Below are 70,004 nucleotides of genomic sequence, written 5' to 3' on the forward strand. Positions count from 1 at the left end.
GAGCCTCCCCAGAGAGCGAGCTCCCCGCTTGGCCACCAGAAAGCCAGGTGGCCGCGCCCCCGCTCCTCACCAGCTGGAAGGTACGGGGTGGGAGAATTTCCGTTACTACGTGTCCGTGTCTGTGTGGCAGCTCTTTGGAAATGGGCACCAGACAAGGCCGGGGGCCTTGGGTCCACTGCCGTCCAATGGGAGCAGCAGGCTGGTAATAACCATCCTGATAATAACAGCTGCATTTGTTGAGTACCTACTATGTGCCACGTGCTAAACATTTACACGTCCCATCTCACTTAACCTTGCAACCATCTCATGGCGTGTGGACTGTTATCCCCATTTAATACGTGGGAAGACCAAGGGTCAGAGGAGTCCAGAGGTTGCCCAAGGCGGCCCCGCTAGAAGAGGCCAAGTTGGGATCAGATTTTGATCTGAATGAAGGAAGAGCCCCTGTTTTGCCCAGTGCTCTACATTATTTTATTTAGTCAGATTTAATCCTCACCCGAGGGTATGTTTAGAGGAAGTGGAGGGAGAAACATGGTTTGGTTGCCTCCCATATGCACCCGGACCAGGGATTGAACCCACAACCTAGGTATGTGCCCTGACTGGAAATCGAACCCGCAATCAGTTGGTGCACGGGATGACATGCCAAGCAGTGGAGCCACCTGTCCAGGGCTCTGCATTATTTCTGGTATTCGTCCATTCATTCATTCATTCATTCATTCAATAAATATTTTTGTGTGAATGTAAATTCCTCTGCTTCCTGAGTCAGAGGTGAAGGGCAGTACTGTCACCTGAGTCCAGCTCTGGCCATCTCTCATCAGCCCAAAGCGGGGACTCCAGACTTCTGAGCTAGGGCCGGAACTGGCTGCCTCACCTTTGCATCTCGGCTCTGTCCCCAGCTCTGAGAGCTGTAATCCGTTTGCCTGGGGGCTGGGCTCAGGCAGGAGGCCCACTGTGAGGCTTGGACTAGAAAAGATCATTTAACTCATAAGAGGCCGGGGCTGCAGGTGGGGAAGTTGTTTCAGGGAGGCAGGTGAGCTGCCCAGCATCACACAGCACGTTGGCCGCAGAGCCTGAGTCTCAGAGTCCCGGATGGGCATGCCATGCCCCGAGGGGAAATGCAGCTGGCTCCCACTGCCCAGGGCCTCTCCTCTGCATCCCCTCAGCATCGAGCCTGACCCTGGTGGCCTGTCCCAGGTCCCCAACTATTCATCATCAGGAACACTAGCAAATACAGAACATGTGCCATGTGCCAGGCACTGTGCTCCATGCTTTATGTATGTTAATGGGTGTGATCCCCACAACAGCCACAGTGTGTTCCACTTCACAATGGAAGGACCAGCGGCTAGAGAGGTTGGCTTCCCTGCCTAAGGTCACACAGCTAGTAAAGAGGCAGGTGTGCCCTGCGGGGCCCCCACGAGCAGGTTCACTCTGGGGGTGAAGAAGGAGGTTTGGAAGCAACGCCGAGGGAGGAGGAGCAGACGGACAGCAGGCTGTTTATATGACACCGCCTGCCCTGCCGTTGCTTGCTGGCATTTGTGCTGGCAGAAGCGGTGTCCCTGCCAAATCCTGGAAGGAAGAAGCCCAGTGCGGGGTCCTGGGGCCAGTCCCTGGGGGACGTAGGGTCTGGGTATTTCTCCCTGAACTCAGGGGAGAGACTGAATTAGGCATACAGAACCCCGGGCATGTGCTTGACTCTGACATCGGCTTCCTCCCTTGAGGGACCCAGAGTGGGGACCTGGGCAATTTGGAGAGGGCCATTGGGTGGCAAATTAGGGTCTTGCTGTCTGCCGTGAGCTTGACCATTGGGAACGAGGAGGCGGTGGGGACAAGAGGAAGGACTGACTTGGATTTAGATGCCAGTGGGAGCCGTGCAGGTCTCTTACAGGGGGCGCTCTTTGGAACCCAGAAGTGATGTCCCAGGAGACAGTTCCCAGAGGTTTAAAAAGCCTTCTCCTTAATCCCCATCCCAAGTGCCTGCCTAGCAGCCCCACTGTGCGCCAGGCACTAGACATGCGGAAGTGGGGAAGCCTGCCTCTGTCTCTGTAGAGCTCATCAGTCTCGCATCCCCACCCCTGGTACCTCCTGCCCCAGCGGAGGTGAGGGATGAGAAGTGATGGCTCACCCAGGTCCCCCACCAGAAGTAGATGAGGGACCCATGTGTCCCCTGGGGCTCAGAGGACATGACCCAGGCATGTGGTCATTCCAGGGTCAGGAGGGACGTTTCCCACAGTGGTGCCTGCAGTACACCCGAGTGTCTCCCCACCCCCCGCCCCGGCTTGATGTCCTGGTGGGAGGGGGTGCAGCAGGGAAGACTCACGACTATCCAGCCATCTGCCCGAAGCCTCCGGCACACATACTGGCACCTGGACCACGCGTCCTTTGCCAGATCGTGTTAATAAAGGGGACATGCCTGCCAGCTGGAAGCCACTCCTGTCCTGAAGGAGAACGTGGTGATCTGCCTGTCTCCGGGGAAGCAGCTCAAAGGGGCTTGGAGTTAGGGCCGCCGTGGCTAACGTGTTCCCGCGATGTTTGGGGAGGAGTGTTGCGTGCTTCCCTCCCGTGTTGGCCTCTGCACTTCCTGGAGGGTTTCTCATGTTCTTAGCCGGGAGAGTTCTGCAGGGTGATTGCCCGGAGATAACGATGATGATAATAATGGCCAACATATTTTGAATGTTTACTATCTGCCAGGCACTGGGCTAAGAGCTTTATAGGTATTCTCATCCCATCTTCATCCCAGCCCTATGCAGAGTCACCATTATTATTTCATTTTAAGGATGAGAAATGAGAAGCATAGAGAGACTGAGCAGCTTGCTAGTGAGCAATGGAGATAGGAGTCAAACCCCAGGCAAGCTGGCCCCCGGGGATGCCATAACCACAGCCACCACAAGACAATGGAAGCTCACACTCTGACCTTTATATTAACTTGATTTGGGTCTTTAAAGATGAGCGTGATTGAAACCAAAATACCTTTTGGATCCTTCAGTAATCTGGGTAATTTGTACATAAGGATTTGAGCTACATCCCTGTTGACTGGGTGACGTGGGTTGACCATTTGCCTCTTGACTGCCAAGCAACCAAGCAGATCCCTTTTCAGATGTCCAGATGTGGGCAACATCTGGCAGACTGGCAGGACTTTTCTGGCCCTCATCCAGATGTTTCCCCTTTTCATTCCATGTAGACACAGCTGGGACTTGCATCCCTCCGGATATGCTTCCATGTGGGAAATTCCTGGTTGAAAGCACTTGCTGGTTTAATTTTATTTTAATACTAGAGGCCAGGTGCACAAAATTTGTGCACTGGAGGGGGGGGGGTTTCCTCAGCCCAGCCTGCACCCGCTCACAGTCCAGGAGCCCTCGGGGGATGTCTGACTGACGCGGAGGTGGGAGAGCCTCCCGCCACCACTGCTGCGCTCACCAGTCACGAGGTGCTCCCCCTCTGGGAGCGCACTGACTACCAGGGGGCAGCTCCTGCATTGAGCATCTGTCCCCTGGTGGTCAGTGCATGTCATAGTGACTGGTCATTCCACCGTTTGGTCGATTAGCATATTAGCCTTTTATCATATAGGATTAATTTTTAGAAAGAGGGAGGAAGGAAGAGAGAGAGAAAGAAACATTGATATGAGAAAGAAATACTGTTCGGTTGCCTCCCACCCGTGCCCCGATCGGGGATCAAACCTGCAACCCAAGTGTGTGCCCTGACTGGGAACGAACCCTCCACCTTTCGGTGTACATGGTGACGCTCCAACCCACTGAGCCACACAAGCCAGGACTATTTGCTGGTTTTAAAGCATCACCTAGTGACTTCACAAAGGCAGGATGGCGGCGTTGTTCCTCTCTGCGACCCCGGCCTGAGAGACGGGCTAAGCTAGAGCAAAACCGGCTCCAGGGAAGTGGCAGCAGGTAAAGGAGAAAGCCCTCCTTCCCTTCCCAGCCCGGGACGCTGGGGCGAGGCTGGCTGGTGAAGGGCATGCCGGCGAGTAGCCGCTGCTTGTTCCCTGAGAGAGTTCCTGACTTTCCGACCCCGTCCTCCGGAGGCTTTGAGCAGATGGTCCCCGAGTAACAGCAGGAATTGGTGATGAAAAGAGACATGACGGCGGAGAGGCATTCTCGGGCATTAATGAGCATGAGAATAGGTCTGGGGTGAGAAGGTTCCCAGAGCCTTGGGGAGGAAAGGATTTCAAGACATTGCAAGTTAAGATCATGAAAATTTAACGGAAAGTCCTTATTTTATAAAGCAAGCACCAACCAGTGAAGGAATTAAGACTATGAAAGACTAAGGGAATGAATGAACTGGTAAATGTATGAATTGGTGAATGGGGCTGATGGACTGGACAGCCAGGGCCTTGGTTGGGTGGGGCCTGACCTGGTTCTCAGTACTGACAAAGGGAAGGGTCTGTTCTTGGCCCCTGGGATCCCCTTCAGCTCAGGGTCAGGGAGAAACAGGATGAACCCCTGAACCTTGCCGTCTTACTGTGCACCGCACCCCCCATCCTGTTCTGCAGGACCTCTGGTCTCGGGGCTCCTCTGGCTCCTGGCTATGGCAAGGCTGGAGCCCCAGGTGGCTGCAAAGCTGATGGAGGCTGCAGTTTCCACACCCCGAGAAATCTGCAACCCTCTTCACCTTCCCAGCTGCTCCCCCAGACCAGTCACCCCTCCTCTCTTGTCACACTTCTGTGTCTGGCCCTTTGGGACCTCCAAATGACAGAACTGGGAGGTACCTGAAAGCTCATTGGATCCAGCTCTCCCACTTGACAGACAGGCAAACTGAGGCCGCAGGGAGAAGGAAAGACTTGCCCAAGGTCACAAGCAGATGGGAGACGAAGGCCATTACTCTGGAAGGACTAAGGAAGTTCCCACCAGATAGGATAGCGCCGCGTCACTGAGCAGGGACAGAAGGGGCCTGGGATTCTTGGGCCCAGGGAGCTTCCTTGGGTCACTCCTGGCCTCTGGGGCCAGGGTCAGTAGTTCTTAGTCTCTGGGGTCCTGAACTTCCCAAGCACTTTGTGGGAAAGGCGGCAGAGTTGGCAGGTGGTCCTTGGGGATCTGCCCTCCATCCTGGGCATCCTGTGCGGCTGCTCAGCTCCAGCCCTGACCCCTGTCTCTAGGCAGCGGCACCATCGTGGAGGGTGGGCTGAGGCTGAGGCCGGTGTTAGACACCCCATCCTGGCAGGGGCCTCTGTGCTGGCCCTGGGTGCGAAGGGGCTGATGGACTTGGACATCCTCTCTCCTGAGCTGTCAATCAACAGGGGAGCCAGGAAGCTCTTTCCCTGAGCCACTGACCTGTGCGGGCACAGAAGGTGCGTTTCTGTGAAGATGGTGAAGTTGATATCAGTTCCTAATGCTCTTCTCACCCCCTTTCCCTGGAAGCTGCCCCACAGCCTGGGCTGTACCCAGACTGTGGCCAGAATGACTCCAGGGGCAGGCACTGAGTGTGTGTGTGTGTGTGTGTGTGTGTACGTGCGCACGCCGAATGTATGCATGATTGTGCATGTGTGCAGGCCAGCAAGGATTGAGAGGGCTGGCTCTAGAATTCTGGGAGCTTTCAAACATGTAAGATTCTAATAAAACCTAATACACTGAGAAGAGGAATCAGCTTATCAGAAATCAGGTTCAAAGAAATCCCTTTTCTTAGCTTCAGTTTTCTTGTTTGCAAATTGGAAATAATCCTTAAGACTGGGAACCCTATAGGAGCATGATCTGCAGTGCCGCGCCGATGCAATAGCCTTCAGTCCCCAGGCTGAGGGGATCAGGGACAGGGAAGCGGCTCTGTCTCGGGGACCCGGGGGCCTGAGCAGCCTCCAGCATCTCCTTGCGGTGCTCCTTTCATCAGTGCTGGCCTCCTCGACCCTCCACAAGCCCAGGCAGCAGGGCCGGGGGGAGCCCCGAGTTCTCAGAGGGGGAGATTTGCCCTAAGGCTTCTCCCTTTCTAGGCAGTGAGGCTGGGGGTACAGTCCCTTCTCAGATGGCCACCCAAACCAATCCTGGTGGCCCCTTGGGGGGCTTGATCGCTTTGCATTAAGTGCCTTTTTATCTGAGCTTCCAGTTTACCCTCAAGCTTCTCTTTGGTGGTGAGACCCAGGAGAGTCTTGCAACCTCCTGGACCCCCAGATGTGCCTGGGTGTGCTGCGGGGAGCAGGAGAGAGGCCTCCGAAGCTCCCCCTGAGCTAAGAACTGGCAGGCGGCCACCTGCCGTGTCCCGGCGAAGCCCATGGCATCCGGCACATACTGGTCAGCGGACCTGACACGTGGAGTGATGATACAGCGGGACCCACCCTGTGTGCTCCCCAGTTAGACAATAGCTTCTGATTAGGGATGAAGGGGAGCCCACTTTAGAGAGCATCTCTCTCTAGATGGGGGACCATCCATCCAGAGATGTGAAGTGACTTGCTCTGGGTCACCCAGCAGGCTGGTGGCAGGGCAGGTCCCTACTCTAGCCTCAGGAGGCCCCCTGGGCTGCCCTACACACCCATCCCTGCTTCCTCTCCTCCCTGCCTCTGAGCCTGAGTTCCCAGGAAGGGCTGGCAGGAGCTTAGATGCAGAGATGCCCAGGGAATTGTTTTACATATTTGTTAATCGGGTCTCAGAGAGAGAGAAGGGCCCCGAGCTCATCAGCCAGGAAGGAATCCAATTTGGCTTTTATGGCCGTGGTTATTGGTCTTATTTTGCAGGGATCTTTTTATTTGTTATTAACGCAACGATCTGGGGGCTGGGGAGCTGACTGGCTGCTGGGCCCAGAGGGTCCTGTGGGCTCACTCAGAACTCCAGGCAGCGGCCGGGACTCGGAGCTGGGGGTGGGGGTGAGGGGGTGGGAGGAGGCGGCCTGGGCAGGTTGGCCAAGGCAGGCAGTGAACGTTTTCAGGAACCTTCTGACCGTGCAGACAAGGGGTGTTTGAGGAGTTGGCTGTAACTCACGGTTCTGTATGTTGCCGGTTTTATTAAGCTTTTATTGCCTTTTCCTCAGAGATGCAAGGCTGCCGATAGGTCTGGGATGTGAGGCCTGAGCTGTGTAGGCAGAAGGGGGTGGGAAGGGAGGGCACGAGTGGGCCAGCTGGGGTGGAATTCCTCTGTCAGAGCAGTGGCTGCTGGATGGGCTCAGACCGGCCTGCAGAGGCTCAGGTCCCAGCCCCCCAAGCTGCCTCGTGGAGCTGAAGCTGGAACAGAAGTGACATTAAGTAAAGTGCCCAGTGCTGAGTGGGCACACAGAGCGCTCAATGGGTGGGCAGCTCCCCGCCCAAGCTCCTCGCATGGGGCCTGGCAGGCAGGGAGCCGTGGGCCCTCTATTTCTTTCACTGCCTGGCCCCACCAGGAGGAGCTGATTGGCAGATTTGGGTGCCTGTTTGTGTGCCCCACCCACCCGGGAACATAGTCCTGTTCCTGGTCCAAATGTCATCATTTCTCACCCTCACTTCCCCCCGCCCCCACGCCACCCCCATGGTTGGAAGAAGAGACACCTCAAGGCATGAGTCCTGGGCACAGATCCAGGAGGCTGGGTCCACTCCCAGTGCCAGGGGGCAACCAATGTGAGCCCTGGTGGGGGAAGGGCAAAGGCTAGATCATGCTGGCGGGAGACCGGGAACGGAGGAGAATGGTCCTGGACCACCTGCAAATAGAATCACCTGGGGAGATGGTGTAAAGGGATGCCCCGTCCCCCGAGTCTGGTTGGCTAGATCTGGTGTCTGGCCCAGGCGTTTGCATTTGCACCAGTGACTGGTCTCCATTCCAGTCCGTGGGCCGATGCGGTAGAGAATGAGAGTCAGCTCTGGCCAACTCGCAGCCCTGCCCTGAGCCGGGGCCAGATTCGGGCCTCTCCCCAACTGCGAAGCTCACAGTGATCATACCGTGTGACACAGCAGGTGGGGTACCACCATCCCCACTTCGCAGACGAGGAAACTGAGACTTGCCCGAGGCACCCAGCTAGTGGGAGAGCCAGGTGTGAACCCAGGTCCCTCTGACTACAAAATCCATGTTAGCTCCCTCCTCCCCCAGAAAAATCAGGCCCTGGTGCTCTGGGCACCTGCTATATCCTCTGAGAGTTGGGGGACCAGTTCTGGTCCCCTGAGCCCACTAGCCAGAGAACACATGGAACAGGGACAGTCACAGTGGCTGTTGTGACCATTAATGTTCGTTCCTCTGGTGCCGACTGGTTCCCCGGGTGATATATTGGCGGGAGCAAAGCTTGTTTGCCTGATATATATGGAGCTGTTGGGCTTACGAGTCAGTGCCCACAGCTTCCTCACCAGCTGTCAGCCCGGGCGGCCATCTGTCCTTTAAACGCTTCATCCCCACGGTCTGCCCTCCTCTGAGAAATGAGGGTCCAGGGCAGGACCACCACAGAGCCCTTGCCCGGCTCTCTCCCCTCTTACCCCCACCTGGGCTCCCAGGAAATAAGCCCAGATTTTATTTGGGGGGAGGAGCATTCCTCTGAATTTCCCACCCTCTGCTGGCCAATGTAGCCCCCAAGAATGGTATGGATTCCTTCGGGGGAGGGGGACAGGTCTGATGGGAGAAGGTGCAGGTACCTGCCTCAGCTGCAACCACAAAGCAGGTGTTCTCAGGGCTGGGGAGAGGGGAGGGTGGTAGATTTAGGAAAACGTTAGGAGGGTCCTAGGATCCAGCTGCTAGGGGGGCTCCCTGCTTCACCCCCACTTTCCCTCTGGGATGCTTTATGTCCCTTTGTATTAGTCAGGATTCTCCATAGAAACCTTTAAAGGACAGTTGGCCAATAGAATGTAGAAAGATGGATGGGTGGGTGGGTGGATGGATGGATGGATGGATGGATGGATAACAAGGAATTTGTTCACATGATTGTGGAGGCTGAGACGTCGTTTCTGCAGCTGGCAAGTTGGAGCCCCAGGACAAGCCATGGTGCAGTTACGTCTGTGCCCGGGGGTCCTGACCACCAGGAGAGCTGAGCCTTCGAGTTCCTGTTGGAAGCCAGCAAGGACCAGGAGCAGCCGACGCTTCAGTCCGAGTCTGAAGGCTGGAAACACCGATGGCCCAGCCCCAGCAGTCAGCAGAGAGTTCCCTCTCACTCAGCTGCTCTATCCTAGTCAGGTCTTCAACTGATTGGATGGGGCCACCCACACGAGGGAGGACAAGCTGCTTTACTCGGTCTGCACACCCAGAATCGTGTTCAGTCGGATGTCTGGGCCCCCCTGGCCCAGTCCAGCCGACACAGAAAATTAACCATCACACCCAGGCTCCCACCGAAGGGAAGCTAGGCTTCTGAAACTGGTAGACTTCCTTTGCACCATGCCCTGCGCTGTCACCTACTGAAAGCAGAATTGCCGAGGCCTGAGTGATTTCCCGTCCTGGGAGGATGGTGTGGGCTTGCTAAAGGGCAGTGGGTTTCTGACATCTCAGCTCTCAGGGAACTCAAGCATGCTGGGAATGGTGCAAAGAGCGTGGGCTTTGGGAAGGGTAAGTCTGAGGTTCAAACGCCCCCACCTCTATTAGCTAGTTCCACCTCTATTAGCTGTGTGACCACAAGGGAATCACTTCACCTCTGTGATTGTTTCTTCCTCTGTGAAATACTCATAATGCTCCCTTGCAGGGCTGATGTGAGTATGAGAGAGGGTGGACAGACGACTTGCACACAGTGGGCGCACAGCTCACTATTATGTTACGATTCTCTTAAAGGGTGCCAGAGTTTCTGCATGGAGCTAGCCGAGCTTTTGGCTTCACCCCATCTGTGTGATTTTGCCCCAATTTGACCTCCATGTCCTCAATGCTTCTGCAGCCTCCCGGCCCGAGGGGGAGTGCCCGGGCTTCCAAGAAGAACTTGGCCAGGGCATCTGAGTGGCGGCAGACCTGGGAAAAGAGGGCACTGGGACTAAGATGTCTAAGAGGGACAGAACCCTCCTCTTCCCATTCCTGCCTTCTCTTACTCAGACGAGCTGGATCACCAGAAGCGCAGGGCAGACCCGTACCCAGGAAGCAGACAAGGACGCACTTCAGCGTTCAGGGGCACAGGGAGCTGCTCAACTCACAATATCTCATTTTGAACTTCCGCTCAGTCTCTCAGCCCAAGGATCAAAGGCCCCAAGATGTTTTCCCAGGAGCAGAGCTGAACCAGGGAGGCAAAACACCCCGAGACAGGAAGAAAAAGCTGATGAGCTCCTAATTGCCATTAAATTATAGATACATATAGGTATTTTAAGTCGAATCTGCATGTCTAATGTGATTTTTTGGATTACATTTTCATCATCTGGCTGGGATGGGGCATAGAGAGGGAGGGTTCCGTCACCCTTCGGCGGGAGGGAAGTTGTCAACAGGGCTGCAGGCAGGCTGTGGGGTGAGGCCACAACCCCGTGGGGGTCGGGGGAGGGAAGGTGGGGAAGCTGCTCTGGAAACAGCCAGGCCAGGAGGGAAGCTGGGGGTGTCTTTGAGGTGACACTGCCTCCCACCAAAGCCCCACTGTGTCTAGATGGGCAAGTCCATCTGGCTTGTGACTTGAAGAATGCCTTCTTCCTTAGACCTCCACATAGCTTCCCTTGGGGTGGTGAACACACAATACAATGCACAGATGATGTTATAAATTGTACACCTGCAACCTATGTAATTTTATTAACCAGAGTCATGCCAATACAGTAAAAATTTTAAAAAGAAAATTTAAAAAATAGCTCCCCAATTTTGGCTCTTTGGGTCCAGATATCATCTTCTCCCGGGGTTGCCAAAAGCTCCTCCCAGAATCTGGTGATGGAGCAGATTGCTCACTCCTTCGAGCCAAGAGTTCTGGCTCTGCCACTGAAATATGACCTTGGGCAAGTCCCTTCTCCTTGCAGGGCCGCGATTTCCCCACGTGTAAAGGAAGGAGCTGGACTGGATGTGCTCGGGTGTCTCCTCTGGGTCCCGTGGGCCCTGATCTGCGCCCTGCTCAATTTAAAGAGCCCTCTCTCCATCAGGGGAGCAGGAGGCTGCACGCTCCTTCACCCACTGGGCCTTTGCCAACTCTCTCCCCAGGTCCTGCTTTCCCGCCGGGACCTCCCCTGCTGCCACCTGAGCCAGCTTGGCTTGTTTCTCTCCTATCAGAGGAACTCCTCAAAGAGTTGAAGGCCGTTCCCAAAACCTCTTCCACACACAGGCACACACATTCTATTTTTAAATAACATTTATTTCTGATTCTAAAAGTAAGACTGTACCTGCTCAGAGCAGAAAAAGTGGAAATAGACAAGTATGAAAGAGAACATAAAAACCACCCGCCATCCTCCAAGTGAGAACCACTGTTAATGGGTTTTCTTAAATGCATATATTTGTGGATTTGGTTTTTTTTTCTGTTATAAAGTTGGGATTAGGCTGCAAATGTGACTTTCGAGGTGACCACGCCTGGCCCTGGGAACTGGGCCAGGTTCTTCCTTCTGAGGGTCTGCTGCTGCCTCTTAGGCGACTTCGCCACTGGCTTTTCCCAAGAGGAGGGGGCCTTGTTGTGTGGATGAGCGTCCACCTCGGTGCGTGGGCCCCTGGGAGGCCCAGCGTTTAATTTTGACCACTTCTGAGTGTGTGTGTGTGTGTGTGTGTGTGTGTGTGTGTGTGTGACAGAAGCAGAGGGAGGGGCAGACAGCAAGAGAGCACACGGGTCGGTCACTGAGCAGGAGCCTACGCCAAGGGCCCACCCAACGGGAGAGCGTAAGGCATGATCACGGTCCCTTGTGATCAGTCCTTCTTCGGGCTCTTTGTCCGAGCCAACGACAGGCACCAGGCACCGTGCAGCAGCTGGAGCTCCTTGCTAATCTAATCAATTTCTGTCATTTGAGAAAGGAAGACAAATTCGAGATTTGCAGCCCATCCTGTGGAGGGGCCTGGGGAGGGGGGTTGTCGGCTGAGGCATCAGAGTCAGACCCCGCCCACCAGCCGGGCCCCCCTTGGGAGGGAGTCTTCTTCTCCATTCCTAAGTAATCTTTACCCGCCAGCACTGGGGGGGCAGGGGGAGTGTGTTCAGATCTGAGAAGGCTCCTTGGCAGAGAAGACACTTGAGTAAGGCCTTTAAAGATGCTTTAGATTTGAACAGCTGGGAAAGGGAGTGGCATTCCTAGTGGAGCAGCAGCGGGATAGAGGGACCCCCAAATCACCCAAGGAGTGCTGCTGTGACAGACCCAGAATCCTGGCCTTTGACATCCTAATAGACGAACGCATTGTAAACCTGTACCCTGAAAGGAGGCTGAGACTGGGGATGGGGGGATGGACTTAGTCCCCAGAAAAAGTGCCAACGTGGCCCCTGCCCCTCTCCACTCGGTCACCACCAGCTTCCTTTGAAGGCTGGGAATGGGACCCAGGCCCCACTGGCCCCTCCTTCCCCCTCCATGTGCAGACGGGGTTTGCTCACTCAGGAGTCTCTGCTAATACAAATCAAGCCTCTGCGGTTAGTACGTCTTCGTCAGGCTCGCTTTAGGGCCCCGCAGAGGGGAAGTTTAATTATTTCATTGAGAGGAACCGTGCGGATTACAGGAGCAGTCCCGCCCCTTCCAGGCCTCTCTCCCTTGCAAGTCTTCTGCTTTCCCAGTTCCTCTCCCACCCACCGTCATAACCCCCTGCTCACTCTGTCAATCTTTGTTTTCCTATTTGCATCTCTATCCACCCCCCCCCCCCCCCAGTTCCTCTCTCCTCTCTGATCTCTCCCCTGTCCTAGTCTCTTTGTCTCTGTTTCCTTCCTTCCCCTCACCCTCTGTTTCCCACTTTCTCTAGGCTAAAGGCAGCCCCCTCTCTACCCGGACAGACTGTCTAATTGAAATGAAGCACTCCAGAGAATGTTAATAGGAAAGACAGCATTAATTAGCCAGCTCTGGCATAATTAGCTTCCTTCTCTCACTGCCTGACATCTAACCGGATAATGAGTCTCTCTCCATCCAAACAGAGGGCAGGCAGGACAAGGGGGACAGGCCCTGCCCAGGGATGCCAGGAGGCCTCCTTGCCTTCAGGCCACCCTGCTGGAGTCCTCGAGCTGCCCGGCCCTGCCCTCTCCTGCTGCTTGTTCCCAAGTCAGAGGGAGACAGATGCCTGGCCCCTGCCCGTGCCCAGAGGTTTGCTGTTGCTGGAGCTGCATGTTAAGTGGTCGGAGCCTGACAAACTGGCTGCAGCTGCAGCGTCCCACAGACGGGGCGGGGAGGTGTTGAGAGGAGTTCTTGAGGAGAGCCATGACCCGCATCTAGCCCCAGCACAGCTGCATGGGCAATGGCCGGGCACCTTACGCTCCCCAAGGGGGAGCAAAAAAATCTGTTTATGTGACAGAAAATAACTAAAGTACTACACAGGCTGCAGACGCTTCCACCCTGCCCCCACCCCCAATCGTGTGAGGCAGGAATGGCCATCTCTCTCTCTTTTACGAAGACTCTGAGGTTCGCTGTCTTGCCAATGCTCACACTACCAGGACCCAAACCGGGCTCCATCTTGTTCCAAAGATCAAGTTCTTTCCCTCTACCTTCACACTTCTAGAAGGTACTTTATAGTTGCTCAATATATGTTTTGTGCACATGTGGTTGAGTTACTGAACTGCTTGGTGCAATTCCATTGCCGTATTTGTTCTTGGCTATGACTGGGCAGGGTTAACCCCCAGGCCTGGGCGACTGCAGCGGGGGCATCCTCCTCCCCCTCTCTCCAGCCTGCTGACCCTCTCCCTCCTCCGTAGGCTATGGACTCAGAGGATGACCCGTTGTTGCAGGACGTGTGGCTAGAGGAGGAGCAGGAAGACGAGGAAGCAACGGGTGAGGCCTTTAGGAGAGCCCAGAGGCCGGGGCCCCACGCGGGGGCAGAGGGACAGTGTTGCTGGCGCAGCTGGACCTTGCCCTCCCGGCCCCCGGCCTCCGGCTTCTGGAGCACCTTGGGCTGGGCCTTCACCAACCCGTGCTGCGCGGGGCTGGTGCTCTTCCTGGGCTGCAGCATCCCCATGGCCCTGTCGGCCTTCATGTTCCTCTACTACCCGCCGCTGGACATCGACATCTCCTACAACGCCTTTGAGATCCGAAACCACGAGGCCTCCCAGCGTTTCGACGCTCTTGCTCTGGCTCTGAAGTCCCAGTTTGGCTCCTGGGGGCGAAACCGGCGCGACTTGGCGGACTTCACCTCCGAGACGCTCCAGCGCCTCATCTCCGAGCAGCTGCAGCAGCTGCATCTCGGCAACCGCTCGCAGAGGGCGGCCAGGGCCCCGCGCGCGGTCCCTGCGGTCCCAGGGTGTGGCCCAGACCCGGGGCGGGACACCTCCACCGCCCGGAAGCCAGCAGCCAATCAGAGTGGGCGTCTTCAAGACGCACCGACCCTGGCAGACCTGGCAGCCAACCAGAGTGAAGGCCCGATGAACCAGGGGTTGGACAAGAATGGGCGGGGCCAGCTGGGTACCCCGCCCACCCTGGCCAATCAGAGCCGTGCCCGCCGGGGCGCCTCGCGGTGGGACTATTCTCGCTCCTACGTGAGCACCAACACTCAGACCCACGCACACTGGCGCATCGAGCTCATCTTCCTGGCCCGGGGCGACGCGGAACGCAACATTTTCACCAGCGAGCGCCTGGTCACAATCCACGAGATTGAGCGCAAGATCATGGACCATCCGGGCTTCAGGGAGTTCTGCTGGAAGCCCCACGAAGTGCTCAAGGACCTGCCGCTGGGCTCCTACTCCTACTGCTCCCCGCCCAGCTCGCTCATGACCTACTTCTTCCCCACGGAGAGGGGCGGCAAGATCTACTACGATGGCATGGGCCAGGACCTGGCGGACATCCGGGGTGAGCAGGGCAGGGAGTGGTGAGAGGTGGGGTCAGTAAGGGGCAGGGTTGGAAGCAGCCTCAGGGCGGGCCTTGTAAGGAATGGGGCCTGAATGGGACCAGGGACAGGGTTTGGAGAGGTTGATTGGAAGGGTTGACTCTTGGTTCAGAACTTCAGGGGCTGGAAGGAGGATGGGGAGGGGCTTGGCTGTGAGGCTGAGTCAGGCTGGGGCTGAGCGCCATGTGAGAAAGGGTTGGTAGCAGGGTTGGGTGGGAGATGAGATCCAGGCCAGGCAAGGAAGGAGGTTTGGGCACATGCCTGGATTGAGGGGGTTTGGGAGTTAGTGTATGAGCCTTGGATTAGCTGAGCTTCAAACAAAAATGAAAATGTCAACTAAGTGGGAGCCGCCTGGAGGGTAGGCTCAGTCTCTGCAGTCCCGCCTTCATCTGCCTAGAACCTGCCCACGCCCCCCTTAAACCATCCCTCTGTCCCATTAGGAACAGTTTGAGGCTGCTTGAGGGGCAGTTTCCCATTTCCTTCTAAGGGGCGAGGTGTTGAGGAGGGGAGGATGACCCTGATGCAGGGCTGGTGGGAGTTGACCTGCTGAGCTCTTTACCCCTCCCCCGCCCCCTGCACCTGCAGGTTCCCTAGAGCTGGCCATGACTCACCCCGAGTTCTACTGGTACGTGGACGAGGGCCTGTCTGCAGAAAACCTCAAGAGCTCCCTCCTGCGCAGTGAGATCCTGTTTGGAGCGCCCCTGCCCAACTACTACTCTGTGGACGATCGCTGGGAGGAGCAGCGGGCCAAGTTCCAGAGCTTCGTGGTCACCTACGTGGCCATGCTGGCCAAGCAGTCTACTAGGTAGGCGGTCCGGCCACACCCGTGTGTGCCTGCCCGTGCGTACACCCGGGAAGGGCTATATGAGGATAGAGAATTGGTTCCCAGGTGCCTCTTTCTCATAAGCCCCAGATCCCCTTCCCTGCAACCTTTTCCCTAGGAAGTCCTTCCAAATCAGGGGCAGAGCCAGAAATATCCTCGCTATCCCCCTGACAGGTCACAGGCTCCTCTTCCTGATCATCACTGATGGTTAGTGAGCATGACAGCTCTGGAGGAGGTAGGAAATCCCAGAACTCTTGCCCTGGAGGTCTTGGGTATTGATTTTTTTTTTTCTTCCCTGCAACGGTGCTTGAGGCGTTTCTGAAAAGAGTATTAACCAGGGGTTGAGGAGTTCCTTTCTTCCTCTATATCCAGGGAGCTAGTTGACAAGTCACTTCACTTCTCGGGGCCTCAGTTTTCCTACTTGTGTAATGGGGATGATGCGTTCTGCTACCCTTCTGGAGTCAGGAGGAGATGAGCTAAGAGATTGGTGGGTACTTTGGGTGGTGGGTGCTTTGGTTGCCCTCCAAGTCTTGGGATGTGTGTCTGAGACTACAGCTGGGCCCTTCCCCACCAGCAAAGGGCATTAGATAGTCCATCTGTCGGTCCTGCTGGGCAATAACTGCAATGCCTCGTGCAGTCCCCTGCCCTGCCAAGTTAGCCCTGGGCGCATTCCTTCCATGACTCACACATTGTACTGAGCAGCTACTGTCATCACCAGAGCTAACATTTACTCAGCGCTTGCTCTCTGCCACACACTGTTCTAAACCCTTTATGCACAGCATCTCATTTAATTCTCTCACCAACCCCGTGAGGTAGGTGTTATTACGATTATCTCTGTTTTACCATTGAGGAAACTGAGGCACACCACCGTTAAGTGAGTTGTCCAAAAGGTGGGATGGGTCAAAAGCCAGGCTTTCTCATTCAGAGTCCCCACCCTTTTGTTTTCTATGCCAGCTGCTGCATTAGGAGCTCCTCCCAGCCCTGCTTCTTTGTCAGGCAGACCTCTGTGCATCCTCTAAGATCGAGCCTGGGAAGATTCTTCCCTGAGGCTTGGATTAAATGCCCTTCTACCCGCTGCCACAGTGCCCCTCCTTCTCCCTAAGGGAGGCAATAGAGAGCATACACAGGCTTTGGAGTCCGATATATCTGCAGTCAGATCCCAGGTACTCCACTTAGCCGTGGGAGTTTCGGAGAGTTATTTCACCTCTCTGAGCTACAATTTCATCATAGCCCTTGCCCATCTGTATTTTAGTCGTTTAAGTCCTTGTCACTCAAGGTGCAGTCCTCAAATCAGCAGCCCCCGCAACCCCTGGGGCTTGTTAGAAATGCAGAATCTCAGAGTCTCCAGGCCTTTGCTACACCTACAGGATTTCCAGGTGACTTGTTTGCACATTAAAGTTTGAGGAAGTTCTGGCTTAATTATGTCTCAATAGAGTGTGAGTTTGTTGAGTTCAGGGACTGTTCCTGGCTCATTTCTCTAGGCTTCCTCTTGCACAGTGCCAGGAACACCTTAGCAGGGATTTGTCTCGGGGAGGGAAAGAAGGAGGAGAAGCCCTGGGGAAAGGTACTTGTCTGGGTTGGGAAGCTGGGAGGGGCTGGCTGTAGAAGGAACTTCAGGGTTTCAGATACCAACACCTATGCCTGATGCATTCAGCTGCTGAGGCAACAACCCTGCTCTGGGTAAAACGCCTCTCTCCCCCTTCCTGTCCTCCCAGAGCTTCATGGGAGTAGTGACAAGCAGGACCCTTGTAGACTTGACTTAGCACCTTCCTTTGATTAATAAAATCTTTTTTATTATTCTATTATTGGTTACCGAAGAGATGGTGCACCTTGATTTATTACAGAATAATACAAATTGTCACTTTTACTACTTCCATGATAATATTAGAATCTTAGAACACAGTTCACTGCATTTATAACCCTTCAGACTTTTGCATTTTGGTTGCATGCATTTTAATTCTATATACATTTTAAACCTCATAAGACATTACAGTATTATTTTACTGAGTCAGTTTTCATTTATATTTACTCACATATTTACCTTTTCTGTTGCTCTTCATTACTTTCTACAATTTTATGTTTCCCTCTGGGATAATTTTCCTTATATCTGAAGAACTCTCTTTAGTATGTTTTTTAGTACAGGTTTTCTGGTGACAAATTCTCCTTTGTTTGCCGAGGAAACGTCTTTGTTTTACTTTTATTTTTAAAGTATATTTCTGCTGGTTTAGAATTACAAATTGGCAGTTATTTTAATACTTTAAAGATGTAGATCCATTGTGTCCTGACTTCCATCATTTCTGGGGAAAAGTCAGCTGTCCATCTTTTTGTTGCCCTTTGAATGATTGTCCTTTTTCCCATGGCTGCTTTTAAGATTTCTCTTTGTCTTTGGTTTCACCAGTCTTAGTATGATTTATGTTGGTGTGGTTTTCTTTGTTCTGCTTGGGGTGCACAGAGCTTCTTGAATCCATGGGTTGATAACTGGAATCAGTTTTAGGAATTTCCTGGCTATTGTCTCTTCAAATATTGCCTCTGACTCACTTTCTGTTTCTTTTCCTTTTAGGATTCTAATTACATGAATGTTAGCTCTTTTCACTGAGTTTCAAATGCTCTTCTCTAGTTTCTTTTTTTCTTTTGGTTTAGATATTCCAGTTCACTGACCTGTCTTCTGTTGTATCTAATCTGCCATTTATGTGGATAACTCCTGGTTCTCCTCAAGTGTTAACAGCCATCTCTAATCCACTTCCATCTTTCTCTCTCCATATTCCTTCCTTCCCCCAGCAAAGTCCAGGTTCTTTATGGGGGGACAGACCTCTTTGATTATGAGGTGCGCAGAACCTTCAACAACGACATGCTCCTGGCCTTTATCAGCAGCAGCTGCATCGCCGCCCTTGTTTACATCCTCACCTCCTGCTCAGGTAGGGCTTCTCTGAAGGCCTTGTCTCTTCCCAGTGTGCTCCTATCTGGACAAAGCCTTCCTTCTCAAGAATGCCAGAAATAGTCTTCTATCCACCATGTCAGAACTAGTGGTGATTAGAAATCACTTTCCAGTCCCAGGCAGGTAGGCTGAGGTCCAGAGGCAGGTGGGCCTTACCCAAGGGCCCCCACTCCCGGGACCTCACACAGTTTAACCTTTTGCCCTTTGGCCATTATGTTCTTGCTGGTAACCTTGTTTGGGGGAGTCTGGGGTATTGGAACCTTATTATGGATTATTCTGCACACTGTTTTAGTCCCAAATCAGCCACATTTCTGTCCCCCGGTGTACTTTTCCAATGCTACCTTCCCATATACCCTAGTTCTTCATACTATGTATTCAGTAGGAACTCTCTATTGCCCAAATGAAAATGAAAAAGACATTCATTCGTCCATATAACAAATATTCACTGGGCACCAACTATGTGCCTGATGCTCTAAGGTTTCAGGGATCCAGTGGTAAACATCACAGACACACTGCCTATCCCCATGGGGCCTTTGCCTACTGGGATGGCAGCCACAAAACAAATATGTAATGTTTGCCATTTCCTACTGGCCCTTGAGATAAGTTCTGCAGAGATGAGGGCCCTTGAGCAAACTGCCTTACTCAGAGATGGCTTCCTCTGGCACTCAGGTCTCTGGTTCAGCCCCTTGTCTGGGTATGGAGAGCTATGCTGGGCATGGAGGGGGTGCTGAAGAGTACTCCATGGTGGGGGGCAGGTGTGAGGCAGGGCCAGCCACGGTCAGGGACACTAAAGAGGGCGTGTGTTCCATGGGGTCCCCCCACTGTATTCCCTGTCCCCTTGCCCCACCCAGTGTTCCTGTCCTTCTTCGGGATCGCCAGCATTGGCCTCAGCTGTCTGGTGGCACTCTTCCTGTACCACGTGGTCTTTGGTGTTCAGTACTTGGGCATCCTCAACGGCGTGGCTGCCTTCGTGATAGTGGGCATTGGTGAGTTGCCTCCATTGCCATAGCAATGGGCTTCCCACTTGAGAACGCTGCCCCAGAAAGGGCCTTATCCCTGGACACAAAGTGTGGCTTCTGTGGAGTCTCCAGAAAGTCCCTCTTAGACCTCGAAGCCTCGGAGTGTGGTGGGAGGTAGAATATGGGTGACGAGCAGAGCCCGGGCATATGGTGATGGAACCCCCAAGGGTGGAAGGAGCAGGCGAGTATGCTGGATAGAGGTTAAGAATGGTGGGGGAAGTCTAGCAAAGGTGGGAAGGAGGCAAAGATTTGGAAGAAGGAACCTAGTTGTGGGAATGGGGTGTGGCCAAAGAGCATGGAGGATGGGGCTTGGACTCTTGATGGGTGGGCCCAAAGGTCAGGTGGGTCTTTCCAAACTCCAACCTGAGAAGCAGGATTTCCCTGGAGCCTGACCCCTCAGGGGTCCTCTCCGGGTTGGTCTCGGCCCAGCCTGGGTCTGGTCCTGGAGACAGCAGTGACCCTGAGCCTGCCCCGCTGGCCTGGGGCTCCCTCCGGCAGGTGTGGACGACGTCTTTGTGTTCATCAACACCTACCGCCAGGCCACCCACCTGGAGGACCCTCAGCTTCGGATGATCCACACCATCCAGACGGCAGGCAAGGCCACCTTCTTCACCTCCCTGACCACGGCCGCCGCCTACGCAGCCAACGTCTTCTCCCAGGTGGGGGACCGCCCTCTGCCCCTGCCCCCGCCTCCCCATCTCCCATACATCCCTGGCCCCGTTCTCTGCTCTTTCCACGGCCCCTTCTCTTGTGGCCACACAGCCTTTTTCTCAGGCTCTTGCCATGTCTGCAGAATCCATTTTTGTTACTTATCACGATTAACAGAACTTAACAAACGAGAAGATTGTAATAATCCAAATAAAATGTATTATTGATGCTCATTAATAGTAATCCAGCATCTGCCCTGAAACGCATTTGGCAGTTTTCAAAGCTCCTTTGCATTGAGTCCTCGTGATATACTTATGGCAAAGGTATCATTACATCCCTATTTTCCTAATAGGTAAACTGAGGCCCAGAGAGGTCACGTGACTTCTCCAAGGTCACACAGCTGGTAACCCGTGGGCTTGACACTGCATTGTCGTCGCTCACCCTGGCCGTCCTTTGGCTGGCCCCATGCTCCTCTGGGCTCTGAGTTGGGCTCAGGAGAAGGCTCTGCGTTTGGGCCGGGCTGTTGGTGCGGATAGAACCTGAAAGGCAGTGAGCCTGCTCGAGTTTCGGAGGGGTTTCATCACCTGGGCTGAGTATCCCATTTAGAAACCACTAGATGCTTTGGGATCATCCAGGCTTCCTAGGGAACCACATCCCGGAAACAGGCAGAGCTGAGTCCAAAGCCCACTGCTGCCGTGTATGGCTGTGTGGCCTTAGGCAGGTTGTTAACCTCTCTGAGCCTCAGTTTCCTCCTGTGTGGATTAGGCGGGGACCGAAAGTGTTTCACAAGCAGTGAAGGCTTGTCTGCTTGTTGACTTCCGTTTTCTTCTGTGCCGGTTCCTGTAACCATTCTGGAGCACACCCATTGCTCCGAGGCCCCGGGCTCCCTAGTCCTGTCACGTGGCAGCATTCTCTCCCTTCCCACTCACTAACACGTGGGCTGGTCTGACGGCGTGTGTCTGGCTCCCAGTCATTCATGTGATGACGGTTATCAAGCACATGCTCTATGCCAGGCACTGTTCTAGGCAGCGGGCCGCAGTACAGACAACAGCCTTCTCTCCCTCCCCTGTTGTGTCCCCTGGCACCAGTCCTTGCCTTCCGATGTCCTCCTGGGCCAGTGGCTGCCATCCCAGCAGCCGGGCCCTCCTCGTCCTGCCTTAGGGCGTTGGTCTGGGGTCCTGAGTGCCTTTGGCTGTAGAGTCCGCAGGCTCCTGGGCTCCAGGCCTGACCAGCTCCACATCCTTCTACCTCCTCATCTCTTCTACCTCTCCATCGCCAGATCCCGGCCGTCCATGACTTTGGCCTGTTCATGTCCCTCATCGTGTCCTGCTGCTGGCTGGCTGTGCTCTTCACCATGCCTGCTGCCCTGGGCATCTGGAGTCTTTACATGGCACCACTAGAGGGCGCCTGCCAGACCAGGTGAGCCAGGCAGGTGGGGTGGGGGGCCTGTCCTCTCCCTGAATATCCTTAACAGTCCCTTTTGATTCATTTTTGAGCATCTTTTGTATGCCCAATCCTATGCTGCCCAGGGGACAAGGAAGGAGAAGAGAACCCTGTCGGGTGGTTCCCACTTGTGACCACCTGCTGTGTGCCAGGAAGTGGGCAAAGCGCTTTGGTACTGGTCATATTGATACCCCCCCACGGCCCCCCAGGACCCAGGGAGCTGGTTCCCCTCATGCTGCCCATTTTACAGATGAGGAAACAAGAGCTTGGGGAGGTTAAGCCAGTTTCTCCAGCTCACCCATTCAGTAGGCAGCAGAGCCGAATAAACCCAAGAAAATCTGACCCTGGATCCCAGGCTCTTAGTCACCATGTTAAATGCCCTCAAGGCTCTGGTCTTGGTGGAGAAACAATACGTAGACACACGCGCCGTGTGCAAAGTCAAACAGGTGAGTCCAGAGTTGCTGCGGGAAGTTGAGGGCTCAGGATCTCGCAGGCAGGGTGGCCGGGGAAGGAAGGGAAAGAGGGAAGGAAGGAGGGAGGGAGGGAGGGGACAAAGGGAATGGAGTCTGGCCTAGGCTTGGATACTGAGGAATGAGGGAGGGTCTCTGGCCTGGGGGCAGGGCACACAAAGGCAGGAACGTCGGGGTCTGGGCCATGTCCACCTGACCGTGTGGGCCAGGGGTGGTAGGGAAGGATTGGAAGCCCAGCACGGGGTTCAGACGTTACAGCTCACGGGTGGTGGTGCGGGCTGGGCACTGCCCAACGCCACTCCAGCTGAGGCACTGCCGTGCACTGTGGGCATTCACATTTGACTATTTCTTTTTTTTAATGTTTTTATTGATTTTAGAGAGAGAGGAATGGAATGGAGAAGGATAGATAGATAGAAACATCCGATGAGAGAGAAACATTGATTGGCTGCCTCCTGCACGCCCCCTACTGGGGATCGAGCCCACAACCTGGGCATGTGCCCTGACTGGGAATTGAACCAGTAACCTCTTGGTTCATGGGTCCACGCTTAACCACTGAGCCACACCAGCTGGGCCTCATTTGACTATTTCTATGACAGTTTAGGACAGAGGAACATGTCTTGGGGAAGGATGCGTTTTTCTAATCTCTACAGAGATACCAAATATGCCCCCCCCATCTCTATCTTCTCCCCCAACCCCCAGGTTGGGGCCGGGGACACAGTGGACGTAGTGGGCAGTCTCCCAGCCCTGGGCTCCAGCCTCAGCCTCTTTGCTCAGCAGCTGGGACCTCGGGCGTAGTACTCAACCTCCCTGCGTCTCAGTTTGCTTGTTCGCTTCGGTAAAACGAGTGTAAATCCTGGGTAGGATTCCTGTGAGGATTCAGTGAGAGAATTCACCTGGGGCTTATAGCCTCTGCCTGGCACAGAGCACTCTTTATGTTTGCCGGGCGCATTAGTCGCGTTCCTAGGGTGAGCCTCGTCCCCCCCACATTCTCTCCATCAAGGCCGTGGCCACACGCTCAGCCCTCCCCACTTCCTTCTCCTCCCGGGGTCAGGGCCCCGGGGCATGGCCAGCACAGCACGACCCTTGCTTCGGTCACCTGGATGGGTGGGGTCTGCATGTTGCCATCCCCTCTCCCTGGGTAATGGCTGCTGTCACTCTTTGTCCCTCAGAGAAATCGCTGGGTGATGGAAGGCAGTCAGGGCAGGTTTCTGGAGTCCATGGTGAACGTGCTGGGTGAGATGTCAGCAGCGGTGTGAGACCTGGGTTCCTGGGGTCGCCAGGACCCTGCCCCAGCCTCCCCGGATGGACACCCAGACCATCGGGGCTCACCCCTCTCCCCACTCTCTCCCTAGCTGCCACCAGAAGTGTGGCCGCAAGAGCTCCCTGCACTTCCCCGGGGACGTGTTTGCCACTCCGGAGCGGGCCGGGGGCGGCCCCGCCCAGGGCCCCCTGCCCTACCTGGACGATGACATCCCCTTGCTGAATGTGGAGGAGGAGCCAGGTAAGAGGTGGCGCAGGCCTGACCCCGGCGAGACCTGGGGCTGCCGCTGCCAGGGGAGTGGCTCTGGACAAGATGGTTTGAGGAAGGACTGCCCCTCAGACAGGGGGGCTGGACCAGTGGTCTGGGGGCTCCCCATCGAGCATTTGGGCTTCCCCGGAGCGGGTGGAGACGGGGCGGGCTTCGACACGGGTCTGGGCCAGGCCTCTCACAGGCCACCGCTCTGCCTGGCAGTGTCTCTGGAGCTGGGGGACGTGTCTTTGGTGTCTGTGCCCCCCACGGGCCTGCAGCCCGCCCCTGACAGGGGCAGCCGGGGGCAGCTCATCGCTCAGCTGCAGGAGCTGCTGCACCACTGGGTGCTGTGGTCAGCCGTCAAGAGCCGCTGGGTGATTGTGGGTAAGTGGACTCCCACCCTCCTTCCCCTCTATCAGAGTGTGGGGAGCAGACTCCCCCAAAGGACATGTAGGCATTGGGATCCCACCCCATCCTGCAAGTGAGCGAGAAGGCAGAGACCTGGGTTGGCATCCACACTCGCTCTGAGCCTCTCCTCCTTCCTGTGTCCAATGAAGCTGGTCCTCAACAGCTTTTGTTTACTGAGCACCTACTATGCGCCAGCCATCGTGTTGGGCAGTACAGCAGAGCACTCAATGCTTGGGCACTGAAGTTAGACCGACTTGGCTGAGTCGGACTCCTCATGGTACCATGTGCCAGCTGTGCGACCTTGGCCGTGTCCACCCGTCTGCGCCTCAGGTTCCTGGCCCGTGACTGAAGATGATGATAGGGTCTTTCTCCTCAGGCACATGGAAGGAACGGCACAGTGCATGTAAGGCCCAGTGCATGGCATGCAGTAAGTGCTCCATAAACGCCAGGTGCCATTATCATCACCCTCATTACCAGGGACGGTGTCTAGGGTGGTGTGCCAACCCTGGACGAGCCAGCTCTTTGTAAACTAAATGCTCTAAGGTGGTGACTGCTTGTCCAGGAGTGTGAGCTTGTAGCTTATATCTGATTCCCAAGGGACGCATAACAAGCAGCCCCCACCCCTGGAGGACTGATCCCTAGCAAGCTCCACCCACAGGCTGGCATGCTGGGGTCTGCCCACTCCGTGGGAGACCCTGCCCCCTGCTCTCCCCACCCCCATGAAGGGAGCAGCTCTTTGCCAAGGCTCTGGAGGCCTCGCCGGAGCCCCAGCCCCGCCTAGTGTGGCGTCCTTCCCTCGCAGGCCTCTTTGTCTCCATCCTCATCCTGTCCCTGGTGTTCGCCAGCCGGCTCCGCCCTGCCAGCCGGGCCCCCCTGCTCTTCCGGCCCGATACCAACATCCAGGTGCTTCTGGACCTCAAGTACAACCTGAGCGCTGAGGGCATCTCCTGCATCACCTGTTCAGGTGAGGGTTTCCATCTGGGGGTCCCCGGCGGGGCCTCAAAGCGTGTTAGCCTGAAAGATGTGAGACCCGCGATCCGTGTTTCTGCATTTCATTAAACAAATGCGTGCTGGGTGTCGGCTGCCTGGCGCTGGGGAGGCCGCAACAGGTAGGACCGGCTTCCTAAGCTCAGGGAGTTCGTCCCACTGCTAGCGGCCAGCCATGGTCATAGTAGACCTGAGCTGTGATGGAGGAAGAACAGGGCGACTGTGGAGCTCAGCATCATGGAAGGCTTCGTGGAAGAGGCAGCGTCTAAGCTGAGACTGGAAGAATGGGAAGGGGTTAGCCAGGCTGGAAGGGAGAGCCGGTGGGGGGCTGTGGCCAGCATGCTGATGGTGGCCGTGGAGTCAGGAGACATTGAGGGAGTGAAAGCCATAGGACTTTGTGACAGTGCGTGTCCGGGATGAGCAAGGTGGTGAGACAAACATGTCTCCTTGCCTCAGAGGTACCTGGGCCAGGCCCTCATTTCACAGAGGGAGGCCTGACGTCGGGGTTAGGGCAGGGGAAGTCGACCCAAGGTCACCCAGCTTTGCCTGGGCCGTTGGAAACCAGATGAGAAGATGCTTGGGCGACTGCGCCCGGCTCCTGGGAGGAGATCGCTGGCCGCTGTAATTGCCTTCATCTAATTAGGGCGGTGCTTGGATTGACTTGGCCTCCCCTCGGTAATGGCATCAGCCAAACGCATGATGATTGACTGCAGCTCAGAGAGGTGCCCGAAGAGCCCCTCCTAGATTGGAGCCAGTCCGGGCCCCATCCCCGGCTCCTCTCCTGCCGCCTGGGCACACAAACTCAGCTCCCTGATCACCGCTGCTCCAAGGGCTCCTGCGACCCCCCAGGAGGCCACGAGCCGCGTCCGCTCCCATGTCACAGAGGGACAAACCCCAGGGTGACCCCGACGTTCCCGGGAGCACTTGGAGAAGGACCAGGACCCCAGTCAGAGTCCAGCCCCCAGCCTCTTCTGTCTCTTCGCTCTCCGGACTGCCTCTTAAAGGGACCCCTCCTGATCGTAGCAAAACGAGCTTGGGCTTTAGGGGCAGACAAGCCCGCATCTTACTGGGCCCTCGGCCTCTCAGCTCCTCTGCAGGTCCCGCAACCTCCCTGACCCTCTGCTTTCTTCCCCGTCCAGTGGGGTTAACAACAGCGACCTCCTAGGAGTATTGTGAGGATTACATTTCCGGAGGTGTGACGTTTTTCTCATTAAAAAACAAAACCCATCTACAATGCCCGCGAGCCGGGAGCGTTCCATTTCTAGCTGCTCCTGGTACGTGCTCTCATTGAGCGTCTATCACCGGCCGAGAGCATGAGAGGCGGCGTCCCACGTGGTCCTCAGCCCCCTCTGGAGGTCCCGTGTCACCCATTTGACAGGAAGGGAGTGAGGCCGGCGAGGAGGAGGGGGAAGCTTCCGGTGGCTCTGGCTGGCGGGTCCTTTCTCTTGCCTTAAGATTCCTGTACATTCAATATTTGATGTCTTTTAATTTTTTTAGTTCCACTTAATTTCTTCCAGACCCCTGGCACTCCCTCTCCCCAAGCTGAGGGCCCTGGGCTCCGCGTCCATGGGGTTGTCACCGATCCCCGCCTCTGCCCGCCCCCGCCGGGCCCAGCCAGGGCGGCCCTGCTGCCCCTGACCCAGCTCGGGGGTGGGGGTAGGTCTGTTCCAGGAGAAGCCCCACAGCCTGCAGAACAACATCCGGACGTCCCTGGAGAAGAAGAAGCGGGGCTCCGGGGTCCTGTGGGCCAGCCGGCCGGAGGTCACCCCGCAGGGTCAGTGGGCGTGGGGTCTGCCTGGGGTGGGGATGTCGGGAGACCCTGTCGGTGCGAGGGCGTGGGAGCCTGTGAGGAGAGAAGGCTGTGGGACAAGAGCCTGTGTTCTTTGGTCGCTGTGGAGGGATTGGGTGGCGGGTGGATTCAGGGTAAACCGGGCCCTCCGTCACTGTCCCACCAGCTGTCCCCAGCCAGACTGTGGGCTCCCCTCCTGCCACCGCTGCAGCCCAGCTTGGGGTGCCCCATGACCCTGCCCTGTGCACCAAACCCATCCCGAGTGGGGGAGGGCGGGGGCGTCCCGACGCTGGGGTCTCCATCAGGGCCGGGGTGCTAGGACACGTGTCGGAATTAAGTGCCCCACAGGGCAGTTCTGTGTGACCGTGGTCACCCCATCTGTGCCCTCCATTGTCCTATCAGCCCCAGCTCCCCATTCACACTGCTCCCATCACTGACGTCACTCACACCCCTAGTCCAGTGGTCGGCAAACCGCGGCTCGCTAGCCACATGCGGCTCTTTGGCCCCTTGAGTGTGGCTCTTCCACAAAATACCACGGCCTGGGCGAGTCTATTTTGAAGAAGTGGCGTTAGAAGAAGTTTAAGTTTAAAAAATTTGGCTCTCAGAAGAAATTTCAATCGTTGTATTGTTGATATTTGGCTCTGTGGACTAATGAGTTTGCCGACCACGCCCCTAGTCCATGCCGACACATCTCCCCCAACAACTTTCCATCGCTGCCACTCCCTCCGCCCATGCCTCCACCCGAAACCGCTGACCGCCACCTCGTCCCCCGCCGTCCGTGCAGCCACCTCATCCTGGTGCCACCACCAAGGTCAGGGCTGGGCTCCTCAGGCAGCAGAAGGAGGACTGCTCCAGGGACAGGGGAGCCAGTCCCGGTCACTCCACCCCCTCCACCCTGCTTTGTCCCCTAGACGCCCCAGGCACCGTGTACGTGTCCAAGGTGAAGAGTAAAGGCCGCCCGGCTGTCTACAGGTTCTCCCTCAACGCCAGCCTGCCTGCCCCCTGGCAGATCGTGTCCCCCGGGGACGGGGAGGTGCCCTCCTTCCAGGTAAGCCCGGGCCGTCGTGAAGTGAGCCACCACTACCAGGGGAGGGGGCCCTCAGTGCCGCACGGATGGGCACTGGCCACGCAGGGCGGGGGAGGCGGGGTCTGTGAGGCCGGAGCTACTGCAGGCAGATGAGGAGTCTCTCCCGCCAGTAGCCAGGGACCCGCAGAGTGGCGAGAGCATGGGCTACCGAGTCAGCCAGTCCTGGGTTCGAGTCTTGGCTCTGCCTTGTATACTCTGTGTGTCTTTGGGCTGATGACTTAGTCTCTCTGAGCCTCAGTTTTCTCATCTGCGAAATGGGCATATGAAAAGTAGCAGCCAGGGTTGCTGGAGGTGCGTGAGGTCAGGCCTGTGCATTGCGTGCCATCGGGAGCCTAGTAAGTGCTCAGTGAATGGTAGCCACTAGTTAGATGGTTCTTCGGGGCAGCTGCTCCAGAGCCCCGGAGAAGAGCCTCCAAAGGCCAGCCCAGGCCTCGTTTTCCCTTCGAGGAATCATTTGTGTTTCTTTAACCTGTTACACCCTCCAAAGTGCCACTTAGCACGTGTCAGCACGTTTGTCCATTTGAAAGACGAGGTGTCGGAGGCATTTCCTGACTCTGAGCCTTTGCATTGCTGTTCCCACTAGGAAGCTAGAAAGCTCTCCTTCCAGCCTGATGCCTGCTGACGCCTCACTCAGCGCTCCGCATAAGCATCAGCTGCCCATGGAGCCCTGTGCTGGCCGTCCTTCTTGGCTTGCCCTCCTCTTCCTCTGCCCATTTCTCCTGTCTTATCGTCACGATTGTTTAATTCCTGGCCCTTCAGAGAATCTAAAGCTACGGTGATCAGCAGGCTGTGAGGACAGGGACCACGCCCATCTTGCTCACTGTATTCTCAGGGCCAGCTCAGGGCCTGGCATGGAATAGATGCCCAGCTGAAGGGAAGACTGAGGCCCAGAGAGGGAAGGGAGGATTTTCCCGACCTTCCGACTCGAACCCAGGCCTCCTGTGTTTCTGCCCAAAGCGCTCTCGTCCACTCTGGGGGCGGGACCGGGTGGGACAGGCAGAGGAGGGAGGGCCGGAGCCTGAGGCTGGGCGCAGGCCGCGGCAGCCTCCCCGAGTCACGTGTCTTGTCTCTGTCGATCCACTGCTTAGGTGTATAGAGCGCCTTTTGGTAACTTCACCAGGAAGCTGACCGCTTGTATGTCTACAGTAGGGCAGCTCCAGGCGGCGAGCCCCTCCCGCAGGTGGATGGTGACGACCTTGGCCTGCGACGCCAGGCGGGGCTGGAAGTTCGACTTCAGCTTCTACGTGGCCGCCAAGGAGCAGCAGCACACCCGGTAACGGCCTTGCAGAGAAGCCTGCTTCCGCGGGCCTGGCCCCCTTCCCTCCCCCTCTCCCCCCCTCTCTCTGTCCCTTTAAGAAGCCCATGTCCCCTTCCACACACCTGTCCAGATATGTCTCTGCCCAGGACAGGGGCGCGGGGACACCAGCAAAGATGGCAGCGTGGCCTGCTCCCCATCTGCCTCTCTCCCTCTCGATGGGCCGCGATGGCCTCCTCGCTGTTCCTCGGCAGGACAGGCAGTTCCCACGGCAGAGCCTTTGCGTTGCCATTCCCTCTGCCTACAGTGCCGTTCCCCGGCTCCCCGTGGGGCCGACTTCTTCTGAAGATCAGGCCTCTGCCAAGACGCCCCCCTGGGTGCGGCTGTCCCAGACCACAGCTCCTCCCCCAGTTAAATAGCCACACCTGGTCTCTCCTCGCTCTCGGGCCCCATCGCCACCTGGGATCTCACTGATCTGCTGGCCAGTTGCCTGCCTCCCCTCAGGAGCCCGGCGCACCGGCAGTGGGCACTGCTGGTCCAGGCTGTGCCCCCAGCGCCCCGTGTCGGCACGTAGCAGGTGCTCCACAAACACTTGCTAGCTGGCTGCTGAGTGAATCCACTCTGCACTTCCTCTCCCAGGCACTTCAGCACTCTCAGTATAGAACTAACTCAGGAAATATTTAATGTCCCTCCCCAGGCCGCTGTATGCTCAGGCCCTGCCTATGCCTGCTTGATCTAAGTGCCCCAAATGCTTCACTGCATTCTGTGCCTTGGGCATCCTGAGGGAGCTGGGGGCGTCCCGAGGCAACTGGAATCACCTGGGGGCATCCCGAGGCAGCTGGGGGTGTCTGGAGCCAGCTGGGGGTGTCTTTTCCCAGGTTCCCTCCCGAGTTCTGGGCCAGGGCCCCGCATGCACTTGTCCGTTGAGCTGTAGCAGCAGAGGGTCTCTGCTTTTCTCCGTCCATCGAGCCGGCACCGTGCAGGTGCTGGGGTACAGGGGATGCAGTGGTGAACAAGACAGCTGCCCGCTGCCCTCGGGCCCACTAGCGGGAGGCAGCCGCTAACAAGTCAACCTCGATGTCATTACAAATTATGACACGAGCCCCGACAGAAGGAGCCAGGCTGCCCTGGTCTAGAGAGCGGTGCGGGGCCCTGCACAGGGGACACCCGGGGCTGTGGTCTCTGGCGGCCTGGCCCCAGGACAGCCAGCCCCCACACAAGGCTGAGGTCCTCCTGGGACAGAGGGGTGAGGCGGGAGGCAGGGGATGACCAGGAGGGCTTGCTGGGTCCTTCCTCTGGGCACCTTGGCTCAGAGATGGGGGTCCCTCTGCCCACCCTCCCCCGAGCCCAGGGCTGGGCTCACTCTGCATGTACACAACAGCGACTGGGGGCAGGCTTTCTGGACGAGCTTAGAACATTCTAGAAAGAACCTTGAGCTACATCAGGTCCAGTGGCCAGCAAGCTGACCATAGAACCCTTTCTTCAAGACAGAATCTTGAGTCCCCTTAACTGTTGAGGTTGAGGTGAGGAGGTACAGGGAGCAGGGACCCTCAGGCTGGCCCTAGACCCCTCTGTGAACTCTTGCACCCCCTAGAGGGCAGTTGGGAAACTGTTGGTCTCCTCCACCCCTCAGGCCATAGGTGGGGAGACACTCATGTTGGGGAAGGGCCTTGAACGGGCCCATACAGTGGGCTTTGGCCGGGGCTGGACTAGAACTGGCCTCCAATCCCCAACCCCCAACTGGAGACCAAATCCCTGTGCTGGGGGAGCCCCCATCCATCCCCTGCATTCTTCCAGCCCGCACATGACCACACTTGCCTTGCCTCCCCAAGTCCTCCCAGCCTCTCTGGCCTCAGTCCGGCCTCCCCGAGTCCTCCCAGCCTCCCTGGCCTCAGTCCGGCCTCCCCGAGTCCTCCCAGCCTCCCTGGCCTCAGTCCGGCCTCCCCGAGTCCTCCCAGCCTCCCTGGCCTCAGTCCGGCCTCCCCGAGTCCTCCCAGCCTCCCTGGCCTCAGCCCGGCCTCCTTGCCTCCACAGGAAGCTGTACTTTGCGCAGTACCACAGGCCGCCTTTCCACGGGCGCGTGTGCGCGACACCTCCCGGCTGCCTGCTCAGCTCCAGCCCCGACGGGCCCACCAAAGGCTTCTTCTATGTGCCCAGTGAGAAAGGTACTGGCGGGGAGACCACGGGGGTCTGGGGGGCTGGGCCGCCTCCGGTACAACTGTGACTCCCCTCAGGGCCCAGGGCCCGCCTCTCGGCCACCTTCGGCTTCAACCCCTGCGTGAACACGGGCTGCGGGAAGCCGGCGGTGCGGCCGCTGGTGGACACGGGGGCCATGGTCTTCGTGGTCTTCGGCATCCTTGGCATCAACCGCACTCGACAGGTGGACAACCATGTCATCGGAGACCCGGTACGTGGACCAGGTGCCGAAGGGCCTGACTTAGCAGCTTGCCAATGAGTAGCAGCCCAGAGGCCACCCCCCAGCCCTCCACACGCCCTCCCCAGGCGGAGGGGACCCCCACAGCCCCTGGCTATCATTTCTTTTGAGGACTGAGCAGAGTTGAGGTCTCAGAATCACCCAGGAATCTGAATACATGGGGGTCTGAGTTGGCTGTCCCTCACCATCGGGGATGGAGGTGAAGATAACACACGTGCAAAGCTGCCTGCCCTTCGGCTGCAGGGGTCCCCGCCCTGTGGGGCCCCTCTCCCCTCGTACGCGTCCGTGTTCTGTGCTGGGCTCTCGGGCATTTGAAGGGAGGAAGCTGGTGGGGCTGTGGCGAGGTGTGTTCCTGGCACGCAGTGGGAGCGGGCGTGTGGGAGGAAGGACTGGACGCGGCACGATCTGACCGCTGCCTGGAGCAGTCTGCACCTGCGAGTCCAGGTCAGACAGGAAGTACTTTGGAGGCCAGGGGGTGCCGGAGCTCTGTCTGCTCAGGCCAGCCCGAGAGTCGCGGTGTTCAGAGGAGGCTGGGAGGAGAAGAGGCCGCCTGCCAGGGAGGACGTGAGGGGTTTGGCTGTGGGGGGGGGGGGGGGGGGAAGCAGGAAGCCGGGGGAGGGTGCTGTGAGTGGAAGCCAGGAGGTGAGACTAAGGGCCGTGGGGGGTGGGCAGTAAGGGGATGGGCTTGGGTGGGGACCACGGGTGATGCACAGAAGGCTCCAGCTTGATGGCGCCCACGGTACTGGGGACCCACGATCCCCCACGACGGCGTTCCCGACTCACTGAGCGGCCTGCGCCGCTTGTGTCTCCTTGGGAAAGGGCAGCGTCATCTATGACAGCGGCTTTGACCTCTTCAAAGAAATTGGGCACCTGTGTCGCCTCTGCAAGGCCATCGCGGGGAACTTGGAGCTGGTGAAGCCGGGCGGGGCCCAGTGCCTGCCCTCAGGTGTGTGGGGAGCCAGGCCCTCAGAGGGAGGAGGGACTGGGGGGCCGGGGCATCTGCAGACATGCATGTGTGCTTGAGTGTCCGCACTGGGGTCGGGGGTGTGCGAACATTTGTGTGTCTCCCAGAAGAGAACGGGCTCACGTGTGAATGTGCATTGGCCCAGAGGTGCCGTGTGTGGTGACATGTGTGGTGCCATGTGTGGTGTGTGTGCGCACACCTGCAGGAGGAGCTTTCCCAAAAGTGGGGGCACGGGCTGGCGCACAGGTCTCCCTGAGAGGGCACAAGGCGTCATTCTCCACCCTGGGGGCAGGTGGGTGTTGTGGGGTCCCCGTGACGTTGCCAATGGTTACACACGCTTGAAACCTGGAGGTTAGAGGGAGGGCAGGTGCCCCTCCCACACGCACACACACAGGTGAGCACGAGTGCACGGTGGGGGGGGCGGCCTGGGGTGGGGCGCCCTCCCAGGTAACCGCCTCCCCTCCCCCCTCCTCCCCGCAGGCTACAGCATCTCCGCCTTCCTGCAGATGCTGCACCCCGAGTGCAAGGAGCTGCCGGAGCCCAACCTGCTGCCGGGGCAGCTGTCCCACGGGGCCGTGGGCGTCAAGGAGGGGCGCGTGCAGTGGATCTCCATGGCCTTCGAGTCGGTGAGCCCGGTGGCCGCCCGTGCGTCACCTCTGGCCCTTGTCCCAGAGCAGAGACGTGGCTCTTCAGAAGGGGATACAGGCCCAGGGGGTGAGACTGCTCGTCCAGGTCACCTGGGAGTGAGCTCAGGGGGAGGCCAAACCACAGAGCCTCAGAGCTCGGTCTTTCTTTTTTTTTTTTTTTTTTTGTTTTGTTAATCCTCACCTGAGGATATTTTCCCACTGGTTTTTAGAGAGAGTGAAAGACAGAGAGAAACATCAATGTGAGAGAAACACTTGGATTGGTTGCCTCCTGCGTGAGCCCTGACCAGGTCCCAGGCCAGGGAGGAGCCTGCAACTGAGGTATGTGCCCTTGACCGGAATCGAACCCAGGACCCTTTGGTCCGCAGGCCGGTGCTCTACCCACTGAGCCACACCGGCCAGGGCAGAGCTCAGCCTTTCTACATGCAGGCGGCCAGCAGCTCCCTGCACCCTCCCTCCCCACCTGCCTGGGTCTAGCTGTTTGGCAGCCTCTGGGCTGCAGGGGCAGGTGGGGTGGGGGCTGGGGGAAGAGCAGGATGGTCCCCTCTGCCATGTGGGGGGCTCCCCCTACGGGGGCTGGGAAGCCCGGGGACTGGCCATCCCATAGCTCACTGCTTCCTCTCTCACCCCGACACTCCTGGGCTCTGCCCCAGGAGGCACACATGGGCACACACACACACGTACAGACATGCACACACGTGCCCTGGGCATCTGCTGGCCCAGCTGCCCCTGCTGCCTCCCTGCTGAGACCTGGGCCCAGTCCTGCTCTGACCCCGGTGGGCTCTGTGTCCCTGAGCAAATAACTCGTCCCCTGTGGCCTCAAGTCTGTCTAGAGAACAGGGTTACAGATCCCTGCCCTCCGATGGCCCCTGAGAAGCAGCCGGGCCACCACGTGAGGGCGTCGGGGAGTGAGAATGACAGTGACACGGGTACAAGTGGAAGCCGATTCTTGTTCTCTGTCCCCACCCCTGCTTTCCTTCCCGCCCCGTGTGCCACTCACTGCACAGGTGACCAAGCCCCCGCCACCAGCGAGGGGGCCCCAGGACCCTCCCAGCCCTCAGTGAGCCCCAGGCTAATGCAGACGCCGGTTCAAAGCCCAGGAAGTTGTTTTAACTGCGGTCAAATATGCATAAGAAAACTGACCATCCTGAATGAATAGTTCAGTAATATTAAGTATATTCACATTGTTGTACAACCATCACCACCATCTCTCTCTTCACTGTCCATCTTACAAAACTGAAGCTCTGTCCCCCTTAAACACTAATTTCCCGTTCCCCTCCCCCAGCCCTGGCACCCGCCACTCTCCTCCCTGCGTCTGTGAATCTGACTCCTCTGGGTGCCCATATAGGTGGGATCGCACAGTCTTGGTCTTTTTGTGTCTGGCTCATCTCACTTGGCATGATGTCCTCCAGGTTGGTCCAGGCTGTAGCACGAGTCAGAATGTCCTTCTTTTTTTAAAAAAAAAAAAATGTTTTTATTGAGCTGAAGGGAGAGGGAGAGAGAGATAGAAACATCAATGATGAGAGAGAATCATCGATGAGCTGCATCCTGCACGCCGCCTACTGGGGACCGAGCCTGCAACCCAGGCATGTGCCCTGACCAGGAATCACCCGTGACCTTCTGGTTCATAGATCAACGTTCAACCACTGAGCCACGCCGGCCCGGCAGTATGTCCTTCCTTTTTAAGGCTGAAACCACAGGCAGTTTCAGAGAGGAGAGGATCCCTGCTCAGGCTTCTCTGCACGACAGATGTCACGTCCAAGCTGACCACCTCCACCCTACCCCCAATACACACACACACACACACACACGTGTGCACAGACACACACGTGCACAGACACACTGGATGTGTCTGTTCTCAGGGAGCAGAATTGGCCAGTGAGATCACAGAGGGGAAAGGTCCAGAGAGGGTGAGTGGCATGTCTTCCCCTCCCCCCAGCAGCTCCCAGAGCCGGGCCGTGTGAGCCAGACAGGCCACGCTCTGCCTCCCTGGACTCAGCCCAGCCAGGAGACGGGCAGGTTGCCGGGCAGTGACAAGAACCATGATTCACGGACCAGAGTTTGGGTCCCCTCCTGCTCGGGGGCATCAGGCCATGCTCCGACCCTGAATTGGGCCACTGACAAAGTAATAGTAGGTTTCTCTCAATGGGTTTCTTGAGAGGGCAGAGGTTGCCTATCTTGGGGTGTCAAGAAAGGCTTCCTGGAGGAGACAGGGTGTAGAGAGCCTTGAAGGATGAGTGGAGCTGGCTGCAGGCCGAGGGGGGGACACAGAACACAGGGGCGCTGGGCGCTGAGGTGGCTGTGGGAACGGGGCAGCGACTCTGGTGCCCTGGAACCGGCCGCGGCTGTAAGAATCACACGTGTCCCCAGACGCCGGCGGGCGGTCATCCTGGATTGGCTTGCCCTTCACTCCCCCCAGACAACACACTCTGTTCACAGGTGGCCAAGAACTGGCTGCATCTGCCCCGGAAGAGACCAGCCGTGGCCTGGGAAGGGGGAGGGGGCCACAGCCACCCGCCCGTCTCACTGGCTCGTGTCCCCCACAGACCACGTACAAGGGCAAGTCCTCCTTCCAGACCTACTCGGACTACCTGCGCTGGGAGAGCTTCCTGCAGCAGCAGCTGCAGACCTTCCCCGAGGGCTCGGCCCTGCGCCGCGGCTTCCAGACCTGCGAGCACTGGAAGCAGATCTTCATGGAGATCATAGGCGAGCAGCCGCCCGGGCCCCCCCCCCCCCGCCCCCCCGGCTCCCGGCTCCCGGCTCCCGGCGGGGTGGGTGGTGGCAGCGGACAGGGAGGTGACCGGGGCAGGGACGGCAGGCCGTGGCCATTCTGAGCCACGCTTGTCATCCTCCATCCTGGCCTAGAGCCCTGGAGAGAAACCGGAAGGACCAGTGCCAGGAACACCGATCAGCAGCCAGAGTTTGGTCCCCCTGCTCAGGGCATCTGGCCGCATTCTCTGGCCCTGAATTGGGCCACCTCGAAGGGAAGAGCAGTGGCCATTATGGCGGCCTGGTATCATTTCGGTGCCAGGCCCTGTGCTATCTCTTTTTAAAATGTATATTTTTTATTGATTTCAGAGAGGAAGGGAGAGGGGGAGAGAGATAGAAACATCATTGATGAGAGAATCATTGATCAGCTGCCTCCTACATGCCCCACGCTGGGGATGGAGCCCACAACCCGGGCCATGTGCCCTGACCAGGAATCGAACTGTGACCTCCTGGTTCATAGGTCGATGCTCAACCACTGAGCTACACCAGCCAGGCTGTGCTATCTCTTTAAACTCCAAATGAGGCCTGTGGGTTAAATACTGTTATTACCCCATTTTACAGATGAAGAAATGGAGGCTCCAAGAAGTCAAGTGGCTTTCCCAGAGTGGCACAGCCAGCTGTGACTGGGCCCTCGGTTTAACCCCTGTGACCTCTGAACCCTGAGGGTGAGGGAGGGTTGTGGGTGCCCCACCGTGCAGCCTGGCTGAGGACCCCCTTCTGTCGCCTCGCAGGGGTGCAGAGCGCCCTGTACGGCCTGGCCCTCTCCTTGCTCATCTGCGTGGCCGCGGTGGCCGTGTTCACCACCCACGTGCTGCTTCTGCTGCCCGTGCTCCTGAGTATCCTGGGTACGTGGCCGGGGTCCCCTGGTGGCCGCCCACCGGCAGCTTCCTCAGCCCTTAACTGCCCCATCTCCCCAGAGATGGCTCCCTGACCAAGCCCACCCCGGCCCCCGGCAAAGTGCCCCTCTGCTCGGCGCTGTCTCGGCGACGGTGGTTCATAGCTTTGGGCCCAGAGACACCCAGTCACCTGGGTCCCCCAGCTCTCTCTGGCCCTGGCCCTCCTGCCATCAGAGGTGGGGGCTCCACTCGAGACTTCGCCCCATCCCCCGGGGCCCTTCTGAATCCCGCCCCCCGAGCCCTCCGGGGCTGTGTGGCGGGGCAGGTCCGAGCTGCCGCCCGCTGTCCCTGCCCGCAGGCATCGTCTGCCTCGTGGTGACCATCATGTACTGGAGCGGCTGGGAGATGGGCGCCGTGGAAGCCATCTCGCTCTCCATCCTCGTCGGCTCCTCCGTGGACTACTGCGTCCACCTGGTTGAGGGCTACCTGCTGGCCGGAGAGAACCTGCCCCCCCACCAGGCCGAGGTGAGCAGCCCGCCTGCCTACGGCTCCCCAAAAGCCTTCCCGCCTCAGTGCAGCGGAGGGACACCCTCGTGCCTGAGCCCCAACAGGGTGTGTTCTAGAAGCTGTGGCTCCCAGGGCCCATCTCCCAGGGGACGTAAGCTCCCAGGCAGCTCCCCCAGAGAGCGCCGTGGGCCCCGGGTGGGTCCATCCCTCCGCCTCCCTAAGTGGGCGTGAGGGGTTGGACCAGGCGGCATCCAGGGGCCTTTCCGGATTCTCGGCTCCTGAGTCCACGTCTCATCCCGCAGCCTGGGGGGCAGGGCTGGGCCCTCGCTCATGACCCCGAGGCCACCAGCTGGCCCTGCGTGGCTTAGTGAGAACATGCATGCCCTTGACTCGGTGCCAGAAACAGCTCTGGGTCATACGCTTTTTGTTTTATCCTTGTTCGGAACTGTATTGATGTGAAAACATTCGTAAGTAAATTATTTATACATTTAGCTGCTTTGGGTCAAAAGAAGGAAATCAGTTCCAGTTGGGGTTCCCATTTATGAGGCCCTACTGTGCAGATCATCAGCGTCTTGGTTGTCATAGCAGCACTCACTGCATCCCCACTGTGCACGGAGCTGCTGTGGGAGAGCCATGTCATCGTCACCCCAACCCTGTGGAGTAGCCGCTACAATCATCCCGCTCACGGAGGCAGAATCGGGGCTCCCCGGGGCAGGGCTGGCCTGGGGCAGGGGTGCATGTTTACCCAGCATCCAAGCCCCCAACCCTGGCCCCGGGCAGGGAGGGGCGCCGTGTCACACCAGGTCCCTGCCCCCAGCTTCTGCTCTCGCCCGCACCCAGGACGCCCACTCGCAGCGCCAGTGGCGGACGCTGGAGGCCGTGCGGCACGTGGGCGTGGCCATCGTGTCCAGTGCCCTCACCACGGTCATCGCCACGGTGCCCCTCTTCTTCTGCATCATCGCCCCGTTTGCCAAATTCGGCAAGATCGTCGCTCTCAACACAGGCGTCTCCATCCTCTACACGCTCACGGTCAGCACGGCCCTGCTGGGCATCATGGCACCCGGCTCCTTCACCCGGACCAGGACTTCCTTCCTCAAGGCCCTGGGCGCCGTGCTCCTGGCGGGGGCGCTGGGGCTGGGCGCCTGCCTCCTGCTCCTGTGGAGCGGCTATAAGATCCCTCTGCCCAACGGGACCTCCCTATAGCCCTGGCCCTGGGCCCTGACTTGCTCACTTGGGTCCAGCGGATGGGGACGACACCCTGGTGCTGTGACCCCAGAGGGACTTTGTTCCCCAGCTCGGCTCCAGCTAGTTTTGCTCCCACCTGCGAGGCCCACACTGCCTTCATCCCAGTGGCCAGCCGGAGCTGGGTGGTGAAGCCGGCTGCCACCCTGCCCTGCCAGGCTGCTGGCAGCCACACTGGGCTTCCCCCGACAGCAGGAGAAACCAGCCCTCCCCCCATGCCCGGTCACCACGGAGGTCTCCCTCTCACGCTGCCTCGGTGCTCACCACTTTCCGAGGTGGGTGCTACAGGGCTCCCATTCTACAGATGTGGAAACGGAGGCAGCAGGAGGCAGTGACTGACCTGTAGCTGGGTCCGTGGCAGAGCCAGCGCTAGTTCCTGAGCCCCATGCCTCCCGTGGGGACTCTGCAGGAAGAGCAAGCACAGTGATTTCAAGGGCAGGGCCTCGTATACCCCCTGTCCCTCCTCCCCCACTTCAGCTTTACGAGGCCAGTGCTGGGTGCTCCCGTGGTCCTCCCCAGGCCTTTTGGTCCTGGCCAGAGAGGACGTAGGGACCAGCCTGGGGTTCTGCATGTCCTACCCTTGCCCCCGGCCTTAAGGGGCCCTTTTAAGGCCCTCCCCGAGGGCTTCGTGGCCCCAGCACAACCTTCCTCACGGAGCCGCCGTCTCCCCGACCTGACTCTGGGGGTGGGGCCTGGGGGAGGGGCAGCCCCTGGGAGGCCAGCTGGCCGTGCCCGCTGCCCGCTCACAGCAGATGGTTCCTATTAAAGTGAAATGAAACCGCAGACCGCCGCCATTAACACGAGGATTTTAAGCACCACTGGCTCTATCGTGTTCTTAAAGTTGAAATGACTAAGTGTCCGCACGCGGCCCAGAACCTGGCACGAGGGGTGGGCTGGCCTGGAAGGAGATGGAGGGGGGAGGAGGGTGCGGGCCGCTGGGGCCCAGGGCCAGGGAGTGCTCTGCTGGCCCAGGGCAAGGCTGGGGGCCTCTGGGGCTCACTCGGTGCCCCTTTCTTTAAGGGGCCCACCTGGCTCCCCAGTTGGACATCTTTGCCTGCCGTGGGTGTGCCCGGCACTGTGCTGGGCACTGACCTTCCTCATTGGGACAGACATTGCCCCTGGGCTTTGGGAAGCTGGACAGACTGAGCTGGGCCTGAGCCCTGAGAGTGGGAGGGCTGAGATGTCAGGGAGGCCTCCAGGCCGGCTCACCGGGCCGTCTGTGAGCGTGAAGGGGGCTGAGGACACAGGACAAGAGCAACGCCCTGTGCCCTGCCGAGCGCACACCTGGCATCGAGGAGCTGCTTGGTATCTGTGGAGGGAATGTCAGACCTATAGACCCACCATCCGCGGTGAGACACGCCAAACCAGCCATTAATGGTGCAAGGTGACACATAGATGGTATTGTGCCGGGGTTTGTATGAGTCAGCTGGAGCTGCCATAATGAAACGCCACAAACTGGGTGGCTTATAGCAGCAGACACTCACTCTCGCACAGTCCTGGAGGCTGGCCGTCCAGCGTGAAGGTGTTGGCAGGGCTGGTTCCTCTGGAGGTTCTGAGGAGGGTGTGTTCCGAGCCCGGCTCCTGGCTTCTGGTGTTGCCGGCATCCTTGGCGTGCCGTGGTGTGCAGACATCTCTGCCTCCGCCTTCTCAGGCCCATCTTCTCTGTCCCGTTCCCATTACCACCCCGCTCACAAGGACACCGGTCTGCTTGGATTAGGGCCACCCTGGTGACCTCATCTTAACTCCATCATCAGCAAAGACCTATTTCCAAGTAAGCTCACAGGCACCAGGGTTCGACAGATCTGTGGGGGTTGAGTGTGGGTCAGCTCGTTAGTTAGCTGTAAGGAGTGGGTGCTGTCATACCCATGTCACACGCGGGGAAACCAAGGCTCCAAGACACGGACTGGGCTGGGTCACTCGGGGAGTGATGGTGGGGCCAGACCGAGCGCAGCCCGCCTGCCGAGGGTGCACTCACTGTTCGGCGGACAGCCTCCCGGAAAGTCATTAAGGCTGGCGACAGCCGCAGGAATGTTCCAGGTTGGTGCTTACCTCAGGAGGCCCGTTCTTCGAACATTTGGAACGAAACCCTTGAATTTGTGCACTGTTTCACACGTAAGCATTTTCCCCGCCAACCTTGTATAAACCCGGCCCTTGGAGGCCCAGCAAAGAGCGCTGTGGCTGAGGGTCAAGGTTGTGCTGAGGACCACACAGCCCCGAGGGGCTGATCCTACCCAGGGCTCCGGCAGCCCCCTCATGTGTGGGGGGGCACAGCTGTGGGATTGACAGCTCCCCCCCCACACACTTTTCCCACTCCTTCCGGTGACCACTGTGGGAGGAACAGGAAGCTTGTGGGAGGAGGCCAGATAGGAGGGGAGGGGCGAAGGAGGGGCTGGCCAGTGAAGTCCCTGTCCGGAGACCTTCCCAATAACCTAGTTGTAATGTGGAGGCAGAGCCATTTGCATATCATTTGCATGCCTTCCTAATAACGCCCATTTGTAAGGAAACTCTCTTAGCCCATGTCCTCTTCCTTCCCTTGGCCTCTGTCCGCCCAGAGCGTTGTGGGGTTGTTAGGTCGGCAGGTCAAGGGCAGAGGAAGCCAGGCCTGGGGTCACTGTCACCTCACCCCCAGGTCATAACCTTCCTGGGAGCTGGGTTCCCATCTTACAGTGGAGCAGCCCGGGCCGAAGAGGGGACAGCCAGTGCAAGCAGCACACCACCAGGCAGCCTCTGGCGGGCCCGCCCCCTCCGCCCGCCTGCCAGCCTGCCAGCCTCACCCTCTGCGCTGGCATTCTCACTCCTCATCGACACTGCCTGCCCTGGGCCCTCAGGCCCTGAGCGGTGATGGCTCTGCCCGGCTCCCGGCAGGGAAGTCTCCCTCCCAGGGGCAGGGTCCCGGCAAGGCTGGGGTGCGGGTGTGGGTGACGCTTTGGGAACTCCAGAGAACTTCGGGCACACGGCTGGCTGCCTACTTGCCTACAAATAAACGCCCCTTTGTTTTGTGTGTGAATATCGCACCACAGGCCCCAGGGGCAGTCACTCCCATGAAGAGGACCTTGGCCTTGCTTTGCTGCAGATGCTCAGCTCATGGTCGTAATGAGCTTTCGCTGAGCATTAATGAGATGCTCTTCGTTACCTCGGCACAGCAGCGAGCGGGGTCTGCTGGGATGCACAGGCATTCAGGGGGCCGAGGAGGGGCAGAGCGACCCCTGCTCCCCCCTCCCCCCGGGCAAAGGTTCCCTGGGCCCCCTGCTTCCCTCTGCCCTTCAGTGATCTCCAGGGCCAGCTGTCTTGGAGTGCCTCCCCTGGCCCAGGCCCAGGCCCCATGCGTGCACTCTCAGGATCCTGCCGGCATTCCTCAGAAGGGAGGGGTTTATCCGATTCCGCCACTAATAAACTGAAGCTCAGAGAATGTGTGCTCTCCCCGCTACAGCCTCCCAGCACACGGCGAGATCTGACTGGCAGAAGCAGCCAGTGGCAGGCCAGCCGGGCAGCCGGGGTCCTCCCCGCACCACAGTCACCAACCCACACCCCGGCCTGCTCCTCTGAGAGGAAGGGACCCAGGCCTAGAGTTGGGAGTCTTAGCTCCAGCCCCACCTGGGTGGCCTTAAGCCACCGACACTGATTTAATCCCCTGGAAAATGGGGCAGGGGGTCGGACTCCGTCCACTGCTGTGCTGCTGGATTTGATTCTAAAATTAAGCCATCCCCAGTGCCCACCACCAGGGGCCACCCCCCTGTGAGTCTCTCTTGTTCCCATCATTGTTCACATCCGAGGAGCAGGAGAGTGCTCATTGGAGCGGTTGTCCATTCATTTGTTTATTCATCCACTATTTATTGTGCATGTACTGGTGCCAGGCACTGTTTCCGTCCTCAGTGATACGAGGGAACAAGACCCTGACTTCAGAGGCCTTATAGTCCAGGCGGGGAAAAGAACGTGAATAAAAGGATTCCTCAAATGTATATCCACAAACCAGAGGACTTGGAGGGAGAAACGCGAGGGGTGAGGGCACAGAGCCATGTGGACTGGCTGGCGGAGGGGTCCCTGGGGAAGTGGCTTCTGTGCTGAGATTTAAAGGAGGAGGACAAGTTTGCGGCCTCTGGGGAATGGACCCCATCACACACAGGCCTTCTTGAGCCAAAAAAGCACAGGCTGATGTTTAGGCATAAAAGAAGGGACTCGTATGTTAGAGGGGGCGAGGCTGGAGCCTTTGGGGCAGTGGACAGGGAAAGGGACAACTCACAGGGCCAGGAGAGAGCATCTGGCCGCCTCAGGAGCTTGGCACACATGCCTACCCGACTCAGAGTCACACACCCACCCCACAAAGTAAATGGAGAGCGACAAGGAAGGCTTGTGGAGTGGCCTCTGCTCGAGATTCTCAGATTCTCAGACGGGCTTCGTCACTGTTGCTGCAGAGAGAGTTGCCAGGATCAACCGAGCCTCCTTTTCCTCCGGGGCCTCCAGAGGGGTTCGGAGCGGCCTTCCCACCGCTCCCCAGGCTAAACACCGTTGCCTTTGACTTTCAGGGCTCAGCACAATCCGGACTTAAAATATGGGCCCAGCAATGATTCTCTCTCATCATTGATGTTTCTACCTCTCTCTCCCTTTCCCTTCCTCTCTGAAATGAATAAAAATATATTTTTAAAAAATGGGCCCAGCAGCGGGGCAGGGGGGCGGGGGGGGGGGCGCCAACAAACACCACTGCCCACACACCACCTGGTGGTCTCAGGCTGGCCTGGGGCCTGGTCTTGGCCCAGCCCTGCCCTTTAAGGCTGTCTGCCTTTGCCTTACGGACTGGGTCTGCAGTCTTTGCTGTAGAACCAGGACGCAGCAGCTGGTGGAGTGCGCCTCCTGGCCACAAGGAGGCGCTCAGGCTCCCACCCCAGGCCTTCAGGGGAGGAGCCCGGAGGGAGCCTCTTCTAGTTCCCTCCTCCTCTTCCTGAACTGCGTCCTTAGTCTCCCCACCTTTAATCCGTTCCCCAGAGATGCCTGATCTTCCCTCTCTGGTCATTGCACCTTGATTTTAAGGATCCCCAACCCAGATTTTGTGGTGCCATTGAAGCTGAGGCCACTCTACCATACCCCACCCCTCGACCCAGGTGAGTAACCATGTGACCTAGTGCTGACCAATCTGTGCACTCCATCTTCCTGGCCTTGGTAATGGGTTGAGGGATGGGCACCTGACCCAAGTCGTCCAATGAGTGTCCTCCTGGGGACGTGCTGCAGTTACGGGGAAAGGTGACTCTTTTGACCGATATTTCCGGGCTGTGGGAGGAAAGCGTGGAGCCTGCCCCGGAATGAGGCCCACAGAGGAAAGCAGAGCCAAGGATGAAAGACAAATTTCTGGTGACATCTCTTAAGCCCCTGGATCTAGCCATGCCTGAAGCTGATGTTCCCCTGGGTTTTTTCATAAACAAGCCGATCCATTCCTTTCTTCCTCAAGCCGCTTTGAGGAAGGTTCTCTTTCACTTTTTAAAAAATATATTTTTATTGCTTTCAGAGAGGAAGGGAGAGGCAGAGATAGAAACATCAATGAGAGAGAATCATTGATCGGCTGCCTCCTGCCCGCCCCCTACTGGGGATCGAGCCCGCAACCGGGCATGTGCTCTGGACTGGAATCAAACCTGGGACCCTTCAGTCCGCAGGCCAACGCTGTATCCACTGAGGTGCTCCAGCAGGCAGAGCGAGCGATAGACAGCCTGGTCAGAAGCCCTTCCCCCCACCAAGCCAGATAAACACAGGTGGCACCTCCCAGGGGGTGGGCTTGTGCAGAACAAAGGCTCCCTTGATCTTCTGCTGATAACCCCCTTCCCTCCCCTCCAGCCCTGGGAAGCAGGGGGAGGAGGCTGAAGGCAAGGAGGGGATGCAGAGTTGCTGGAGAGTGAAAGGTACCTGCTAGGCCTCCCTCCTTCCCCCAGCTCTGATGAGACACCTCCCATTTACAGGCAGGCAGATGGGACAGGAAGTTCATCCAGTCAGTAGACACTTACAGTGAACAGACTATATGCTGGGAACTGGGATACTCAGTCTTTGTCTTCCCGGGGCACATCCTCGCGGGCAGACCCAGACGGGTAGAAGGTCATTACTAACACGGGCACAGGAAGTAGCAAGCGCTGTGGAACCCCATCCCCGGACAGCTGACCGGACTTGGGCACCATGAAGGCCTCCTGGAGGAAGCTGAGTGCTGACGGAGAAGGAGGAACCGTGAAGGTGCAGCAGGGAGCCAGGCGAGGTCCAGGCAGGGGCAGCCTGGGGAGGGCTGGAGCTGAGCCACAGCCCTGCTCAGAGCAGGAACGGAGAGAAGTTCGGTTTGGCTGAAGCCTGAGGTGCGAAGTGAAGGAGTCAGTGGCCTGAGATAAAAGCGGGGAAAGTGTCGGTGGGATCCCCCAGGGCTCTGAGGGCTGAGGCAGAAGCCCCTTCACCTTCATTCTGGGGGCAACAAAGGAGACTTCCACCAGCGATCGATCGCTGCAGTAACGCCACATAACCAATCCCCCAAATGCAGCCCTCGAGTCAGGTGACCTGTGCCTTGCAGGGCCTGCTGGGCTTGGGTCAAGGCCAGGGTCTCAGCCTCCTGGAACCAGTGGGCTCCTCACAGCTTTGTAAGTCAGGCTTATTGCCAGCCCATTTTACAGAGGAGAAAACTGAGGCTCAGTAAGGTGAAGTGACTTCTCCCAGGGTCTCTCAGCAAATGGTGAAGCTGAGGCAAGACTCCTCCTAGTCGTGCCTGGATCACTGAATTCCAGAGTCCCACTCGGAGGCTCTGGGGCCCTTGTCACCAGGAGACTTTGACAAGTCTGATCTGTCGGGACACCTCCTTTCCCCACAGTGTGGCAATCGGACCAGCAGGCTGCCTGGGTTCCACTGTTAGCTCCGTGACCTTGTGCAAGCCACACTGAGCCTCAGTATATCAATCATTTATTGTTGCCTCTCAACCCTTCTCAAAACAACCATTTAGTTAGCTCATGATTCTGTGAGTTAATTAAACTAAGCTGGGCTCATCTGGATGGATCTTCTGATCCCAGAGGACTCCCTCTTGTGTCTGCACTCAGCGGCAGGTTAGCCGAGTGGTTTTGCTTTGGGGGCTTGGCCGGCTGTCAGGCTGCGGGGAGAAGGGGAACAGGGCCACATGTCATGGGCCAGGCTTGTTCACGAGGCAGAATCAGGGCTTCTGAAGGCCGTGCGTGAGGCCTCCTTTTATAGGTTAAACCGTGTCTCCCCCAAAGTCATAGGTTGAAGCCCTAACTCAGTACCTCAGAATGTGGCCTTATTTGGAAATAGGACCTTGAAAGGGGTGATTACATTAAAATGAGGCTGTCAGGGTGGGTCCTAATCTAACCTGAGTGGTTTCCTTGTGAGAAGAGGACGCACAGAGAGACACACAGAGGGACGGCCACGTGACGAGGCAGCAAGAGGGTGGCCATCTACAAGCCAGGGAGAGAGGCCTCAGAAGAAACCAACCGGCCGGCACCTTCACCTTGGACTTCAACCTCCCGAACGGAGAAAACGAATTTGTGTTGTGTAGGCCACTCTGTGGTTCTTCTTATGGCAGCCCTAGAAACCGAACATGGCTGCTGTCCTTATAGAAAGGGGGCATTTGGACATGGACACGCACAGAGGGCAGACGGCGTGAGGACACACAAAGAAAGCACTGCGTGAAGACGGAGGGTTGGAGCACGGCATCCCCAAGCCACGGCCTGCCACAGGCTGTGGGCAAGGCGCCGATCCAGGAGCCGCAGGAAGGACCCGCCCCTACGGGTTTCAGAGGGGCCGTGGGCCAGCTGGCGCCTTGATCTTGGGTGTCTGGCCCCCAGAACTGCGAGATGATGGATGTCTGTTGTCTAAGCCCCCAGTTGTGGTGTTTCGTTCTGCTAGCCCTAGGAAATGACGACGCCTCCTAGGGACTCCATCAAAACCTCAGCATCCCCGCCCCTGCATTCTACTGTCAAAGTCAGTCTGGGTCAGCCCAGACCCAAATGGTAGGAAACAGGCTATCCTATATAATAAAGAGCTAATATGCTAATTAGACCGAACAGCAGAACGACCATCAGGACAACCTTCTGGACGAAGCCGGGGCTGCGAGGGCCAAGCCCCTTGCGTGAATTTCGTGCATCGGGCCTCCAGTATATATACACACCCCTGGAAGGCAGGGGCTGCCAAGTCATATTGCAAAATTGTGGGGATACAGGGAGAATAATTGTGGCCATTTTTCGTAAACAATCAACCACACTTAGTGACTCCATCTGTTGAAAGGGGCCAGTGATCATGTCCAGCTCAGTATTCTGGTAAGGAATCAACAAGGCAGTGCAGATAAAGCACTGAACACAGAGCAGGACACAAGTAAGGGCTCCATAAATGCAAGTGATGGTCTACCCAGTGGGCATTCCTGAGGGCACGGTCCTCGTCCACTGAGCCCCAGGGCCTGGCATGGAATAGAAGTTCAGGGAGAGTCTCATGAATTCCAGCTGGTTGGGTGTGGAGTCCCCGCCTGCCTGCAAGGGCTCACCCAGTGCCACGTCAGGGTGGTCCACGGTTCACAGTGAAGAAGCTGCCACGTAAGCCAACAGCCCCATTGCTACGGCAGCTGCTGTGGAGAACAGGAAGGCCACTCAAAGGCCAGGCTCCCTCTTCCTGGCAGCTGCTTCCTGAGCACAGGCTCCTGTCTCCTGGTCCAGACGAGGCAGTGATAGCAGAGAAGAGGGCATGGCCACCTCCACGGAGCCGGGCAGAGTGAGCTCAGAGGCGGGCCAGCTCTCCCAGGTGCACGACTCTGCACCATCCTCCTCCCCAAATCGTCACTGACACACAGAGGGGTAAGCTCCTGGCAGCATCTCTTTCCTGCCCTAATTGTTCTGAACACCGAAGACGTTTGAGTAACCGAGGGTTTCAGGCTGTCAGGCTGGGGAACAGAGGTCGCAGGGCCACGTGTCACTCACCAGGCGTCTTCACAAAGCAGTGTCAGGGTTCCTGGGACATGCGTGGGCGTGCACATGACCTCCTGCTATGGGTTGAATCCCAGAAGACGGGATTATCGAGCTTTGTTGTAGAAAAAGAGGGAAAGCGAGGGTGGTGGGAGGGGGAGACATTTGCCAACCCAAAAATGCAATTTATAAAACGAAAATCTGGTGTGACATTCAACTAAATTAGCAATTTATAGATAATTCACAATGCTCATATCATTAAGCAAATGCGCTTTAAATTGATTTCAAATTAGTGTCCTAATGATTTCCCCCAGGTCCAGTCTCTGCCAGCCCCCAGCACAGCATGTTTAATAGGAGATAGGTGTGCAATAACAGTCTCTTTATTCCATAATTGAAGCCATAATTGAACTTGAGGTCGTATCCAAGGGCCCTATTGATCTACACCGAGAGCGAAAGTGCTGACAGCGACCATCTTTCGGCCTTAGGGGAGGGGCGGGGCGGGCCGGGGAGAATCCTGCAGGGGCGGATTTGGAGATCACCTCCTGTATGACCTGCAGGAACTGATGGCTGATGGGGAAAGTCAATCACCTTGAGGCAGCAGAGGTCTCCATCCCAGTCCTGCAGGAACTCCCTGAAGGGATGGGAAGGGTCTATGTGACCCTCCAAGATTCCCAGAGCCCCAGGGTGAACCCCTCACCTTCTCTCATCTCACCATGCCTACCTGCTCCCCAACTCTCCAGGCCAAGGGAATCCAAGCCAAGGTACATCAGAGATGTGTTCTACTCTCCCTCCCTCCTCACCCTAAGTTTTGAGTCCTTTAACCCTCAGCTCAGCCCAGAGCTTCCCAACTCCATCTCAGAAGGGCAGGTGGAAGGTCTTTGGTTCTTTCTTTAAAAAAATATTTTTATTGATTTCAGAGAGGAGGGGAGAGGAAGAGAAAGATAAAAACATTAGTGATGAGAGAGAATAATTGATCGACTACCTCCTGACTATTTCCTACTAGGGAATCGAGCCCGAAACCCGGGCACATGCCCTGACCAGGAATAGAACTGCGACCTTCTGGTTCATAGGTCGACACTCAACCACTGAGCCACACAGGCCAGGTGATCTTTGGTTCTTGGTGGCATAGGTCTGATTGCTTTCATTTCATGAGTTACAGGCATTACCCTCTCTATTACTACCTCTAAAGGGGCTATAAGAACCTTTTGCTTCATCTCAAGAGAATATTGGAGCCTCCTCTTATTCTACACCAGCCATTTTGGCTGTTCTGAATCCAGGGGTCTTTTCTCCAAAAAGTATTCCAGATAAGTAAAAGTGGGAGGAGAAAGAGAGAGGGAGAAAGAGGGGTCCAGAGGAAAGGAGGGAAGAGAGTGACAGACACCTTGTGTTGAAAAAGAAGAGTGGGAGGGAGGGGAAAAGAAAGAGAGAGAGACATTTCACCGAGGATTAAAGGTGTAATGGGAAATCTCATGATTCCAAGGTCAGAGAGAATAGCCAGACTGGGGGTACTGGGTCTCCTAATAAATGTAGCAGTTTAGGACAATCTGAAAAATTCTCCGTGTGTGTGTAGCTTCCAAGATTCCTCCATGGCACTAGGGTGAACACCATGCTCCTCGCTCTTCTTGGCTGGATTTTTCTCTCAGACACGTTGCAGCCTAGGGTATGGAGAAAGAGGGGGAGGCTCTCCATGCTAAACTCTGGATCATCGTTGCATTCAGATTCCATTACAGGAGTCAGTCCTGGTGATAGCCAAAGAGAGGGAAGGTCCGAGGGAAGAATGTCTCTGGTTTCTAGGAAGAGATTAGCAGGGAATAGTCATCTAATCAATATTGATCAATAAAGTGTTCCAGAAAACCCTAAATCCACATTATTTTTTAAAAATATATTTTATTGATTTTAGAGAGGAAGGGAAGAGAGAGAGAGAGAGAAACATCAATGATGAGAGAGAATCATTGATCGGCTGCCTCCTGCATGCCCCCTACTGGGGATCGAGCCCACAACCCAGGCATGTGCCCTTGGCCGGAATCAAACCTGGGACCCTTCAGTTCACAGGCTGATGCTCTATCCATTGAGCCAAACCAGCTAGGGCTAAATCCACATTATTAAACAGAGCCTTCCCCAGAACATCTTCTCTGTTGAGCAAGAGAATACATAAAAGGCAAAACCAGGAAGAAGAATTTAATTTATTTTCTCAAAAAAAATGACTGTAACTTAAAACAGCCACTTTGGCAGCATATGTACATTATGACCAGCAATTCCACTCCTGGGCGTATACTCAGCATAAAGACGTGCTTTGTCCATTAAAAAAGGCCTGCACACAAAGGTTCACAGCTTTATTCAAATGAGCCTCAAACTGGAAACAACCCAAATGCCTATCAACAGTAGAATGGATCAATAAATGGTGGTGTTTCACACGAAAGAGTATTATAAAGCAAATAAAAAGAATAAACCAATGATATGCAGCAACATGGATGAATCTCAAGACATAATGTTGAATGCAAGAAGTCAGACACAGTGCAGTTCAGACTCAATTATCTTATTTATTATTATTATTTGTAAATATACAGTATTTTATTGATTTTTTTACAGAGAGGAAGGGAGAGGGATAGAGAGCTAGAAACATCGATGAGAGAGAAACATCGATCAGCTGCCTCCTGCACACCCCTTACTGGGGATGTGCCCACAACCAAGGTACATGCCCTTGACCAGAATCAAACCTGGGACCCTTCAGTCCACAGGCCGATGCTCTATCCACTGAGCCAAACCGGTTAGGGCTCAATTATCTCATTTATATGAGGTTGAAGAACAAAAAGAACTCATCTATGGTGACAGGTGTCAGAAAAGTAGTCACCCTGGGTGGGAGGTGTCACAAGGAGGTGGTGCTGAAAATGTTATGTGTTTTTATCTGGATGGTGGTCACACACACACACACACACACACACACATTTAAGCTATACATTTAAGATTTGTATATTTATATAAGTTATACCTCAGAAATGTTAACACATATTTTTAAGTGGTCCATCCATCACTCCGAAACTTAAATCATCATCTGTCACTCACTTCTCGAGGGCCATGACCTTCACAGAGCTTTGCTTTACTTTGCACCTTAAGGGAGTTGGGACATGCCTGCCCACCGCGCAAATGAGGAAACTGAGGTGCCTAGGCTCTTTAGACAGGGGCACCGCTACAGACCATTAGGCTAAGGCTGGACTGACAGGTGTCATGGCGAGTGCTGACTGTGACTCATGATCTGTGGCACCTCTGTCCTTTCTCATGGCATCATTGATGCGGTTCACAATGCCTGAGGCTGGACACGCGCCTCAGAGCTGCCAAAACGGCTCATCATCCCAGAGCCCCGCCTCTCCCTAGAGCAGAATAGGATGGCAGGGGCAGCAGCTCCTAAATAGCTTCGAGAGATACCAAATGAGAATTGAATTATAGTTCAGCCTTGTAATTTCCAGCAGCTATCATTTCAGTGTGACCCAGCTATGGCAGGGCTGTTTCAGCACCTCGGACAGAGGTGCCCGGCACACGGCCCAGTCTATTATTCAGCACCCGGGACAGCGACCCGTTCTTTACAAGAGTGTGGAAATAGACTGGGTTGGCAAAAACGTATTTGCGGAAAATAATCTTCCCATGGTTTGCTATTTACGCACAATGTTACCGCTTCCAACTTCGTAGGACAAATTAAATTCTGACAGCATTAAAGATGTATGTGTGATGAGAAGATTGGTTTGGAAACCACCCAACAGTTACCTCCTTTCCACCTCTACCTTCTGCCTCTAATCCAGGTGTTTCTTTCCCCAGGGACTTGTGCATCAGGGAATGCCCAGGTAAATGGAGTTTCTCATATTTAGAATTGTAAGTGTAGTACTTGAATGGAAAAGCAGAACCCCTGGGACCCAACTTATTTTCCCTCTGAAACTTAGATGCAAGAATACCTTCCTCTCTGAGAGAGGAAAGGGGGGGTTACTTAGAAATCTTTCCCTTAAAAGATGTGCACCATCAATCAATTAATCCATTCAGCTAATAGTCACGGAGATCCCATTGTGTGCCAGGCCTTGTGCTAAGCACTGGAAATAGAGTGGTGAGCCAAATAAATACCCTGCGCTCAAGGAATTGACATTCTAGTGGGAGAGAAACACAATCCTATCTAATAAAAGAGTAATATGCAAATTGACCATCACTCCAACACACAAGATGGCTGCCCCCATGTGGTCAAAGATGGCTGCCCCCATGTGGACGCAAGATGGCCTCCACAAGATGGCCAGCAGGGGAGGGCATTTGGGAGGAACCAGGCCTGCAAGGGAGGGCAGTTGTGGGTGATCAGGCCAGCAGGGGAGGGCAGTTGGGAGGGACCAGGCCTGCAAGGGAGGGCAGTTAGGGGCAAATAGGCTGGCAGGGGAGCAGTTAGGCATCAATCAGGCTGGCAGGGAAGTGGTTAGAGGGTGATCAGGCTGGCAGGCAGAAGCGGTTAGGGGCAATCAGGAAGGCAGGCAGGTGAGCAGTTGGGAGCCAGCAGTCCTGGATTGTGAGAGGGATGTCTGAGATTGGAGAGGGTGAAGGCTGGGCTGAGGGACACACACCGCCATGCACGAATTTCGTGCACCGGGCCTCTAGTAAATACATAAACATATCGGTAATTGGAACAATTTCAGTTGGTTATAAGTTCTATGAAGAAAATAGGCAAAGTGATGGGCCGGATAGTGTCTGGGTGAGAACTTCTTTAGCTGGGAGTGTCAGGGAAGGCAGCTCTGAAGCGATGATGTTTGAGTTGAGACTTGAACAATGAGAAGGAGCCAGGCTTGTGGATCTCTGGCAGAAATTCTTTCCAGGAGAAGGGTGCAGCAACTACGAAGGTGCTGAGGTGGAAACAAGTATGGCCTGTTCAGAGGAGAGAAAGGAGGCCAGTGGCTGGAGAAGAGTGCCTGAGGGGAAGACATGGAGGAAATAAAGTCGGAGAAGTTGGTAGAGGCCTGGTCATGTGGGCCCTGCAGGCCGAATAAGGAGTTTGGATCGTAAGCATGGGAGAAATGTGATCTGATTTATGTGCAAAACAGCCTGCTTTGTAAGCCGCTATGTGGAGAATGGACTGGGGAAGTGGGAAGGGAAACTAGGCTGTGGCAATGGTCCACTGAGACACGATAGGGATGATAATCCCTCCTCACCTCCCACCACATGCAACTGCATCTCCAGAATTACGGATGCATTTCTCTGAGTCATGCTCCTTCCCTCTGGTCCCTCTTGCAGCCAGTGCCATATGTTTGTGAGATAGTATGAGGGAACATGCACAGGGTGACATGTTGTGGCTTATTTACTGTTGAATACATGAATCAATGGTGGCATCACTTCAGAGCCACCTGGCTCATCTGGAAATGTCATCGATAGCCTTTTTATGCCCTTTCTTCTCAAACTCTTTCTATTATGGGCTGCCACTTGGGGATGAAGGGCATGCAGAGCATTTAACCCACTCCTCAAGGCTCATCACCTGAGAAGCAAACCTCATCACAGCCAGGGGGAGGGATGTGCTCGTGTGGCTGGGATGCTGATGGGGAAGACTATGCACTATCAGTTACGCAGTGAACAAAAGCATCAACATATATGACATTTAAAGCATTAACACCACAGGGATATCACTTCCCATCCGGCCAGAGGACACGGGGAGACCATAAAATGCGTAGTGTGCAAGCCCACGCTCTCCTCAACTTGGCTCACCAGCCATAGAGGAGCCTTGAGAATTCATACCAATATGACTGCCAGGAAGGGAGCAAATGAATAATGAGGGGGGAAACAAGGATCACTTGGCTTAGCACCAGGTCCCTGGCCCTTGGTCTCATCTCATTCGCCAACTCACTCAAGGATGTCAAGCAAAGCCCTTCCTCTCCTTGGGCCTCAGTCTTCTCAGCTGTAAAATGAGGAGCTTTGTTTGAACTGCATCACCCTCCAGCTCAAGCAGTCTGTAAATCTGTACACGGCCCTAGGACCCGCATTTCCCACATTCCTTCTGTGTCTCCTCTGGACTTTGAAAAACCATCATTGTGCCCATTTTTCAGGATGGGAAAACTGAGACCTCAAGGACACAAGGACTATTCACAAATTTACAAACTGAGCCACAGGGGGCTTAGATTCCATTACAGCTCACCCCAGTAAATCCTAACTCTCACAGAAGGGACCGACAGCAACGCATTCTGCAAAGCCTTGCTCTCCTCACTCTCCAGCCATCCCTTTCCCTGCCGCCCAGACCTTCAAGCCCCAGCTGGTCATCATCAGGAGGTGCGCTGGGACTGCAAAGATGCTTGTGGGCCGCGCAGCCTCTCGGTATGTATTGCTATCTCAGTTTCAAGACCACTGGCAAATTCCATCGTGGCCAGGCCTGGCACTGGGCTCGTAATTGGAATCTGTTCAGCTCATTAGCATGGGGAAGGAGAGGAAGACACTCTGGGCTTTATTCTCCGGTCTTGATTTAGTAGGTGTTCCCTTTGCAGCGCCTTGGGCCTTGGAGGAATCGGTGACCCGCCTGCGTGAGCCTGTGTTTGTTATGGAAATTACCACTCACCATACATATACATCTGCATGAGAGAGTCTCGTCATTTCTAATAGTTCCACAGGCTGCACCGGGAGAAGCCTGGGCACGGCCGAGGCTATTTGGAGATGCTAAGACCTCCACCTTTGTGCTAACCTCAGAGGAATCTTTATCCCTACAGAGTTCACGCAACACGCCGTGCCAGCACTGTGCTCAAGGCCGCCCACGAACCACCACATTTAATCCTCACGATAACCCGATGATCTCCGTATTTTAGATGAGAATACCGAGGCTAGGAGAGGCGTAAGTGACTTGCTCAATATCACAGGAATGAAAAGCACCTACTCTTGTTACCCAACTTCAAGGTCATCTCCATGATTCCTGGATTCTCTGGGGGACAAAATTGTGGTTAGAGGAAAGGAAGAAATGGTGGTATTATGCTCCACAGAAGGTGGGACCCCATCCCCACCCCCGCGCCCCACAGTCTCTCACTATTTCTCCCCTGGAAGATATTCTGCCTCCCTCCGGAGGAAGCTTTTCTCCCACAGAATGAGCCTTGGGGCTCAAAATATTGGCCCTTTTACTCCTTATGCAGTACAATCATCTCCCTCCCTCCCTTGCTCTATTGTTGAGAATGCTTTCAGCCGTGTCAGAAACATGAAAATCCAGGACAAAACCTGATTGGGGGCACGACTCTACCCCAGGCGCAGGCAGTGTTGTTAGAACTCGGTCTCTCCAACTCCCGGCCCTGCAGGTGTCCGCTTGGCATCCTTCTGGGGGTAGACCTGCCACCGCTGGCAGCGAAAAGGGTCACCACCACCCCAGAACCTCATCCTCCCAGAAAACTCCTCTCTCAAGTCCACAGATCGACACCACGGAAAACTCTAATGACCCTGCTTGGGGCATAGATCCACTCCCAAACTGTTGCCAGAGGGATGGAGTAATCTGATTGACTAGCAGAGACCAGGTGACCACCCCTGGGGGAAGAAGAGGGGCACCATAATGGACAACCATACCAAGACGGAGGGTATGTGTGTTGTATTTTTGTCTGCATGGCCTCCACAATACCTCCCATCCCACACGCCCTTTTACAATGTGACACTAACATTCCTCCCACCTGATGGTCGAGTTTAAGTCCCTTCCCCTTAAATCTGGGCAGGCTTTGGGACTGCTCCAACCAATAGAATATGGCAAAAGTGATCCTGTCCTCATTTCCAGGCCAGCCCTTAGAAACTGGCAGCTTCCACTTCCTTCCTCTTAGGACACTGACCTCTTTCAGAAAGTCAAAGCCGCCATGTTGTGAGGAAGCCCAGGCCACATGGAGAGGCCAAGGGCAGGTGTTTGGACTGACAGCTCCAGTTTAGGTCCAAGTAGACAACCAACAAGAACCCGCAGCCATGTGGGTGACGTTGCCTCAAGATGACTCTTGCCCCTAGACTGAGTCCCCCCAGGTGAGGCCCCAGGTGTCCTATAAGCAGAGACAAGCCATCCCTGCTATGCCCTTTCCCAATGCCTGACCCACAGAAGCTGTGAGCATAATAAAATGGTGGTTGTTGCTCTGGCCAGGTGGCTGTGCTGGTTGGAGCATTGTGCCATACACCAAAAGGTTGTGGGTTCGATCCCCAGTCAGGACACATATGGGAGGCAACCGATTGAAGTTTCTCTCTCACATCAATGTTTCTCTCTCCCCCCACCCCTTTCCTCTCTCTCTAAAAAAATCAATAAAAACATTTGGGTGAGAATTTTTTTTAAATGGTGGTTTTTAGCCACTAAGTCTAGGGTAATGGGTTAGGTAGCAAAAGATAATTAGAACTGTTATCTTTTCTGAGTGTGTGTGTGTGTGTGTGTGTGTGTGTGTGTGTGTGTGTGTGTTGGGGAGGCTTCCCACAGTAATTAGGAGGAGAATGGACAAGTACATTAGACAGACCAGCATTATATCTAACCTGAAGGATGGCCCATGGTGCCTGCCCCTTTTAAATGCACTAACTGTCATTACCAGGAGAAGTGGTTATGCGATCAAGGCCATGTAAAAGCCGGTCCGTTCCAGGTGGAGCCTCACACTGCCCAGCTAGCTTGGCAGAGGGTTAAAGCACTCACTAGGTTCTTCTGTATTCTGTATACTTCCTCTTATTCTATCCAGGGAGCTCGCTGCTCCTCTGGGCAAAGTGTCCCTAAGCAGGGTCTCCAATCCAGGATTTACCATTCACCTCCTTTTCCTTGTAAAGGGTGCCCTTCCCCCTCTCCCCCCCCCCCCCCGAGTTGCATTGACCTTGAAATATCTGTCCCTTTCACCAACCAGAATCTGGCCCATCATTCTCACAGCCCCTGCAGCCTTTCCTAGGCTCCTGGCACTCCCCTGCGCCCCCTGCAGCCTCCTGGATCCTGACGCAGGAGTCCCCTCCAAATTTTGCGCCTCTTCTTTCTTTTCTGCACGTATTTCTCCCTTCTGGGCTCTGCAGCGCTGCCCTGCCCCTGAGGTTCTTCTCTCCTCTTTCCTGGATGCTTAGATTCTAGAGAAGGCTCCCTTTTCTCCACCCTCTGCTTCCCAGAGTCACCAACCCACAGGAAGAAACGAAACTGCCCTCCCCCGGAGGCCCATGTTCAGATGTCAGCCACCTGGCTGGAACTCCTGGCTCTGCCACCTGCCAGCTGTAATGCCCTCTGGCACATTCGTCAGCTTCACAAAGTCTCGCTGTCCTGTCTGCAAAAGAGAGACGACAATAGCGCCCGCCTCGTGGGGTTGTGAGAATAGCCCGGGTGAAGAACTCTGCGCTGGGCTCCTTTGTAATGAAATGAGACGCAGGCTCTCGGGCTCCTGTTGAAATAAGAATTCCAACAGGCCCAGCTTTTGTTCGTGCTCCTTCCTGTGCCCACCCTCCTCCTCTGGTTTTCCAAAGACAACTCACAAGTATGTCTACCTTCCGGAAAACAAATGGCCATTTAGGCGTTAGTGCCAGGGTAATAAATGATTAAGCAAAACGATCGATCGGGATCTTGGGGGTTTTCTCTCGAAGAGTGTTTACCACGGGCGCTGCAATGGCCTCCGGAGGCAGGGTGCCCTGTGAGCTCCTTTGTTGGAAAGAACAGGTGCAAGGATGGATTTTCGCCGCAGCCTGGAACCTGCGCCCCTTAGAGCTGCAGGGGACGTGGAAACACGTTTTTGCTTCTTATCTCGCTGAGATTTCTTTCACCAGCACTTAGGACTTAGAGTTTCAAGACTCAATAGCGGAATTAGTCAGCGGATAGGGAAGCAGGCTTCCGGAGGTCAACACTTACAAGATAAAAGAGAAAGAAGGCAGAATAGTGTTCTTAAATGAAATGTGAGCTAGTGGGCCAGTTTAACTCCTACATGGGGAAATTCGGTACATGTTCAGCGTCGTTTCTGTCTTTGTTCTTATGACATGTAACCCTAGGAAAGCCAGGCATCCAAACGGCCAGTGTCGCCGTCTAGCAACACGCACGTTATTTTAAAGTATTTCACATTCTTCAGTTGTCTGTCTCCCGCCTTTCGAGGGGGCGCACGGTCAGAACTTCCCCGCTCCCTTGTCCTCTGCCGTCCTTTCCTCTCCCACCCGCATCCCTCTCCTTCCACATCTGATGCCGGTGCCTCCGTCCTCCCATGCCCCCCTCGCCCTGGCTCCAACGCCCTAGCTTCAGGTTTCCCAGTCGCTCCCCTTATCCCCCCTGATGCTGTGCCTCAAAAAGCCAAAGAGCCAGTCTGGTCACACGAGGGCCCTCCCTGGAGGTGCGTGGGGGGCACACGGGTGGAAGAAACCGAGGAGACAATGCCAGACCCTCTTTATCCAGCGGGGGTGGGGACAGGCCAGAGTAATCCTGTGTGTCCAGTCACACCCCCACGCGTGTGCCAAGGACCCTCGTTGGCCAGTACCTCTCTTCTTTCTAGCAGCATCAGCATTCCCAACGTGACATTCATGACACAGCACCCCAACGCCAGTCCCCTAGGACTGCAGCAAATCAGACTGGGGGCGGGGGAGGGGGGCGAGGGGGTGAGCGATGCAGGAGAGAGAAGGTTCTGCTTCTCCCAGCTCAGGCTGTTCACGGCACCAGGCCTGGAACATTGGGAACCAGCCGGGACGCTGGCCCTGCCACCACCTCCCAGGGCAACTTGGCATGAGTCCCTGGAGGCTCCCCTGCCAGCACAGCCGGGCTCGGATCAACGTGAGGCTCACGCAAGGCAGCACTTTGGAAGTCTCCCTCCCCCTTCCCCAACCAGAGATCTCGCCCCCACCACCCTCCACAGGCCCAACACACCACCGTTCTTCTTCTTTCCTTCGTCCAAGAAACTGCCTCTGATGGGAGATATCTATAATACTATCAACAATAAAAAATATTTTTTTAAAAAAGAGAGAGAAATTGCCTCGGAGACAATTTCCTGAGAGCAGCAACCTTTAGGCCCTGGGGGATGAGTGTGTTGGCCACAGGAACTTTGTCTGGCACATGGTAGGTGCTCAGTATAGGGAGGCTGAACGAATGAATCAGCGCCCGCTAACACAGCAACGTAGATGAAGTTAGATCACGTTCCTCGCTGACCCTCGGCAGAGAGCTAGTTTTTTTGAAGGGACCGCATGCGGAGGTTATTCATTCATCCTCTTGGCAGATCCTAGCTGAGCCTGCATCCCGGGCACTGTGCGAGGCACTGGGGTGCAGGCGAGCAGGGCAGGAGCTGCCCCTGCCCTGGTGCGGATGGAAAGAGCTCCCCTGGTGTGACATCCGGACACCCCTGCCCCACTCAGAGCAGGCCTTCCTCGGCGCCCCAGGCCTCTTCTCCGGGGAACCAGCTCTGTCCAGGTTCCCCACGCTCCTCCCCCTCCCTCCTCCAGGAACCTTAGACAGGGAGCGGCCAGAGGTGAGGGAGCCAGTGTCACGGAAAATGGCCGTCATCAGGTTAGACAAACCCCAGGTCCCCAGCCAGCAGTGCCCACAGCCCCAGCTACCAACTAACGGGATGAAAAACACTCATCCATATTTCATCACAGGCCCTCAGCTCCCTCTGCTGCCACAGCTCCCTCTGGGGGCCCATTTCATGCCTCCCTGCCCCCGAGCAGCTCAAGATCAGATGGGACACGCAGCCCCTGAGCTGGCAGCCCCTTTGCCCAAATCTCTCTCTCTCTCTCTCTCTCTCTCTCTCTCTCTCTCTCTCTCTCACACACACACACACACACACACACACACACACACATTCTATGATGGACTCAGGTCCCTCTCTGAGCCCAGCCCCTCACTTCTGTTCCTTCCCACAGGCCAGAGGAGAGCCATTCACCCTTCATCAGGCAAGGCACCCCCGCCACGCGGTGTCCCCACCTCCCCTGAGGGACCTGGCCCTGTGCCCGCTACAGACCTGATTGGCATTTGTAAATCAGCACAGGCTTCGGGAGCCCATCTCCAGTCCCTGCAGGCGGATCTAGGATAAGACCGGGGATTTTCAAACATGAAAAGAACCTCAGCGTTGACGGGCTGCTATTCATTTTCTCCCTCCACCAACAGAGGGGTCTGCATTTCTCCTTTCCTCCCTCCTTGCAGAACCAACTGAAGTCGCCGCAGGGCTTGGCGGGATGCAACAGTCCATGGAAATCACAGGATTTTATTAGCTTGGCCACCAAGAGGCCAGGAGAGGGGGGCGTCCGCTGAAACACAGCCCGACTGGGTCTGGGGAAGGCATGAACGGGAGCGGGGACCGTGATGCCCCGGGGACACGGGGGAGCCTTGTTCTCATCCAGCTCTGCCCTGGTGACCCTTGGTTTCTCTGGACTTCGCTCACTCAGTTGTAAATGAAAGAATTGAATCAGAGCAGCAATTTTCAAGAAAGAGTGCAGACTCACCCCTCCGGAGTGGGGCTTGTTAGCAGCCTAAGCTCAAAATGAGGAGGCAGCTTCTGAGGGGAGATTTGGGGTGTCCCCAGACGAACCCAGTGGTTCCCAAAGCGACCTGACCATCTAATCAAGAGGGGCCCCACCCAACCCTCCAAGCCCCACTCTTCAGGATGGAGGGCCTGGGGATCTGCATTTTCTAAAACCTGTTCTGCTGAGTCTAGTCACGAACCAGGTTTGGAGACCGCTGAGCTGGAGGGTTGGGGAAGGAGGTAGGGCAGGGACTCTCTGAGCTTCCAAAGCAACGAGCAAGGAATATGAGGGCCCAGGCTGTCTGGGGAGCACCTGCCCTGTCTCTCCACAGGGAGGGCACAAGCAGGGGACAGGCATTCTCTGCCCTCCTCCCCCCCCCACCCCCCGCAGAAGGGTCTGTGCCAGACGGGCCTTATCTGCCTCCCTGAGGCTTCTTTGCTTCTTTGTACAGACACCGCAGGTCGAGGGCTCCCCTGTAGCGCTGGAGTGTCTGTTTACAGTTCATTAGCCATTTGACAGAGAGGCTCCCAGAGCAGGAGTCATACCGAGGAAGTGTCAGGGCCCGGGCTGCTGCAGACCCATCGGAAATGAAGATGGAGCTGCTCCGAGATGAGGAGGTCTGACAGTGGCAACAGCAGCTCGGCAGACACCTGGCCTCAGAGGTGAATGCAGCAGCTAAGCCACTTGCCCAGGGGCCTGAGACCCCGTGACCAGCCTTCCCAGGATCTTGCTGCAGGATCTGCCAGCTCCCACAGCTACGCATGACCCAGGAACCATCAAGATGTCTGGCAAGAGGATGTCAGCAAGGGAAATAACGCCACAGCCCTCCATGAGGTTTTATCTGGCCATTCAAAATTACATTTACAAGAAACTTGTCATTACGTGGGGAAATACTTATCTATATACTAGAGGCCCGGTGCACAAAATTCATGCACTCGGGTGGGGGGGGTCCCTCAGCCTGGCCTGTGCCCTCTTGCAGTCTGGGAGCTCTCGGGGGATGTCTGACTGCCGTGGAGGCGGGAGAGGCTCCCACCACCACTGCTGTGCTTGCCAGCCATGAGCCTGGCTTCTGGCTGAGCAGTGCCCCCCCTGTGGGAGCACACTGACCACCAGGGGGCAGCTCCTGCATTGAGCGTCTGCCCCCTGGTGGTCAGTGTGTGTCATAGCGACTGGTCGTTCTGCTGTTCAGTTGATTTGCATATTAGCCTTTTATTATATCTATAATAAAAAGCCAGTGTCCGTGACAACCGAACAACCGGCGGGGAGGGGCGGGACTGGGGACTGGTGAGAGGGCTGAATGGCTGACCTCTTAGTCCCTGCCCCTGGCCCGCAGGCTCCGATGGATCAGCGATGGTGAACAGGGAAATCGGGGTGGGTGGCGGGAGGACCGGGCTGGCTGTCAGGCTGTTGGGATCACCAGCTCATCCCCGGCTGCTCGGGGGCTCGGGCCTGCAGGAAAGCAGGCACTGGCGACTTCACCTCCATGTGCGTGCGCCAGGCTGGCTGGTGATGGAATGCACTGCCCGCTTGGGGCCGCTCACACCAGGGCGGGTAGGTCGTGGGAAGGCCCCGCAGATTCCGTCAGCGCCTCAAGCCCCAGCAGCAGCGGCAGTGGTGGCGGCGGCGGCAGCGCCCACGTGAGCGGCCCGAGTGGGCAGCGTGTTCCATCAGCGGCCGGCCTGGCACATGTGCATGGAGGTGAAGTTGCCAGCACCTTCTTTCCCACAGGCCTGAGCCCCTGAGCAGCGGGGATGAGCTGGTGATCCCAACGGCCTGACAGCACGGCAGCAGAGGCAGGGTTCGGCCTGGGGACTGGTGAACGGGCAGGAGATGGCCCTGATTGCAGGAGGCTAGGCCCTAGGGACCCTAACCACACAATTTTGTGTGCTGGGCCTCTAGTAGGATATAAAAGCCTAAGCGACCAGCCAACCAGCTGACCATTAGACCCTCTGACCGGTAGCTATGACACACAATGACCACCACTCAACACAGGAGCGAAAACCACAGGCATGGAAACATGGAGCAGACTGATGAATCTCAGAGAGAAGGGGGATGGGGGAGGGCGGGAAGAGATTAACCAAATATCCTATATGCATACTAGAGGCCCGGTGCATGTGCACCGGTGGGGTCCCTCGGCCTGGCCTGCACAATCTGGGACCCCTTGGGGAATATTGGAGAGCTGTTTTCGACCTGATCCCCGCAGGCCAGGCTAAGAGACCCCACCGGTGCACGAATCCATGCACTGGGCCTCTAGTATGCTATAAAAGTAAATGTGTGTGTGGCGGGGGAGCAAAATACAAAATTGTGTGAACTGTATCCACCCTGTGAAATGAAAATCACACATAGGAATACAAAAACAAAAGGAATTTTCCAAAAATTGTTAATGATGGTGGTTACTGGGTGCTGGGTGCTCTCCTTCTCTACTTCCTTCTTTTCTACATTTCCCAAAATGTCCGCCCTGAATGTGACGGTTTTTGTCACGGCAGCAACAAACTTTATGATTAAAAGAAAAAGACACTGCCGAAACCGGTTTGGCTCAGTGGACAGAGCGTCGGCCTGAGGACTGAAAGGTCCCAGGTTTGATTCCAGTCAAGGGCATGTACCTTGGTTGTGGGCACATCCCCAGTGGGGGGTGTGCAGGAGGCAGCTGATCGATGTTTCTCTCTCATCGATGTTTCTAACTCTCTATCCCTCTCCCTTCCTCTCTGTAAAAAATCAATAAAATATATTTTTTAAAAAAGGAAAAAGAAAAAGACTCAGTCATTTACCCCCTGGGCTTGTTCCACCTTGCCACCCACAGGCTGATAGGAACATGAGATTCATGAGGTCCCAGCCTTCCCTGACCAAGATCTGGCCAGCTCCCACAGATGCTTCCTGCCTGAGCTGGGGGGCAGGCCTGAGCCCATTCCTCAGCCTGGAAGCCCCAGGCAGAAGCCGGCTCTTGGAGAGAGAGCGCAGGGAGACCCAGGGCGCCCCGTCTAGGACCCTAATAGATGACAATTCTATGCATTCATCAGGACTTCAGTGTCCAGTCCTATTAGAGCACAGCCACACCTGTTTGTTTACATTTCGTCTGTAACTGCTGTCAAACCATGAGAGCCTTGGAGTTCCAACAGAGACCACCAGCCACTTCCTCTCCAGCTGTTACAGAGGCTGGCTCACCTCTGACCCAGGGTCTTGGATCCCCTTTATCACCTTGCACAGCTGTTTCGGCACGAAAGCGTTCTGTCTCACTAAAGACCGTATTTCCCATGCTAGTGAGGCCTTCGTTAGAAAGGGGGGAGGCCAGAAGAGTAGGCTGCAGAGACTGTGTAGGAGCCCCCGACTTAGAGACTTAGAGACTCAGAAATGTAGGCACCCAGGTTTCCATTGCAACGTGAGAGTCAGAGGACCCCCGGGGGATGGGGAAAGACAGGGTCGTTTTCCCACCTTCTCTGTTTCTGACCTGGCAGAGGGAACGGGCAAGCACAAGGGTGGGAATCAGAGGTCACTACTCTCTCCTCCTGCCCTCCCCTGGGCCGGCACGCCCCGCATGTGGGCCCCAGCCTTGGCGCCGTGGAAATCGGTTCCCTTTCAGGAGGGAAAGCTGTTTTCAAAAGGAAATGCCGTTCTTCTATTAAAGCAAAATCCTCAGGTGAGTGAAGCCTCCAACTGTGCGGCCACACACGCTATGGAGAAACGTCGCTAAGTAAACAGTCACCAATTTGCTCGGCATCCAGCCCTGACCCACTTCTGGGCCCCGCCTTGCTGAGCAGCCTCTTCATGCTTATCTCTCGCTGCCCCAGTTTTCTTCCCTGGGAGCCAGGGCCGCTTCTCTTCCGCCCCAGGCAGGCGCAAACTGTGTTATTTGAAGTCTTTCGTGTGCATAGTTGAGCCTTTGGATTACAGCTGTAGTCCGTTAGCAAACGCAGGCTGCTCAGAGGTCGCCCCGGACAGCTGTGCGGGCCGGGCCCTGCCCACGTTTGGGGGTTCTGCTCACACGTCCGGTTCCTCGGTTTGGATGTGAATTAGGATGACTGTCTACCAGGGGGCAGTATCTTGAGGAAGGGGCCCCTTCTTTGAATCGCCCCTGAGCTGGCTTCCGAGGAAACAGCTGTAACACAACCTCCCATAGTTCGCAGTTTAGTAAGGAAATCAGACACTGAAGAGGAGATGACAGGGGGCCGGTGAAAGGGAAGGGACGGCCCAGCCCGTGTGGCTCAGTGGTTGAGCATCGACCTATGAACAGGTCAGGGTTTGATTCCCAGTCTGGGCCCATGCCTGGGTTGCAGGCTTGATCCCCAGTGTGGGGCGTGCAGGAGGCAGCCGATCCATGATTCTCTCTCATCATTGATGTTTCTAGCTCTCTCTCCCTCTCCCTACCTCTCTGAAATCAATAAAAATATATGTTTTTTAAAAAGAAAGGAAGGAAGGAAAGGGAGGGGGCGGTGCTCTGGGAAATCTCCAGGTGGGGGATGGGGATGTAGGAATCAGCCAGGTGACAGGGCGGGGGAGGGGAGGGCTGAGAATGTTCCAGGCCAGGGAGCATCCTGTGAAAAGGCCTGGCAGCGGCAGAGAGCATGGCCGCCCTCTAGGGGAGGGTCCCAGCCGCCCCCTCAGGGCCCTGGCTTTCTGTCCCCGCAGAGGAGCGCGTGTGCGTGGCCCTGCGCATCCCGAGAGGAGCTGCGTGTCACGCCCTGATGAAAGGAGGAGGCAGAACATTCCGGCTTGTTCTGTGGTAATGACCTGCGCCGTGGAGCTGGGCCAATTTGTAAGTACACTTGCGCCTTGGGCTCAATCACAGGTGCCCGCGACCCAGAACACGCTTTGTCTGGGAGAACGGACGTGGGAATCGAGGGGGCTCAGCAGGCAACTCAGCCAGACACAGCCCGGGAGCCAGGCCCAGCAGGCTGCCGCCCAGGGAGCCAGGGCAGGCACTCGAGGTGCAGCCCCACCTCATCCCGGGCCTCTCCAGGCTGGCAGCGGGCCAGGCCAGGCCAGGGTGGTACTTATGAGCAGAGGCTGCCTGTGTCTGGATCTCACCTCTGCCAGCTCTGAGCTGTGTGACCCTGGGCAAGTTACTAAACCTCTCTGAGCCCCGTCTAACAAATGGCATAATAAGAGAACCCTCTTCATAGTGTCATTCATTCATTCACTCGTTCAACAATTATTAATGAAGTGCCCTCGCGCAGCCCAGGTGTCCTGTAAAAATTCAGTAAGAAAACCCACGTGCAGGCACAGCACAGAGCCTGGTCCGCATGATGATCTGCGTGACCATTTTCTGTCTGTGAGCTCCCCGGACAAAGGCAGGGTGGCGGCGAATCTGGGGGCAGCCAGCGCGAGCAGAGAGGCAGTTCCAGTGAATTGTGGCCGACCGAGAGGCAGGTGTCAGGGCCCTGATTCCCGATGGAGGCGGAGACGGGTCAGTGGCTGCTTCAACATCCGGGTGGCAGATTAATGTACCGGGATGCTGAGTCGTGTTGTGTGAGTCCTCTCTCTCTCTCTGTCTCTCTCTCTCTCTCTCTCTCTCTCTCTCTCTCCCGGGCCTTTCCTTAGAAACGGTGGCTCAGTGGATAGAGCTGAAGGGGGGCCAGAGGGGAGAGTAGGGTGGGGAGCTTAGCTCTGCTCAAGGACGCATACCTAGGTTGCAGGCTTGATCCTGGCCCTGGTCGGGGTGCATGTAGGAGGCAATCAATCAATGTGTCTCTCTCCTCATTGATGTTTCTATCTCTCTCTCCCTCTTCCTTCCTCTCTGAAATCAATAAAAAGAAAAATACAGTGGTGATTTAGCCTGAGTGGGGGGTGGCAGACATACCTCGGGCAGAGGTGACCTTTGCCACCACGCCTTTCAGAGCCTCTAGTGGTGGCCGTAGGGTCGTGCGTGAGCTCTGAGAACTCCATTGAGCCTGTTCCAGTGGCCACAGCAGGGACCACACTTGCCCAGGAGCAGAAGTCTGGGCCACACGGAACCAAAACGATCCTTAGAAATAGCCGCCTGGTGGTGCGGGTTAAAAGGAGACGCAGGGAAATCACAAGCTTGAAAAGACCAGGAGGCTGGGTGGGGGGTGCAAACAGCCTGCTTCTGGAACACCTGGAGCTAACCCCTCCACACTCTCCCCCCGCCCCCCAGGCAGCTCTGGCCAAGGCCGGGCATCAACCCTGAGTCCCACCCTTGTCCCCTCCAATGTAGGGCTTTTTCATGTAAAGGGACCAGGGGTCGCTGACCCCATCTAGACCTGAGACTCTCTAGCTGTTCAGTTGGACGCGTCTCACAATTGAAAAAGCAAACCAATTATTCTGTTAGGGTAATGAGGTTTTAACTTTTTTCTCTTTCCAACATTTTCTCTAGTTTGTCTGTTACTTTGAACTGTCACACTTACCAAGTCCTTACCACGAGCCGGGCACGTTGCCAATATTAATCCTTGAAACGCTCACAGCAGTTCTCCGTGGAGTCGGTACAGATAAGGGAGCCGAGGCTCAGAGAGGGTGCATGACCTCCCAGGATCACACAGCTGGGAGGTGACAGAGGCCGGCAGCTGAGTCCATGCCCCTGGGCCTCTACTCCACGCTGCCTCACAAGAAAGTGTGACAGCCTGTCTGTCCTTGGGCCTGGTTCTAGGAGGGTGGCCTGGCAGGCAGTCTACTCCTGCTGGCCGGAGGGATACTTCCTTTGGCAGGATTAGGCCACTAGCCCAGCCGGTGGGGCTCAGTGGTTGAGCATCAGCCTATGAACCAGGAGGTTGTGGTTCCATTCCCGGTCAGGGCACATGCCTGGGTTGCGGGCTTGATCTCCCATGGTGGGGCGTATAAGAGGCAGCCGATCAATGATTCTCTCTCATCATTGATGTTTCAATCTCTCACTTCCTCTCCCTTCCTGTCTGAAATCAATAAAAATATATTAAAAAAAAAAAAAAAAAAGATGAGGCCACTAGAATGGTGCTGACACGCCGATTCAGGGTGACTCACTCCGACACAGGATGAGCTCAGGGCGCTGGGTTACCTTCGGTTCACCCCACCCTTGGGCTTGAGCTCTCGTCCATCTGCCTCTGGCTGCGGGGCTGGCAGCAAATGTCCCTGCCCCTGTGTCGCTCCTGCCCCTGGCACCCAGGTCAGTCACCCGTCCCCCTGCATGGACTCCACGGGTCAGGCAGTCCCCTGGGGGTGGCTGTGCCCGTGTCCTCCAAGGGCTTTTGGGACCATTGCTCCATGAGCCCATGGGTCCTATTGTCGCTGTCCTCTCGTTGTCCGACAATGTGGTGACATCGTGCCCTCCCAGTCTTAAGCCATGCTGCACGAAGGCCGGACACTCCCTGCACAGAAGGGACTTCTGTCCTTGCTCGTCCCAGGCCCCTGCCTTTCTCCCTGCTGTGATGGTAGGGGAGGCAGGGGTACTGTCACCCATGGAAGAGATTGCATCCCAGGAATGCAATGACGACAGCCCAGGAATTCAGGAGACGACATGGTGGGAAGAGGTGGTGTTCCATGTTGTGCCATGAAAGTCCAAACATTTCCCCAAAATGCCATCTCACTCACTCGCGGGGTCAGACTTGCATTTGTGGTCATGGTCGCTGAGGTTAAGTAACAACCTGGGAGAGAGCCCGCAGCAGGCAGGCTGCAGAGGCGGCGATGGGCGATGCAGTGATGCTCTCGGGGGCGGGGTGGATGGCGCCAGGGAACCGCAGCGATGAAAAGACCTGCGTTGTTCCAGTGACAGCAGGTTCCAGAGAGCCGGGCACTCCGCCAGAGACCGAGCTCCATGCAGACAGGAGCTTGCCCACTATACAGACCCTGTGCCTAACACTGTGCCTGGAACATGGCAGGTGCTCAGTGGATGCTTGCTGAGTGCGAGAATGACCCGGCAGAGCCTGGAGGGAGAGAAGCCGTGGTCAGCTCGGTCCCTCCTCTCCTCTCGCCCCTGGACCGTGTCAGTAATGTGCCCACAGCCATTCAGTCAGTAGGCGCGGATCTGGGTCTCCCAGCCTTTTATTTTGTGGCCGGTGAGATGTTTAGCACATCGTTTCTGAACCACTTCCCTTTAGATTTTCTTGGAGCATCTGGTGAAGGGAGAACCACAGTCCCCACCCAGAGCTGTGCTCAGGCGGTGGGGAATGGCTCCGTGCCACTGCTGGGGCCAGCAAAAGGACATTCACATCCAGACAAGCCACGGGAGGAGAAAGGATGGAAGGGAGGCGGCCAGGAGAGAGAACAGGAGAGGAGAAGATCAATGCCTGTGGTACTTATTTTTCATCGCCTCTACACGATAGCAAGAATAATGGAAATCGAAACAGAAGGTGAAAAAAAGCACCCCTGGTCCTGAGACGCTCCACAGATCACGCTCTGACATATTTATCTGCGAGGACAGGCCTTGGACAGGGCTGTGGGCAGGGGCTCCAAGGACAGAGCAGGGGGCCGGGTCCAGGGGCGCCCCCGGATTCTCAGCCTCGCTGCAGATGACGCCACCTGAGCTGTGGCAGTTCCACGTAGGTCCCACGTGGAGAGAGGGACAGAGCAGCCAGAGCCTGAAACACGGGTGGCTCATCCAGGAAGAGGCAGGCGCTGCAGTGGGATGAGAGGGAGCAGGGAGGGCACCAGACAGGGAGTAGATCTCAGCTCCACTCTTCCTGGCTGGTGAACTCAGGGAAGTTACTTAACCTCTCTGAGCCTCCGTTTCAGCCTTTGCAAAATGTGAATGCACTTATCTCACAGGCTATTGTGGAGAGTAGATAATACAATGTTTAGATATTTACATTCATATATTTATGTATAATATATATGTATATATATATATATATATATATATATATAAAAGCCTAAGCGACTGTTACAACCAAATGACCGGAATGATCAGAATGCCCGAAACGACCAGTTGACCAGTCGCTATGACACGCACTGACCACCAGGGGGGCAGACACTCAATGCAGGAGCTGCCCGCTGGTGGTCAGTGCACTCCCGCAGTGGGAGCGCTGCTCAGCTGACTGACCCTTCCTGGTGACCCACCAGCCCAGCGGCAGCCACTCACTTCCTCAGTAGTCCTGCAGGTCCAATCTCCTGAGAAAGGGCCACGCACTGATGGACCAGTGCCGCCGGCCTTCTCTCAGGCACCACAGCTGCCTCCCCTCCCTAGATGTTCCACAAGGAAGAAACAATATAAAATTGGCCACCAGTTGACTCCTGACAACCAGCGTGAATGTCAGCGGGACGGATCCGGGACCCAGGCCAGCAAGGGTGTCCCACTGCCCGCCTGGAGGGCCGATCGGTCCCAGGCCACCCCCCAACCCCCTGGGGACCCCAGGCTTCTAGTCTATATATATATATAAAGCCTAAGTGACCGAATGACGGAACAACCAGTTGACCAGTCGCTATGACACACACTGACCACCAGGGGGCAGACACTCAATGCGGGAGCTGCCCCCTGGTGATCAGTGCACTCCCACAGCCAACCTCCCACGGCCCCAATCAGCCTTGATCGCAGGCCAGGCTGAGGGACCCCACCAATGCACGAATGCATGCACTGGGCCTCTAGTAATATATATAAATACATCCTATATAATAAAGATGTAATATGTATTTACATTCATATATTTATGTGTGTGTATATATATATATACACATATATAGATTATACATAAATATATGAATGTAAATATCTAAACATTGTATTATCTACCATGTAACGACCGAATCACGGATCAGCAGGAGGGTGGGGCAGCAGGCGGAGAGCTACTGGCGCACGGATTCATGTGCAGGCTACTCGTATATACATCTGTAATATATACAAATGCTTATACAATTCAGCACATCTGTATATCATTTTGCATATGGAGTAAACACTCCTCAATAATAGGTATTGCTATTACTACTGCTGCTGCTATTATTATTATTATTATTATTATTATTATTATATTAAGGGAATAGCCGAGTGGAGAGATGAGAGAAATAGAGAATGAAAATGCTTTCCTTCCCCTGTGCTTAACCAACATTTTGAACCCAGTAGGCGGAAGAGGGTCCTTCTTTAGAACCGATTCAAAGTGCAAGAAAATGGTTGTTTTCCAGAAAGAAAAAGAAGCATCATGGCTTGTCCCGCACGCACACATATTCGCTCTAATCAAAACCCCGCTGACCAGAGTCCCTCCCGGTGCTCTGGCCTCCGCAGGCTCCGCGGGCAGCGCTCCCACCGCAGCGTCTAAAGTCCGCCACGTGGGGAACCGA

General features: G+C 56.1%; 1 protein-coding gene across 1 annotated transcript; it reads left to right on the forward strand.

Moving 5' to 3' along the window:
* Nucleotides 1-13,620: 13,620 nt before the first annotated feature.
* DISP3 (dispatched RND transporter family member 3) lies at nucleotides 13,621-38,568 on the forward strand. Its single transcript, XM_008151777.3, has 20 exons — nucleotides 13,621-14,704; nucleotides 15,327-15,546; nucleotides 18,343-18,479; nucleotides 19,351-19,485; nucleotides 20,017-20,177; nucleotides 21,446-21,585; nucleotides 23,432-23,580; nucleotides 23,812-23,973; nucleotides 24,800-24,961; nucleotides 26,645-26,758; nucleotides 27,685-27,821; nucleotides 28,949-29,133; nucleotides 31,150-31,280; nucleotides 31,350-31,522; nucleotides 32,369-32,495; nucleotides 32,994-33,139; nucleotides 35,704-35,863; nucleotides 36,658-36,771; nucleotides 37,121-37,287; nucleotides 38,110-38,568. The coding sequence occupies exons 1-20, from the start codon at nucleotides 13,621-13,623 to the stop codon at nucleotides 38,470-38,472; spliced, it is 4,167 nt and encodes a 1,388-aa protein (XP_008149999.2). The 3' UTR covers nucleotides 38,473-38,568.
* The last annotated feature ends 31,436 nt before the right edge of the window (nucleotides 38,569-70,004 follow it).

The sequence above is a fragment of the Eptesicus fuscus genome, chromosome 9 (assembly GCF_027574615.1).
Source record: "Eptesicus fuscus isolate TK198812 chromosome 9, DD_ASM_mEF_20220401, whole genome shotgun sequence".
In the NCBI taxonomy this organism is placed as follows: Eukaryota; Metazoa; Chordata; class Mammalia; order Chiroptera; family Vespertilionidae; genus Eptesicus; species Eptesicus fuscus.

Coding starts and splice junctions, on each gene's coding strand:
- DISP3 (XM_008151777.3), top strand. CDS start 13,621: ATGGACTCAGAGGATGACCCGTTGTTGCAGGACGTGTGGCTAGAGGAG. Junction 18,480..19,350: donor CATCCTCACCTCCTGCTCAG/GTAGGGCTTCTC, acceptor TGCCCCACCCAG/TGTTCCTGTCCTTCTTCGGG. Junction 23,974..24,799: donor GAGCCGCTGGGTGATTGTGG/GTAAGTGGACTC, acceptor CTTCCCTCGCAG/GCCTCTTTGTCTCCATCCTC.